General features: G+C 38.8%; 1 protein-coding gene across 3 annotated transcripts; it reads right to left on the bottom strand.

The window, feature by feature from the left end:
* Positions 1 to 2,674: 2,674 nt before the first annotated feature.
* sfpq (splicing factor proline/glutamine-rich) lies at positions 2,675 to 37,508 on the bottom strand. Of its 3 annotated transcripts, XR_013785537.1 has the most exons (13): positions 37,424 to 37,488; positions 36,786 to 37,337; positions 36,121 to 36,309; positions 35,716 to 36,017; positions 35,524 to 35,619; positions 33,412 to 33,608; positions 31,876 to 31,960; positions 31,685 to 31,799; positions 31,551 to 31,599; positions 20,854 to 20,963; positions 3,133 to 3,189; positions 2,964 to 3,043; positions 2,675 to 2,776 (listed from the first exon to the last, which is right to left on the bottom strand). XR_013785537.1 is itself a non-coding variant. In XM_079441961.1 (10 exons), exons 1-10 carry the CDS (start codon positions 37,320 to 37,322, stop codon positions 15,955 to 15,957), a joined length of 1,800 nt encoding a protein of 599 aa, XP_079298087.1. In that variant the 5' UTR covers positions 37,323 to 37,508; the 3' UTR covers positions 13,053 to 15,954. The 3 variants fall into 3 exon arrangements, 1 of the variants encoding a protein (XP_079298087.1); XR_013785536.1 differs by having other exon boundaries at positions 36,786 to 37,508; XM_079441961.1 differs by lacking the exons at positions 2,675 to 2,776; positions 2,964 to 3,043; positions 3,133 to 3,189 and adding an exon at positions 13,053 to 16,074 and having other exon boundaries at positions 36,786 to 37,508.
* Positions 37,509 to 60,948: the final 23,440 nt, after the last annotated feature.

The raw sequence follows: 60,948 nt of genomic DNA, 5'->3' as shown, positions 1-60,948 counted from the left end.
TTGGTACAGGCTTCAGAGGCTGAGAGAAATGCATGTACACTTGATGATAGTTCTGATGAGGCGTCTGTGTGTTGTCAAGAATTTTGCAGGAGGAAGAAGATGGGCCTCGTTTGTGTAGAAGGGGATGGCGGTTTTTTGAAAACCCCTCGAAAACCGCTCTCTGGCCTGACGTGAACAAGCAGGGCTCACTGATACTGTGAGATCAGAGGAGGCCAAAAAAATATACGTGAGGTTCAACAGAATATGTTCAATTAGGAATGAATGGATAATATACATAGGTATATATATATATATATATATATATATATTTAAAATACTACCATTAAGAAGTTTGGTGGGATTTATTTTGGAAAGGAATTCATAATACATAATTCAGCAAGGACACTAAGTTAATTGATCAAATTAAGCTGACAGTAAAGACAATGTTGCAAAAGACTTCCATTTGAAATGAGCTGTTTTCAACATTGACAATGATAAAAATGTTTCTTTAGCAGCAAATCATCTTAGAATTATTTCTGAAGGATCATGTGACACTGAAGGCGAGTAATGATGCTGAAAATTCAGCTTTGCCACTACAGGACTAAATTACTTTAAAATAATAGAAAACAGTCATTTAAAATTGTAATAGTATTTTACAGCATTACTGTTTTCACTGTATTTCTGAGCAAATAAATGTAGCTTTAAGCATTTGAGACTTTCAAAAATATCACACACACAAAAAGTACTGGCCTCAAACTTTAACAATTTATATACTGGCTGTAATAATTTTTTGGTAACTTTGAAATACCCATCGAGCTGCCAGTCCAGATACACAAGATAAAATGGGTCATTAAATTCTTTAACTGTCATATCAATCAATCATCTGATCCAATGCAACATTAACAATGTAAGAGGGACTTAATAATAATAAAATTAATGATATTTGTTTTATCTAGATTTTTCCCCCCCTCTGCTTATTTCATAATATGGCCAGCACATCATATATTGTACAGTTTAAGAAACACTGGCTGCTCTCATTGGATAATCGGTGTAATATAGCTGTTGTTTTCCCCCCCATGAGCAGTTTGGGTGTGTTGCCATGTAAGAGGAATGTTTCTCAGGTTTCTAAAACATTCTCCATTGTGCATGGAGCTGTAACTGCACATTTGTACAGGTTCAAAGTTTAATGCAAATTTAAAACATTGCAGAAATTGCATTGCTGTAAGTATTTCACTTTTCAATTTTAAAAACAATTTAAAATAAGGTGTAAAGTTCTTTGAAAGTATATTTTATTGAAAAAATTTAAATATAAACGTACAGTATAAACTACAAAGAAAAAATACATTTCATGTGCCTTATTTTTTTAACAATGCAATTTTAGCATCACATACAGTAGCCAGTTCTCCAGCTACCGCTGATGCTAAACCCCTTTGTTTCGTGGCACCAGATATCCGCTTACCTGAGAGGACCTGTGGTGGTCCGACCAGGTGTTGATCTGGACAATGATGGAAGTCTGAAATCATCTCTGCACCTCGAGCCAGAAAGTGGAAGCACAGAACTGGAGAGCAGGTACGTCCGGACCAGAGTGTGATTTCTCTGCATTGCCCACTGATGCTTTAACTCCACAGTGTTCATGTTCAGTCCAGAAGGTCCCCTGGTCGCACTCATATCTGCACCGACAGCACCAGACAGACTGCAGCCGCCCCTCCAGAGAGCATGCGTCCATATACAGCGATCAATCATTCATGTGCATTAAAAATACATCAGGCAAGCCCATTGGTCGCACAACACCAAATTCTACCTCCCTGTCTCCCTTTGCCTCATTCTGTTGTCCGCTTACAGCACACAGAAAGACTTGAGAATTTCTGAGATATCTTGGAACATGGCTATATCTGATGCCAGGGTCATCATTAAATCACCAACTCAATAAATCCCAATGCTGGCAAACAAATTGTGGTATGTAATTTCTAAAGAACAATTTAAAATAAACTAATTAAAATCCAAAATTAAGATTATTGGATTATTTGTGTTTTTTAAACTTCAAAATCTCTTAATTCAATGTGCTATTTGCTGATAATTTCTAATTGTGAAATGTACTAGCAATTTCTGAGTGAAAATTGTTAAATTTTTTATACTGTTAGATATGTCTCGCATGGAACTACCAACTTTTTCTGCCAACAGATGTTTGTATATTGTCAAATTTAATAACAAAATATTTCATTGCCAATAACACTAACAATCCCTGTGAAAATCCTCACAAGTGTTTGTTAAAAACACTGGCCAAGAAAACCCTAACCCACATTTACTGCACCACACTTCAAGACGGCAGGTTTATTTTCCATTCTGAACGATTTCCAGAAGTAGCTGTCAGCCAATAGGACACAACAGTGATAAAACAAGAGAAACATAGCACCTTGACCTTAATTGATACTGGAGAGCAGCCTGGGTGCTACTGGGTTACAGAGGTCTGTCTGTTTGTAGACCTACAGAACAATCTCAAACAGTCAGCGTCTTTTTCTTTGTAAAGTTTTGCCAGTAAGTTTAATGAATAGACATGAAATTTCTGTGCTAATCCAAACCATTGAATTAATAACTCTAAAACATACATAAAGTCAGCTACATGATCAAGGTTCTGCAGTTCCAGGTAAAATGCAATTGTTTAATCTCAAAAAATGTTCCCAAGACCACACATAGGGATCTTTATGTACTTTATTTTCAAATTGGGCATAATCATGATGCATCCAGTGCCGCACTCAACATTTCCCAAACTGCCACATCACGTCACACTCCAACAGGACTATATAAGACAAGCAGAAAAAAAAAAAAATCAAGTGGTCAAAATTAGTAATCTGGTTGCGTAACAGAGGTTTCTCATCTTTGATTAAAAATATTAAGATTAACACCAAGTAGTCTTTTCATACATATAACAATTAGACACTTTGTTCACATTGTCATTCTAAATTATGACACCGAATTTCACAGACCTGCACATTATTGTCCACAGTACAGGAACATTTAGTGCCCATAGTGCTCAGCTGCTGAGAGAACAGGTTCCTTGGTTGACCTAAAATACAAACACCCTTTATACTCCAGCACAAACACATGCAGGATCATAATTTGCTCGTCACTGTGAAGTGTTTGGTGAATACTTACTCATATTTCAAGGTGTATGATGCTGCCTGCTTAACCTCCTTCAATCAGCCGAAGCCCCTGCAGTGAGAGAAAGGCAGTGAGGATACAGAAGTAAACCGTTATACAGAGTCCTACCTTAACTGCTTTATACGAACTGACTTACAGCAGGCTATTATTAACAATACTTAATACTACATAAAAGGAAAACATTTAGTAAAAAAAGTTTCAGTAGTCCTTTTGAAAATAAATTATAACTACTTAAGTTCTATTTCAAAAAAGAAAACACCCATCAAGGAAACTACTCAAGCACATAATGGTGAAATAAATGGTTAGGTATATTGAAGTTAAAGCTAAGTCACTGTTTTTGAATACACAGCTGAAGAGCAAATATACTTCATCTCATGCAGGAAGACTTTGTTACAGTTGCTGTACAGCTCACTAACTTGACACATGACACTTGAACTCCATACAGATAACACCTCAAACACAATCCCAAATTTCTAACAGATGTTGTGTTAAAGATCTGCCTCTCTGAGGCAGCCACTAGATCACAAGGTTAGTTCTGGCATCACACTCCATAGAGCTAAAAACTCATGGCCCATACTAGGATTATCAAAATGACAGATTGGGGCCAAGATGAATGGATCACAGTGCAGATAAACAGACATGTACACACACATCCAGACAGAATGCTGATCCAGCATTATAAATATGTTGTACAGAAGCACTACGATCACTCACAGGAATACGCACACACTCAGTGAATTTAGGGCACCATTAACACATTCTGTTCAGTAACATGGCTGCGATACAATGCTGGAGAACGAGTCACTGGCATGAGTGCAATACTTGTGAAGTATAAAGGATCATAGCAGATTTAAGGAAACCACCAAATAAAATGTACTTTAAAGCACCGTTTCATTACCCCGAGTATTTCCCACCCAGTCCACATAGGGAGGTTTGTAAAGAGTGGAGGCAGCATTACTGTGATGTCAAAGTAGTTATGAAGCAAACAGACTGGTTGGACTGCCAGGATTGAGAAGTGAGAGAAGTAGAGAGAAAGAACTATTTACATTGCCATAAATTTTTGCAACATCAAGACAACAAACGTAAAGGCTATCCAATATAGGAGCTTGTTGAAGACCACAACAGTTGATAGACAAGGTCTAAGCACTCAAGAGTTTGAAGGGTCTAGTATGCTTGCCGTATACAAAAACACTCTCAATGGAAATTGTGTAATAAACACTCAAAATTAGCATAAAACAACTTTTTTTTAGATTATTAAAAAAAAATTCTATTCAAAATAAATGCTGTTCTTTTGAACATTTTCAAAGAATCCTGAAAAAAAAAGATAACACTATTTAACAGTGACCTGGTTACATGTACTTACTATACTACAGTAAATTATGCACAATTACAAGCAACAAACCCTAAACCTAACCCTATAGTAAGTACTAGGGGTGGGAGAAAAAATTCTTTTTAAAACAATTAAAAAAATCTATTGGTTTACCTCAGAATCGATTTTTATTTCATTTCATTTTTCATAAGAGGTGGTGGGGAGAAGTTAGCGGTTTTTAACTCCAACAGAGGGCGAAATGTATAGGTGTGTTCAACTTGGAGCAGCACCGCGCAGACGATCAGCATATGACATCAAACCACTGCGAGAGCATTTCGAAAGCATGCAGAGCCGTCTGCTCTGTAGCTCTCCTGCTTTGATGTCATTAACCGATTGTTCTGTGTGCGCAGTGCCGCTGCATTAGATGACATCATATACATTTAAAGCCGGCGTGAGAAAGCAAAACCATGACAGAGGCAGAGGATCAAACCTCTTCCAGAATTCTTTCTGCACCTTCATGATTTGAATCCCGACTGCTGGGAAAACATGACTAAAACAGTATGCAAATTAATACAGCACTATTTTACTTCAGAAAGTATTTTTTCTGCTCATTTTGTTGAACATTTGACCGTTATATTCATGTGCAAGTTCAGGGTTTTTGTGCTTTAAAGTTTCATGGTTCAAGGTGCTTTAAATATAAACTGTGTATGCTCCTGAAATAAAAGTTTAGAAAGATGCGATTCATTGTTTTTGTTAATATGACAACATATACAGTCTCTTAAGTGTATAATAAACAATTTTCCACTGTCTAGTCTTTAACAAAATAAATTAATTTGTAATATCGAATTGCAATAGTAACTGCTAAGATGTGTTTTTTTTTTATTGTGACATGTGCCTGTATATTAAGTATCACTAAACTTTTTCCCATTGTCTGGAGTTAAAAAATGTATATAAAAATTTGCAAATCATCATATCGGCACCCAAGTATCGTTATCGTATCAAGAGTTAGGTGTATCATCACATCCCTAGTAAGCACGTTAATTATTTTTCCTTAGCACACATGTATAATTACACAGCAACAAGAATACCTTAAGATACAGTGCAAGCAAAAATGTGTCACCGTTTCCACACAAAAAACAAAAAACTTGTTACCATTAATAAGAAATTTCTTGAGCATAAAATCAACATTAGAATGACTTCTGAAGGATCATGTGACACTGAAGACTGGAGAAATGACTGCTGAGAATTCAGCAGTGGAATAAATTTTAAAGTACAGTAAAACAGAAAATTTAAATTGTACTAATTTCACAATATTACCATTTTCACTGTATCATGATTTTCCATGAGCACGTTTCAAAAACAAAAATAAATCTTCACAACCCCAAACTAAAGTTTTTGTTTGTATAAGGAACTGAACCAGCAATTGTCTCAGATTTAGCTGCTTCGGCTTATCGAATCAAAAGTGGACTAAAAACGAAGAGCTTTTCTGAACATTTCTATTCAGATTCAAGTTCTTAGAACCCTAGCCTTCACCATAAACCACATTTTTCCAGCCCAAACAAAGAAACTTTAGCACATCTCAGTACGTGAAGTCAATAGAATGCCACCACCCAACTAATAAGGTCCTTGAATTTTATTATTGTACAGTGCTTAAACACATGATGTCTGGTGAAGTAGTGATGCTGCTGCTGCCCTCAACGACAGCTGCTGTGTGGAAGACATTACAGAGGAGCTGAAATACACAGAGGGAGCCAAAGTACCAAACACATTTCAAATACTGCTTACAAAACCCCAATTCCTGCACCGAGAATCCATTTTCAGGAGTGTGATGCCAGAACCCAGGTAGTATTTCAACACGGCTGAAGAAAGTAGTACTTTATTTGCATGGAACAAAAAGACAAGATCACTTACCTTTGCCGGTGATATGCAAGCATACCTCTTGATGCAAATAAGTCCAGGCTCAACTGTCCACTGATCTGTAGAACTAATCCTCAATGTTACCAACTGCTGGAGTCTGTGGGTAAGCTGGACACTGGCCCCTAATGCTCAGCTATAGCACCACCATTCACTCAATACACAGTACAGACAGAGACAAGCTCTTGTCACACTTGCTAAAATCTCAGGAGCCCGAAAAGGCAAGTTTCCACTGTATTATGCAAAGGTCCCAGTGTATAGTGCTAACTACATGCAGGGTGATGTCAAAAAATTGGCGAATGTTATGTGATATTCTGTATAAATTCCTACTAGACTATTTAAATTACAGAGACGAACCGAGATGTTCTAATTAAAGCAAGGAACTTAACTTTAAGTTAATTTGAATTTTACACTGTATAAAAAAATATTCCAATGGCTCTAAGCTGGGAATGAATCAAATGTTTACCAAAAAAATAAAAAGTATGTCATTTACTAACCCTTGTCACTCCAAACCCATGTGACTAGATGCGTTTTTTTTTTTTTGAGCCATCTGAACATGATAGTTGAGGAAACTGAGCAGACTATGGAAACTTAATTGGTCATCTCTCACTGAATTTTACTACATTACATACACTACCATTCAAAAGGTTTTTTAAAAAAAAGAAAGGCATAATTTTATATTTAGTATGGATGCATTAAATTGATCCAAACTGAAGATAAGTTACAAAAGTTTTCTATTTCAAATAAAGGTTTTGAACTTTTGATTTATCAAAGACGACAGAAGAAAAAAAGTATCAATATTTCCACAAAAACATTAGGCAGTACAATGGCTTTTAAAGTGATTTAAATTCAATCCTTGAATTTTTATTCAAGGATTGATTATAAAGCACCAAATGAACATATTATAATGATTTCTGAAGAATCATGTGTGGTAAAAACAAATTCACTGCACTGACCAACAGAATACTGCTTGGTTTATGCGAGCGGTGCCGTGTGCATCACTACAGTAGTCACATTAGACAACTGACCACTTGATTAAAAAAAAACCCCCTGAAATTTGCTAATGTGACCATGCCTTAAAGACTTGGAATATACTGTACATTTCGTACAGACTCGTATGGAGCTTTTTGATGGTGCTTGAAAAATGCTGTCCACTTTCTATTTGTGTTGATGAAAAATTACACAGGTTTGGAATGACATGAGGGCAAGCAATTTTCATTTGAGTGACCTATGCCTTTAAATGTGGTCTGAATTTGATCAGTGATTTTTTTCCATGATTCCTCTTCTCCAAGTGTGGATCTGGATTGAAACGTTTATAAGTACGGTAGTAAACTGTAGAGATAAATTGGAAAAACAAAACAACCCCCCGTTCCCCAACACTATCAAACAGGCACAAGTAAAATGGTTTTCTTGCAGGACTTGGCAGACTGTAAAATAATCATGCGTTATGCACTTACCAAGCCTGGAGGTGGTGTGGTGTTCTTGAAAATTGAGAAGTCTGATCATTTTTTATCTCTCTTCCTTCCTGCTAATATCCAGGCAACTAGCTACAAGGGCTTCAGGTTGGAATGAGAACATCTTCCCATACATTCATTTAAGGCTTTCATCAAGAAGGTCCAAATTATTTGAGAAGGTGTTAAACCAGGAAAAACATAAATATTCAGATTACTATTCCCATTTAATTCCTAGCCTCCTGTTGATTCTAAACAGGCCTCCTGACTTTGTCTAAAGACTGAATATTTAAGTTCATTTGAATAATCTGACTTTTTGGTTTTGATTAGTCTTCCCAAATTAAAGTTTTTTTCTTTCTGACTATGCTTAGCAACTTGAAAGCAGTTCCGCAATGCTGATGAATGAATTTACCACTCTAAAGAACAAAAAAATCCAGCTATCAACGTCAAGGACAATCTAGAGCAGTTCTCGTATGGTATAGCAATCGTTTCTTGAACGCAGATTCGGCAGTTACATTAATTAAATTCATAAACAAGAAAAAAAGTATTACCAATACGGTTAAACAACTGGTTAACTCTAAAAGGTCCTTTTAATCTCATACTCCTCCTGAATTACTGAAAGAGCCCTCACTTAAATCAACATCACCTAAAGGGGGGAGAAAAAAAAAAGTTGGAGTTTATGAATCCAAAGCAATCTAGGAAATGCAGTCTGTAGGTAGTTTCACACAGAAGGAAGCACAGAATAGCACATTTCAATGTAACCACTAAAATAAATTAGCTATCCTACGATTATAGATTTAATTACATTATTCAATTTATGGCCAGATTCACAAAAAACTTAGACTGCGGTCACTTAAGACCTAAAACTTTAAGCGCAGATCTGTTTTAACATCCGATTTTCTCCCAAATGATTTCCCATATAAAACATTACTAACAGTGTTTACTTAAGGTGCCCCTATTATGGATTTTTGAAAATGACCTTTCATGCAGTATGTAACAGCTCTAAGTGAATGAAAACATCCTGCAAAGTTTTAAATCTGAAAGTGCACCGTGTATAAAGCTATTGTCTCTCAACAGAAAGAGTTGACAATCATTGAAACGAGTCATTTTTAAAATGAATCCCAAGCCGTTTCATGTTGACGTCAACAAAACATTAGCATATTGCCCACTTGTTGCGAACTTGGATTTTTGCATTGGTCTGAATTAAATTGCAAATTCATTCTTTGACACTAGGTGCTGCTTTTGGAGTGTTAAAAGCTCACAAACACTGCTTTAAAATGAAATCGACCAATCGCCACAGATTAGCGTCACACGTTTTGAAAAATGAATTGTTGAACGAATCATTTGGGAGTCGTTGAGCAAATAAAGTAAAAATAAATGCATAAGAAAATTAAAGCTTTTTTTGACCTTGCATGCATGTCAACCTGTCGTTGGGGACTCCCAAACCAAAATATGAACCTTTCATAACCCATAATAGGAGCACTTTAAAGAACACTTGAAGAGAGAATAATTTTTGTATTTGATGCAAAAGAGAACTGAATTCGTTATTGTGCGCCGTCTGAGTGGCAGCTTTGTGCATGTGTGTCAAATGTGTACCCAATCGAGCCAATGACAACTCGGGTCAGCTGGCCAGAGCAATCAGGACACTGGGTAAACCTTACTGATGAGCCCCGGAAAGCATCCTGTATCTGAGTGTGCGTGTTGTCATTAAACATCTTATCTTTGGAGATTTAAGACATGTTGAGTTTACTCTAATTAAAAAGGGTTAAAGGGATTCTGTGACTTTTCATTCTTTTCAATTTCAACTCCAATTTTTCATTAGTTTCTTCATTTGAATAATCTAATGAAAGACATATTTTGGTTGGAATATTTTTGGGAATGCCAAATATTTCTAAACTTTATTCTTAAGAAAATATCAGGTATGAAGGAAAAAATAAACATTGTACTCGTTCTATGAATCTTGCCCTAGAACTTTATGATAAACTAAACTATGAGCAGTTAGCCTTCTAAAACAGGGTCCTTGAAATACATTTGGAAAATCTACTGTAAAATATCTATGAAGGGATGGCAAATTTATAACAATTAATCTCTAACAATTAACCTCTAATTTTAAGACACAAAGATGTGAGCAGCAACAACAATAATTAGAAATGGTGCAACACTAGTGACGAAGCAAAATAAACGTAGTTGTTCCAAATCGGACAAACAGGCCAACAAAGTTTTGGAATTGAATAGTTACATGTCAGAAGGTGATATTTTGTAGGGAATTAGTCTTGCGTTATTCATTCTGCTCAAACACAAGACAACCCAAACCAAATGAGTTGACAGGACATGAAGCTGACATGAAGTGACCAACCATGATATGTAGTAACACATGGTGTTTAGGAAGGGATGTAATTCTAAGAACAATATGTAAGTGATACCCCTTTTCCACAAAGACAGTTTGAGTGCTGGTTCGGAGCCAGTTTCAAATCAGTTCTTTCTCTTTCGACATCCAAAGCACCAGCTCCGAACCAGGAAAAGTGGTTCGTAAGTAGCACCAAAACATTGCTGGGCTAGAAGTAAGAACTGCTTGGGGGCAGGGTTATCGTGACCAAAAAGACGAACAAATTTTGACCACCATATTTGAATAACAGCTAAAAACAAACATGTTGGATTTGCCATGTTTGAATGCTGATGGCAAAGCCATTATCATCAATAATAGCAAAGCAACATCCGTCATTGTTGACAGACAGCTCTTTATGCTTTTGGATTGCTCCCACGGCGCCTCAGTGTTGCGTGCCGATCGGTCTGCTCAGCGCCATTGCATCCAGAACAAGCCTGTTGTGTTTGGCACTGCCACGCACGTTCTTAGAAGGCTCGCCAGTCGAACCACCTCTAGCACTGGCTCCGAACTAGCACTCGGTTCATTCAGGTGGAAAAGGAGTAATACTGGTCTATTTGCTACCAAGTCTTAAAGCTCTAGAAGATTTAAAATGGCAAATTCTCTTTTAAAATGTAGTTCGCACTGAAGAAGCTTGAGAACTTGTAAATATTTCCAGGTGGACTGTTCAAAACCTAAACACCCTGACTCCTGGTAACGGAAAGCCAGTCAATCAGACTAGAACCTTGCGTTCTGAAAAGCCATTTTTGCTATTTTGAGAACATTACGCATTAGACAGCTGTTGAACAGTCCATTGGCATGCCATATAAAGCTGAAACTAATAGTGGATAAATGGCTAAAATCCAAAACAGTTCCAAACTTGGCGATACTTCGGAAGTCACGAACAAACCTGTTAAGGAAAAAAAAAGTGTATAGAAAACAACACAAACAATAACATTTATTCCACAATGTATCTGAGAAAATCTGCATGTGAAATTACCTTTTTCCAGCTCCATTCTTGATGTTAAAATTATCTAATTACATAAGCCATGATTTAAATAAAAAAATAAATAAACTGGTACGCTAAGAATTAGTCAAATCAAAATCACACATGGCTTTCAAATTAAGACATTTGATTTAATCATGCTACCAAATTTTCAAAAAGGTTTAAATTTACTAAGAAAACAATGTAGAAGAAAATCAAATTAGTCCTCACTCAAGGCAATACCAAAATAAAGTTACCTTTAAATTACCTAATGCAGGAGTGAGAATAAGATTTTTTTTTAACAGAAATGGTGTAAAATCCAAAATGTAGGTCTCACATCATGCGAAGTGAAATAAAATTAGTTAACAATAATAGTAAATTATGATAAATTACTATTTATAAATGCATTGTTAATCCAAGTATTTGATAAATGTCAAATACAATATAGAAGTCAAGCTTTAATATAAAAATGCAATGTGTTATAATTATGCTAACACAAAGTATAAGGAGTACAGTGGAGAACCATTATTAGCCGTTATTGTCAACTAGAGTCATCTAGTCATTTAATACACAGCCGTAGTTCAACAACCTTCGCAATTCGCACTCAGAATAGCAGATGAATTGCCTGTGATATTGAACGTGATATTGTGCAGCTTGTCAGTGAACTATGGCTGTGTATTAAATGCCGCTCCATTTGAAAACAGGTGATGGAGATTTATTAACTATCACAGAACCGGCTTTACTGGCGAGATGCGCATGACAATAGCATGCGATATATCGTGCAGCCCTATTGTTAACTGACCTAGAATGTTACAGATAAAAAGAAATACCTGCTGTATTAAGTGAAGGGTAAACTATATCTGAAAACTTTTATATTATAAATGACAACAGTGTTATGTTATATAATAATTCAATATCGTCTCGGCATATCAAACAATTAATTCGCAAAGTAGCATTTTGTTTCAACTGCAGAACAATGAATCTATAATCCTATACAGACAACTGAATCCATTAGTTGGTTCTGTGGATACTACACATTACAAAAGAACAAAAACAAAACAAAAAGGGCTTTCAAGCAGAAAGTAGCAATATTTTGAACTTTTATTGGAGTCAACCACAATAACTACAAACAAATTAAAAATTTTGAAATTAAATTGAAAAAAAAAAACATGCTACTTAAACAAGTCTCTGTGTCCTGTAACCTCTACATAGGTAGTCAACTTTCACTTGTTGTATAAGAAATAGGGCAGGGCAATATAGACAAAAGTTCCAAGTTTCCAAGTTTCCAAGGTGTCTCTCAAGAGCCAGAATGCTGTATGCCAATTAAGTGAACAAGTGAATCACAGATTTGCTTTTTAACAGCTGAGTTAAAGGCAAATTGTATAATTTTTTTCCAGGATTAAAAGCATTTTAATGGCGTTCCTCAATGTCATCTTAAAGCTCCAGTCCATAGGTTTTGCCTTGTTGCCATCTGTTTGAAAACATGCAATTGCAGTTATTTGCAGAATGATCTTCCTTGTGTGGGTTGTGCACAGGCATGGCTCCAGCGCAGATTAATCTAATGTTGAGGAGTATGTGTGGCTGTCAGTCAACGCACCAGTGTGGATACTGTACTTCAGAATCATAGATTCTAGTCTATGTATTGGAATATATGACCCAAATAAAAGTTCTCACCAAATATTGTCATCTGAACATGTCTGCCACGTTTGTTCTGACCAACTGAGGGAAAAAGCATTACGATCGGTTACCTCACATCACATCAAACTGCACAAATTATTCTTGCTATACTTTGTTCTTAAATTGGTAATGTTAACGTTCTCTAATGGTCATACCATTTGAATTTCATATTAAGAAATTTACCTATATATTTTTTTTTTTATCTTTCTTCGACCTGGTTCTCTATTATATACAAATCTTGTGTAATCCCAGGTTATCTGTAATCAGAGGCACATTTAAAACTAGAATATAATTTAAAATTTCAGTCACGTGTCTCATAAATAATCCTTTCTGGATTACAATCCACCACCAAAATGATACATTTAATTATTCCAGCTGCTGTGAGAAAAGGATATAAATGATCCACTACCTACAGGATCATCACATGCAATAACCTACTAGCCAGGACAACTTCTTTATGTTTACAGATGTGATGTAATGATGCAGCATCATGCTCAAATTTCCCACAAATTCCTGTCAGTACCACTCAAATTAGAAAACATTATAAACTTAACACTGTGAATCGGGCTGAAGGTGATAGTTTTGAACACTCGCTGGTTATCTACTTGCTCAAATATTGATTTCAGATCATTTTTAACAAAAAAGATATTTTTTAAATTTACGGACTGCAGCTTTAATGTGCAGAGACAACTAAGAGGCATTAAAATGTTCACTCCCCCAAAAAACTGCCCTCACAATGGCACATTCAAAACGTCAATGGTGCGAGTTTGTGGAAGGATTGTTATATCAAACGCTTAGTCATTTTTTTTCCCCCCAAGTCCATTTTGTGACAACGGGGGCAACAAAAATACACTTCACCATTGACTTCAGATTAAAGCAACTATATGCAAGTTCATACTATTGAAACCACAGGTCTAAAACATTCTGGTGGTACACTAGTAAGGCAGACTTCTAGAAAGGCAAATGGCTCGTCTTGTCCAAATGTCTGTTCTGGGAGTATGCAAGTTTGGTGAGCGCGTACAAAAGTCTGTGAAAAGTGCAGATTGCTTCATGGCTGCAACAAATACATGTGTACTGCTACCCACTATAAAAATGACAGTGACATACGATTTTTTGTAATAAATCACAAAAGAAATCCCTACATAAAGTTGCTTTAAATGAATTTAAAATCAACAGAATTATTTATAGTTCATTTAGATTCATATGCAGCAAAACGAAAACTTAAACTGCTGCTTTGTCCAGTATAAACTGTACAAAATAATAAAAATCTACATTCTAAAATGGATTAGCAGAATTGGATTTAAACAGCACAGGAAACAAAATGCTGCATAAACCTTAAAATTTGCTTCTGAAATGGAGTACCGTTTTTTCTTGAAACAAGTGGCTAAGAGATTTCTAAAACTGCAATCCACTTAATTTTTCTTTTTTTCTTTAGAAAATGACTAATTTATGACTGAAGTTATAATGATGTGTTATAGGAAAAATTCTGGGATCAGGGCTAAAGCCCGTTTTACACATACTTTACTTGCTGTGCGTATTTTTATCCATGGCCACGTTAACAGGCGAGAGCATTCACACTGCACACGGATGTGGTCCGACAATGTGCTCCTGGAGCGGTGCGTCTGCAGTAGGGTTGGGTATCGAGAACCGGTTCCAAATTTCCATTATTACCAGGTACTCGATAAGACACGTGCATTTCAATTCCATTTAACGATTCCTACGTTCGCATTTTAATGTGATTTTAAACGATTTACTCAAACCATTCCGTGCATTTCCACTAAAGATTTGTTCTGAGCCTAAACGTGCCTCTCTTTCACATTTATCAGCCAATATGCACAAAAATACGTCAGTATATCATAAACAGACAGACAGACAGACAGACAGACAGATAGGAAAGAAAAACGCAATAAACATGCTGCCTATCAATTAAGTGACAATGGATGGCACTCATGGACCGCAAAAACAAAATTCTATACAACCAGCAGGATTGCTTATGATTTTTCTTTTGCAATTAAAACTTTGAGTCAACTGCGTCTGTCAATGTTAAGTTTATTTAAAATGTTCGGATAGCCTACTACCTTTGAATGTAAAAGTAGACTTATAGGCCATGTTTAAATGTTTTGCCACTTGCTTGAGCAACTTTAAACTTTAAATATTTTTAACAACTTTAAAATGCATTGAATAATACATGGTTTATATTAGTTGTGTTTAAATGTGATTACGTCTATGAAAGATTGTATTACTGTACCATGTACAAAGCAAAATCACAACGCTGAAAAAGCACAGTAACTCTTTGAATTTAAAATAATGGATAAATGTGTTTGTAGTATACATCTGATCAATAGCAGATGGCAAACACGTCCTACGTAAAAGCACAATGTGCCAGTGCCGCTTCTGCATCGCGTAAGAAGTGCAAACGGGCTGCATATGCACTGCAATCAAAGTATGTGTGAAACGGGCACAAGTTAACCAATGAAACAGTCAAATTTAAGAATGAATGTCTAAATGTTTAAGCTATATTTCCAAATCATAATGAAAACTGATATCGGATCACACCATATTTATCTTCACAGCAAAGTTGTTCAAAGTTAGCGATAAATCAGAGCTTTAAACTGTAATAATGGATCAATTAAAATGGAAAAAAATAAATAAAAATTTACTAGATACCTATATCTTTACATGTCAGGTGTCAGATATCTGACACTTAGCCAATTTAATCATTGTGCCAAGAACACCTGATTGGGGTTTTGGAAAACCAACTGCACTCTTTATTGAAAATGTACATGTAGTATTTTAAATGTGAATGGCACAGAACACAGCCATAGCAAGATCAGAACAATTTACAATATTCACCAGTATAACACAAGTAACATGACAAGACTAGTAAGAAAGAGGATTACATGTTGGTAGCACTAAGCCACTGCTGGCCTCAATAGTTGTATTAAACCTATTAAGAATACAAAATAAAAATAGGACGAAAAAAAAAATCTTGCCACAAATGGTATGAGTTTCCAGGCTAAAACTGCAAGAAAATTCTTTAAACTTAAATACATCAATTGCGATTCCAGAACCGAGCCTCTGGATTTCCACATACAAATTTTGATTTTAAAGTGCCAGATCAGAAGCGTGGCTTCTTGGCAGATCCTTCATATTCCTCACGGACCCTGCCAAATCCTGGGTTTCCAGCACCCATGCCCCTTGGACCCCCTGTGCCACCTTGCGGGAAACGCTCATTGCGCTACATTGACCATTTTCAGTTATGTATCAGTTGGGTATTTAGTTTTGTAGAAATAATGGCGTTTACGTCCATGGTTAGGAGAGAAAAGCAACAAAGGGGTAACAAGTTCCATGAGTTCCAAGAGTATTTTGAGCAAAGCATTATAAAAGTGGGATCCAAGGAAAACAATCGGCGAAACCGTTCCAACACGCAGATCCACAGGTGCCAGAGGTGACATAGGAAAAGGAAGAGAGGGTAATGTATTTATTAGTCAAATCCCATTACAATGCATTCCAATAGCGCTGCTGTGATAAATGCTGCAGGAAACTGTTACTAACCCCATATGCATGGGAGATTTTAAAGCAGAAATGCGTTGGATGCCCCAAATATATATGGCAGAGGTTTGTACTTTAACACAAAAATCCTGAGCCATGTGGGCAACAAACAACATCTAAAATAGGAACACATTAGTTTTAATAAGAATTATTTTTCTGCTTCCTAAAACTAATTTCTAAACATTTGTATTTATGAAGGGTTTTACTTTTATCCTATTTTATACATATTGCATTTGAAAATGTGTTAATGGGCACTTTTACATTCCAAGAGATTGTGATTTCAGATAAAAAAATAAAAAAAGTTAGTAATTTTAAATTGCAAACTATTTAGCCATCACATAGTTCCATTTTAAACCATGTTTCTTCAGTTGGTCATAAACCGTGTTTATCCGGTACTTGTCAGAACATGCAATAGTGCTGCTGGTTAACTGGATGAAATGGAATGTCTGCAAACGTGAAAAAGAGCATGAGTTTGCAGTAAAAATGCAAGCAGCATTTCTGTAATTTACATTTAGTTTCAACGTGTTCCAAGATTACCCCATCTATACAAAAAAAGTAATGCCGATTTGATATAATTCTTTAAAAACTTTCAAAGCATATGGCTAAGTCAAAATTAACACTGAAACTGCACATTGGCAGCTTGCAAAAATAATTGTCATATCTGCTTGCTGGGAGTCCAATTCTTTCAGCAAAAGAGGTTGACCACTTTAAGTCAACATGAAACTGCACTTAACCCATTTTTCTTCCATAAAGCAACATTTCAGTGAAACAACAGCCAACAACCAAAACAAAACAAAACAAACCCTCAAAGCAGAACTTAAAGGGGTCATATGATGCGATTTAAGTTTTCCTTTCTCTTTGGAGTGTTACAAGCTGTTTGTGCATAGATGAGATCTCTGAAGTTGCAAAGACTAAAGTCTCAAAACCAAAGATATTCTTTATAGAAGTTAAGACTCAACCACGCCCCCCTAAAACTGCTCATTCAAACACGCCCACGTCTACGTCACTGTGTGGGAAGATTTGCAAAACACCACCCATATGTATAGGCAATGAGAGGCATAACTTTTATTCTCGCTGTGTAGTATTGTTGCTGCCGCCGGTGCAATGTCAAGGAGACGCTGTGTTGTGAAAGAAGAAAGTGCTTTCATTGGGTTTCCAAAAGAGGACACAGTATTTCCAACACCGTTCCAGAACAGTTCAATCCAAATATTAGAGCGTGTAAAGCGCATTTTACGAAGAACTATTTCCTGAACCTGGGAGTAGCCTGCAGCTATGCACAAAGGCTGTTCCTGTCACTTTGCAAGGACAGTCTGGCGCTTCTGACTCACAGCCTGCAAGTACGTTTTCTTATTTAGAGAATTTGCCACTGACTACTCAAACACGAGTTGAGCAGTGTAGAGTAGTGCTTGTTTGTCGTTTCTCCAATCACAAATGCAAACATGGTAATGTTAACACGACACAACACATAAAAAGACAGTACAAGTCATTATAATCAGTAATTATGTCCCCACAGGATGCAACAAATGCCTTGTTTATAATGGGTTTTACTGTTTTTGTGTCATCACAAAATCACAATACGGTAAGGGGTGTAACATTTCCGTCTCACGCTTGAAGTATTCGGCCAATCACAACGCACTGGATAGCTGGCCAATCAGAGCACGCCTTGCTTCTAAGAACGACGGCGCGCTTCAGAAAGGCGGGGCGTAGAGGAGCAACAATAATGTACAGTATGCGGTAGAAACACATTTTCCACAAACATTGCATTACATCAAATACTTTTTTTTAGCAACGTCATATGACCCCTTTAAAGGCTAAGTCAGATTTAAAGGTGAGGGGAGGACTATTTTCCTCCTAAAACACAACCAGCACTCATATGACAAAATGTAGGGGTCCATGAAGCCAACAAAGGCAATCATTTTAGAGGTTGAGCAAGTAATAACATTTGACAATAACCCCAAAAAAGTTAATATAGCCTAAATAATGCACAATAAAAACGAATGAAAGCAGATGGGGTCCATTTTGATTTCATCTTGACTTTAAGTGTTAAATCTGAGAGATCTACTTTTAACATTTTAGATATACAAATAAAATGTTTACTTAGACAAAATACTTTCAGACACTTATAAAACAATTTATAATTTCTATACAAAAATCAAGCTTCTGCTTTGCTAATAGTATCGTATTAAAAAACTTGTTAAACTTGTCAAAATCTTGCTTAATCTTAAACAAAATCAGGTTTTACGTTTGACAACAGAATGAGTAAATGCCCACTTGTTTCACTTTTATTATCTTTTTTTTTTAATACATTATACGCATTAAAAGTCTGTTGAAATGTGGAGCCATTATTGACACTTGAAGCCTATTGGAAGGAAAGGCCAATTCCCATATTCCCAATAACACTGCCTGTAGCTAGGGCTAGGGATGGGCGATATGGGCTTAAATATATCATGATATTTCTGGTATTTATTGTAATAACGATAACAATGACGATAATTCAAGGAATCCCGTTTCGTTAGAGAAAAGTATTATCTTTCCTATTTTTACCCAAAATAGGGTGTTGGGAGCATTGCTGAGTGCACAGTTTAATTCATACTGGAAGCCGGAGGGCGCCCTTGCGCAGAAACTCCACATATTCATAGTAGACGTAATACTACGGACAGCTTCATGAAGGTATCCAGCTATCGCTGAATAAAACGCACAACGGAGATAGAGAACTTTTAACTGATGAAACTAGAAGACAATACACATACGATTGCACAAAATATATTTTTTATTTGTGTTAAATCTTGAGTATTTTTATAAGGAAAGTATATTTATAACACAATGCTAATCGATATTGCCTTTATCACTGTATATAATACTATCATTCTGTAATATGAAAATCTGTCTGGTCAAAAAATATATCAAACACTCGACTATGTTATTAAGCTAATTTGGAGCAAAAGGACATCAATAAATGATATCTTTGTTGGACAATAGGTTTGTAAACAGGCTCATACACATGCAAAACTATCACACGCGTGCTACTGCACTACATTTATTCAGATCAATGTGTGCACTGTACAGCCCTAACCAAATAGTTACAGATTGTAAAAGGAGCTCGAGCTCCTCATTTAGCGATTTACTCCTCAATTTCACATCCAGCCTTCGCTCCGCACTGTCGGGCACAGAACTGTCAACAACTAGACTTTATCGTTATTATCGTGGGAAGACTAATTCTGATCGTGGGGAGAATTTTTACCGGTATATCGCAAACGATAAGATATCGCCCATCCCTAGGGGCATCAAAATAGTTCAGCTATTAAAAGATACTGCAGTGAAAGCAGCATACAGGCAACACATTCAACAATGCAACAATCTGTAAAGCATTGGTTTTGCTGCTGTATTACTTTGCCGCAACACATAGCATTTCCCAGCAAGGGCTCAGGACAGGCAAATGTAGTACAAATTCACCATGTATGGACTTAAAAGGCTTAAACGGTAAGTCACAGTGTAGCTACATTACTACAAACTGCTGTAGTAATTGTTTCGAGACAAATACTTAAACTCTTAAAATAGAAATACTTAAAAGCACACCGGGTAGGAGATATAAGAATTATATCTTGGTGATTATAGAAATGTGTGCCACGTCCAAGGAAAACTCCCAAGTTCTTTTTATTATAGCCAATATGGGTCAAACTCACTCTCACCATCCAATATCAACAAAATTTATGTATGCCAACCATCACATCTTCAATCAGCTCCTCAAAAACTCAGCCACATCATTTTCAGTCACTGTAACTTCATGTCACATTCATTTTGTGATTAAGTTGCTTTTAAGTCTATCTGCACTAAATGCCCACAAGTTGGTCGACACTACGAAAAAGAGCTCAAAGCATGGAAACAGCATTTCCATGCGGGTACCATTGCAGCACTGACGTGACTTAGACATGGATTTGCAACTCTTTATATAAAAAAAAAAAAAAACTACAAAAAGTATTTCACCACAAAACAAGCACAGCATGTCATAGGGTATTATTTCACCAGGCTTTGTGTTTGAAAAGATGGCACGTTGCTAATTTAAAGATTACACAAACAGAGCGCAAACATGCCTGTCTTTTTTTGCAATTTAGACAGGACTTACAAGTACATGCTGCAAGTAGACAGTTGTATAAAAATTCTTGGGCTTTAGTACAGACAGACATCCAAAGTAACAAGAGAAGGAAAAGTGATGGAAGCTGAGCTTGAGTGCTGACAATGACTTCTGCAACTAGATGGTGACAATATAATTGAACCACAACAGGGATCAAAACACACTGCCCACTGACAAGCCTAGAAATAATCCATTCACACCTAACTTCCACATTAAAGCTTCAAAAACAAAATGGCCTCGATTCCTATGAACCACAACAGCTCAATTCAAAGATTATCATTCATACAAAACACACCCACATTCACTCTCGATTTCAACTCAGGAATACATTACCATTTCGTTGGGCACCATGCCCCCTGGTGACGGTCCCCCCATTCCCTGGTGTCCTTCAAAATTCATTCCTGCCAATTGGAACTTCTGGCTAGGTGATCCAAACGACATATCTGTTTATATATATAAAAAAATTAAATAAAAAAAGCGCATACATTATTAGGATCATTAACCCTATAATTATTTTTAAAAAGTACATTTACAATTGTGTGTTATAGGGTAAACATACCAATTAAGCTCACCAAAATCTACATTGAGATATTTTTAGTGCACAAGATATTGGTTTCAGTACAAAAAGTTGTTAAAATAAAATATTAAAATTTAATTTTAAATGATAAAAGCATTTCAATTAAGATATACATCGTTAAATTAAGTCTGACTGTGCTTAATGGGTACATTTTTGTACCCTTTAAGCACACCCCTATTCCCATTTAACCTGTTAGCCTGCACCAGAGCGACCTCGCACTGAACGATCTTTGTTTGCATGTGTAATTGTTTTCTAATAGAATAAATGAAACGGGACAAAGTTAATCTTGACAAACTTTATATCATTCTGAGGGTCTAAGCCTCAAGCATCGACGACAGATCGCTGTTTTTCGATGGAAAGCTTATAAGGAATGAGTGGCACAAATTTGCTACATTTGTGTAAGCAGTACACATCCAAACACGCAGAGTAAAAAAGCCGTACGTACCTTTATCATTGTAATAACGAGCCACAAACGCGTCCACTGCTGAAATCCCAGTTTAGTTAGAGAGGTAAGGGTCCACAGAAAAACATCCCAGCGAGCACTTTTAGTCCAGCGAAACAATAACGTTGTAATAAGGATGAATATTCCTTTGTTTACATTTCATTTCTTCAGAGAGTTATTGTTCGCGTCCGTTATGGAATAAATTACGCTCAAAAACAGCGTCTTGGTGGTAAAAAAACAAAACGATGTTGTAGAATACGGTCTTACAAATATAATGAGACCGTCTACGGAAAAAAAAGTCTCAGAAAAGCGGAATATAGATTATTTGAATTTGGCGCTCCCTCCTGCCGGCAGTGACGCTTCTGTGACGCACGCTGTCATCTGAGCGGGGCATAACTTAGCGATCTGCTTTATCCATAAAAAACTGTTTTTTTTTTCTTCTACATTTTTTATATGTGTGTGTGTGTGTATTGTGTGGGGAATGTGGCCGTGTCTGCATGATTATAATCTGTATGGACGCACATCAGCGTGTTTATTAGCGACTCTATGACGGCTATCATTGTGATTCATTGATCAGCTATTATTGATTATATGGCCCATCTGTTTGATTATAATCTGAATGGAAGCACATCAGCGTGTGTTTACTGACTCTATGACCATGTCTGGCAATATCACTTCACGTCTGGCAGTGATATTTATCATTGTAATAACGAATAACGAAGAATACTTCAGTATACATACTATATACAAAGCATTTTTTTTCTATTTTTTTTCCTTTTTTATTACTCAAATAATTATTTTTGTATTTTTTAGTGCTCAAATAAATCTGTCTATTATTTTATAATTGAAAAACTATGCAGGAACATGTACAATGACTAAAATAGCTTGTATAATTCTGTAATCCATTTGGTGGTTATTTTTCCTCAAACAGGGGGGTGGGGGGACCATAAATAGTTTCAGAAAAAATATTGCAGGAATCTCATTTTTCATGGTATCTTCTTCAAATTTGAAATATGAACACATGAGACGCATGGCTTTCGATCCATTACTTTTCTGGATTGCTCCAGGACTTATTTCATGTATTTGTATATGAAATAAAAAAACATTCAGTGTGGAAAAATATTTTTCAAGGCACGTCAGTGTCTATAACTTTTTATCTTTTTGAGCATTATCAACTCTGGATGATAGATAGTAAAGCCCAGAGTCTCTTCTTTCAAAAGATACCTAATTTGTTTGTGTAAGCACACTTTGTCACAAACTGTTACCATTTTAATTCAGGTAGGTTATTTTCACCTGCGAGGCCACAAATGGGGTTGAAGGTTAACAGGTTAAGCTCACATCAAGTTAAATTTGTTTATTTTTTAAAGAATAATTGTAAAAATATATTTTTGAAGGTACCAAGTCAATCACAAAAAAAAGCAGAACACTAAAATCAAGCAACAAGGCATTCAAGTTTATCAGTTATATATTCATAATGAAGTGTCATCTAAACACATTGCAACATCTATACTAGTCCATGTTCAGCTAAGTAACATTCAAAATAAATAAAAACATTTAATTCATGGGGATGAAGACAAAAACTAGCCTCATATGAAGCCTCTTTTCAAATGGATGTCAACTTATCTATAGTCTCTTAAGGCTGAAATACACTACAAGATTTTTGTCCCGATTTTCCACAGACTTACAATCTGGAAACGTTTATGCTAGTTGTCAAAGATCAGAGCCAGTCTGCAGATTTGTGTTGACAGAATCTACCATCATGTGTATATGTAAAGTCCGTTTACATAGACTTTCAATGTGTAAAGAGCTTAAACGGAGCACACTGAGCTTAATGGAAGCAGCAACAATTTAATACATTTCATGTAATATTTATTAAAATGACAGGATTTTGCCAAATAAATATTCTAGTTCATGTATTAAGTTCATACATATTTTAATATGAACTACTAGTATTAACTATGAAACTATACTTCCCTGTCGATACTACACTCGTACTGCGTCGCTAGACGCTATGGGGAAAAACTCCTTTTTCTCCGAGGACTGAAGACTTTTTCAATCACGCAGTGTGACTGCACGGCCATTGGTTTGTGCAGTAATAAAAAACGAACCAATGGCTCGTCAGTGGTACTGCACGAGCCTATGGCGGCAAAGCCCGCCAGAGCCCGCCAGAAGGGGCGGGGTCATCTGGCTATATAAGCGGGCGCTTCGCCATAGGAAAACAGATCAATTCTCCTTCAGCGACGACGATCATCCCTTCGCTGACACTCGAGACTGGAAGACGCTCGCCGTAGAAACGCCTCGCTGTGGATAGAAGCTGCCTTTTACTCTGCACCCTCTCGCTGCTCTGCCTGCTCTTCGAGCCGCTCCAGCGACCTGTGCAGATGCCAGCCTCGTCCCCTGCGGCCATCCGGTGAGTCTAAAATCAAATTTCTCTGAAAGAGCAAATTTCAAGCGACGTTGTTGCAAATGTCGCACTGCGAGTGTGGCTCGTGCAGGGAATGCTGCACGATGCAGAAGGGCAGTGAGCGCTTCGCCTCTGTGGGCAACGCCCACACAGACTGCGCGTTCGTTGAGACAGAATGCTCAGTCGAGTAGGAGTCTCGCTCTTCTCCACTCGCTGGCCTTCTAGCAAGGCAGCTCCGCTCTTCCGTTTCCTCTCTCTCAGCAAGCTCGGAGAATGAAACGATAGGGCCACGGGGCTAAATAACCGGTTTTGAGTGATCCCACGCCGGCTCAAGAGCCCGCGTGCTCACTCTTACCGCAGCGCTCTGATCCGCCAGTGTTTTTACACGTGAGAATCACCGCCCCTCGTTACATGAGCGGCTATATCCTCTTGGGCGGACCGGAGTAGAAAGCTATCTTTGACAGCTTTGTGTGTGCGTGTGAGTCGCTAAAGCTGCTCCCTCACAAACAGACTGCTTTCTTCGAAAGCCGCCCCTGATTCGCTCACTATAAGGCGCCACTGCCTTCCCCGCTTTCATGTTCCTCTTCTCCCAGACACCTCGGAGGAAGGAACACTTAACTCGCGGAGCGATCAGGCTTGAGTGATTGCACGTCAGTTTATCTCGTGTGCTCACTTTAATCTGCCGGAGTGTGTTAAACACGCGAGGATCAGCGCTCCTCATCACACTGAGTGGCACAATCCATTTATACAGATCTTACAATACTGCGCTGGTTGGCACCGCCTTCCCCGCTCTCACTCTCTGTAAACTGAGAGATCGCGGGGCTGAGCGGGCAGGCTCGAGTGATTTTTGCGCGCTGGCATAGCCCCGCCTGTTTCACTCTGCACACAGCGCTTTGATCTGCCGGTGTGTTTGCACTAAGGATTAGCGCCTCTCGCAGCTCTTTGATCTGCTCGCGCTATTTTCACTATTAAGCTGTCCTTGCTGCGCTCGCGGTTGTACTACTTCAACGAAGTTGGCCCCGCCTCCCCTGCTCTCGTATTTCTCCCCTCCCAGTTACCTTGGAGAAGAAATATTAAATCGCGGGTTTGAGCGTTCAAGCTTGAGTGAACTTACGCTGGCCAAAGCCCCGTGTTTCACTCTCCATACAGCTTTGATCTGACAGCTGACAGTCTGTGTCTTGCCCTGCCTCCCCTCGTCTGCTACGAACGGATCTGATGGGATGCGTGCATCAGTTTTTGATCTGCCAGGGTGTTAACACACAAGGATCATCAGCACCCCTCTTCTAATGAGTGGTTTGATCTTTTTAGGCAGATTGATAGAAAGGGCTGTCATTATGATTATCTCTGTCAGGTTCAGACTCTAGACCCCGCCCACGGGGGAGTTAACTGCTCTCCTGATGGAAGCATTGAGTCTAGCGCCGCGAAACGGCCTCTGTCACGCCTCTGAACACCCCATTTAGCTCGGTGTGTCTACGGCAATGTGTTTGTGTACATACTGTTGTGAACTGGGCCCATTTATATAGTGCCCACACAGCCGATCACTACTATAGTGAGGAAAAATAAAACGCAAACATTTTCAAAGGAATAATTTTCTCTTTAACAGGTGTGTTGAGTCCCCACATGGCGACTCTCCATCCAAATTAATTCCAACACCCTTGCCACACGGGCCGAGGCCTGGCAGGCCATCCCCGGAGTGTCACAGTGGGTTCTGGGGATTATAGAAAGAGGTTATCCACTTCAATTCGCTCGAGGACCCCTGCGGTACAACGGCAGGGTCCACACCTTAGTGCGAAGCAGCAACGCTCACGTTCTGCGAGCCGAGGTGGAGAAATTGCTGGTGAAAGGAGCTATAGAAATAGTTCCCCCAGCTCAGAGCGAATCAGGCTTCTACAGCCGTTATTTCCTCGTCCCCAAAAAGGATGGCGGCGTCTGGCCCATTCTCGATCTGAGACGTCTGAACCGCGCCCTCATGAGACGGCCATTCAGAATGACTACATTGAAGCAGATCCTCTCGCAAATTCGCCCAGAGGACTGGTTCTTTTTGATGGATCTGAAAGACGCTTATTTTCACATCCAGATAGCCCCCCCATCACAGACTTTATAAGTCTATATGATTTTCTCTTCAACACAATAGGAGACATTTAGCAAAAAGAAGACTGGCTGAAAAAATGGCAATCTGTTTGAGAGTAGGTCCTATAACTTGCTTATGGAAAATCAGAAATCCAGCGAGCGGTACACAAGGGCAGCTTTGTACAACTTTCTGTTCCCTATCTGTCGTTCACTACAAGTTATGTCGTGACGACATTAGGGGATTCACTTGGGAGCCCCAATCACCTCTGATATTAAGAGAAAACGCAAATGAATATTGGCTAGTGGATTTTGCATACCTGAGCCACTCCCCGTGCATACGGGTATAAATAGGCAACAGGGGCATCCACTCATCAGATTTTTGCTTCGGAGCCGAGTGGATGTGAAGATTGCTGATCTCCACAAAGCTTTTTCACCTCTTTATTTTGTTCCCGGTTGGCGTTACGGTGCAGTCAGGACGATTCTTGAAATTCGCCTTCGAGGGTGTGGCTTATCAATACACGGTCCTGCCCTTCCGGCTGGCTCTAGCTCCCCGCACTTTTACGAAGTGCATAGACACGGCTCTCTCCCCTCTGAGACAGATGGGAATCCATGTCCTGAATTACCTCGACGACTGGCTCATTCTGGCACAGTCAGAGGCAGAGCTGGTAGCACACAGGTCCCTCCTCCTTTGGAGAACTTGGGACTCAGGATCAATTTAGCCAAGAGCTCCCTGTCCCCCAGCCAACGAACTTCGTTCCTGGGGACAGTTTTCAACTCCGCCCGCATGAAGGCGAAAGTGGCGCCAGATCGCGTTCTGGCCATACGGCAGCTCACGGCTTCCTTCAAGATTGGAGCCTCCTACCCACTCAAATCGTTTCAAAGAATGCTGGGCCTCATGGCCTCCGCATCGCCAGTTCTTCGGTTGGGCCTTCTCAAGATGAGACCCCTTCAGTACTGGCTGAAACATCTAATTCCGCCTCATGCGTGGCGTCATGGACGCATTCGTGTCAGGGTGAACCGGGCCTGCGTGTCAGCCCTGGTCCCCTGGAGGAACCTACGATGGTTCGAACAAGGCGTGACAATGGGTTTGGTTTACAGAAGGAAGGTTGTTACAACAGATGCTTCCTACACAGGTTGGGGAGCTCTGTACAACGGCAACTGCCTCGAAATGGAAGCAGTATGTCGAGCTCTTCAGTTCTTCCTGCCAGTCCTGAAAGGTCACCACGTGCTAGTCCGCTCGGACAGCATGACGGTGGTGTCGTACATAAATCGCCAGGGTGGGCTCACCTCGAAACGCCTTTTCGAGATGGCAGAGCGCCTCTTACTATGGGCACATCTCAACTTGCGTTCACTGAGAGCAGCTCATGTGCCCGGCATTCTGAACCAAGGAGCAGACATGCTCTCTCAGAACAATGTCCCCTCAGAGGAGTGGATGCTCCACCCACAGACGGTTCAAGAAATCTGGTGAATCTTTGGCAGGGCAGAGGTCCATGAGACGCCTCTAAATGGTCGGCTTTCTCCGCCTGGTGTCAAGCCCGTGGTAAAGACCCGACAACATGTGACATATCAGTGACATTGTCATATCTACAGGAGCTGTTGGATAAGGGCCGCGCCCCTTCCACGCTCAAAGTCTACGTGGCAGCTATAGCAGCTTCTCACGCTCCTATAGCCGGACAGTCGGTGGGCCGGAACAACCTGGTTGTCCGTTTTCTGAGGGGATCTCGGAGGCTCAATCCGCCCCGACCCCTCACAGTCCCTGCATGGGACCTGCCCACGGTCCTGAGAGCCCTTAAGGGCCCTCCTTTTGAGCCACTACAATCTGCAAGCTTAAAAACACTGTCGCTTAAAACCGCTCTGCTACTAGCGTTAGCATCGGTAAAGCAAGTAGGTGACTTGCAGGCTCTCTCTGTAAACCCTGCCTGTCTTGAGTTTGGGCCTAACGACTCTAAGGTCGTCCTAAAACCAAAACACGGTTATGTCCCTAAGGCGCTCTACACTCCGTTTAGAGCCCAGGTTATTACGCTCTCTGCGCTCCCCTCTTCTGAGGAGGACCAAGAGCTCAACCTTCTCTGCCCAGTCAGGGCATTGAGAATGTACATCGAGCGTTCCACGTCATTTAGACAGATGGAACAACTCTTTGTCTGCTTTGGCGGCCGCACCAAGGGGTCTCCGGTCACAAAGCACAGAATATCTCGATGGTTAGCTGACGCTATCGCACTAGCATACTCCTCCCTGGGCCTCCAGAGCCCCATTGGAGTGAGAGCTCATTCCACGAGAGGCGTGGCCTCTTCTTGGGCGTGGTCTAGTGGTGTGCCTATGGCAGACATTTGTGCGGCGGCCGGCTGGGCCTCGCCGTCCACATTTGCCAGGTTCTATAGATTGGATGTCCCGGCCTTACAGGCTAGGTTTCTCTCTGCTTAGACGGCACACACCTGTCTTAAAGCGGTCCCCTCAGGAATTGCCTGATTCTCCAAGAACGCTCTTGGCCCCATTCCTGGTGCTGAGGCTGTACTTATGACCGTTGAAACGATTTCTAGGCTGGACTGACCTCTGAAGAGTTCGGTCCTCATGCCTCCTGCAGGATGCTTCCTGCTCATAATTGGTTCCTCTGAGCCTTACTGCTCAAGGCCAGTTTTATGGTTGTCGTTTCTCTTCATGGCATGGCGGGATTGTATTTGTTCCCCATAGCGTCTAGCGACGCAGTACAAGTGTAGTATCGACAGGGAACGTACTCGGTTACTAACGTAACCTCGGTTCCCTTAGATACGGGAACGAGTACTGCGTACTACGCCATGCCATGCAGCTGCACGACTCAGGTCGTCGCTTCAGTCGAATTGGCCTGTTTTCCTATGGCGAAGCGCCCGCTTATATAGCCAGATGACCCCGCCCCTTCTAGCGGGCTCTGGCGGGCTTTGCCGCCATAGGCTCGTGCAGTACCACTGACGAGCCATTGGTTCGTTTTTTATTACTGCACAAACCAATGGCCGTGCAGTCACACTGCGTGATTGAAAAAGTCTTCAGTCCTCGGAGAAAAAGGAGTTTTTCCCCATAGCGTCTAGCGACGCAGTACTCGTTCCCGTATCTAAGGGAACCGAGGTTACGTTAGTAACCGAGTACGTTTCTTATTGATGTCACACTGAAGTTGTGATTTTCATAGTTGTGTACCCTTTAAGCTCAGCTTAAATTAAAATGAAATCTTTTAAGAATTACAGCACTGTAAAACGACAGACCAGCAATAAACTGTCAATTTATAATATTATGGATGTAAAAGTACAAGCCAGTAACGCCTGTGAAGTAATATATTTACAGGGCTTGACATTAAGCATTCTCATGTGGTTGTCCTTCGGACAAGTATATTTGTCATTTACTTGTCCGAGTATAAAAGTTACTTGCCTGGAGAGAAAAAAATATTGAGTTATAAATAATTATTTATTGCGGTTATAAAAAACAGATTTCGGTTAGTTAAGATTTTTCTTTTTAAATAAAATAAAGCGATTATACTGTTATATTTGAACATAAGGGAGTATTAATTACAAATACAATTATTTTATATTAAACTTAAAAATAAAATGCTAATATTTACTTTATATATGAATTCTCAAACTTAAGTTTTTAATTTTTTAATTTAATTCAATTTAATCAGAAAATTTGTATAATAAGATATTTGGGCCGTTACCAAACTAATGAAATCAGTATCAACAAAATTAATCTTTGCAATGCAGAGGAAACACAGAAACTGCATCTGAAATAAAACGTTGAAAATAAAAAAATACTGTAAATGTGAAATTAAAACCACCAGTAGGTGGCATCAAGTCACGGTTTATAAGAGAGTCATTGCGACTGAACCGAATCATTTAAACGGTTGATTCATTAAGGAACGAAACACTGTCATGTTGCTCAGAGATGCAAAACAGTGCTGTGGCTGTGTTTGGAATTATTTTAGTTGACATAGCGCAAAAACAAGCAATAGGGCGTCTAAAACGCAAGTCTCGTAATGTTAATGTTTATTGAACTGTTATAAATTCACATTTGAAAAAAAAAAACAAAAAAAACAACAACAAAAAAAAAAAACAGCACTCGATCTTCGTGTGAAACTATATGAAATTATATAAATATATATTTTCTGCTCCAATCTTGATTTTTCTGCTCATTCTTCATGCATTGTAATACTGAATCATGCAGCGAAAGAACGCTCTTGCACGTGAGCTAGTCTAATCTAGACGATTTTACGCATGCACTATGTGTGTTTTGTTTGATTCTTGCAATATACTCGTTAAAACAATTACGAAATTAATCGCAAACGATATATAATCGCACACCCCTATAACAAAGGCTAAATCATAAATGAAGGCAGTTATTATTGTTTTTGGTATTGACTTTAAGTTACTTGTCCAATTGGGCAAGTAAATTTCTCTTTCACTTGCCCGTCCAAAACATTCACTTGTCCCGGACAAGCGTTAATAGAGCCCTGTATTAGCGTAGCACACAATCTTATACAGCTAGTCAGCTAACTGTGTTCTGGAGCATCTGCGCTATATGTTGCTAAAACTATCTTTTGGATCTAATGCAATTTCCCACACCCATGTTCCAGGTTATAATATGCAAAAGTCTGAACAGTAATCTCTTAATTTTACAATAAGAAGTGAAATTTACCCCCAAATAAAAGGCTTAAACGTCTAAAAAAAAAAAAAAAAGCACATTTAAGGGGCTCCTCTTTTGGTGAAACAGCTTTCAAAATGGCCACCAGACAGTGTGAACATATGGACAGACGTATCTCAGTGCGCAATGATCTGATTGACTTCAAATTACAGGAGGTATATAGTAACAAACATACCAAGTAGGATATTAAATTACTTTTACATTTTTGAGATCAGATTATAAAAAGAAAATGTGCTTAATGGGTACGTGAGCTTAATAGAAACGTTTACCCTATTTGATAAATTACGCTTTTATAGTCCATAGGACAATATATAGAGAGAATACGGAGTGCACACTCAAAGACAAAAACAGACTAATCACATAAAACGCATGTGCTATCATTCTATAGCTCCTGGTAGTTTTAAGATTACATTCAAGTGCTCAGTTTTATGATCAAAGCTCTACTGTTTTTACTGTGGGGGGCAAAACAATGCAATACAATGATGGGAGTTGAGAGGAAGCAAAATACAAAATGAAATATAATGATGAGAGTTGAGAGATGTACAAATACACATTCTCTAAAAGCCTGTTGTGTCCTATTTGATAAATGCACTATTTTTTTTCTAAAGAAAAAAAAAAGATAATCAAATTTAAGTTGCTTCATCTAGTAAATGCTCATCTTGATATATTAATACAACGCATGATGCATCACTTTTTTTTTTTTAATCTTTGAATATTTCACATCTACTTGATATGGAACGTATGAACTAGAAAGGTCAGAAGACATGTAGATTGAGTACAGGTTTTTCAGCAAAGTTTTTACAGACTTGGCACATAAATGTGGAAATACTGAATTTCTAGAAAATGAACCACAGAGAACAATAAAATGTATATCTTACCAGCCAACCCCAGGCCTCCACTAGGATTCATTCTCATCTCCCTCTCTCTCTACAAAAAAAAGGAAAATATTTTACTTGAAAGGATTACCAACATTGTAATTAAAAGCTAAGAGCTTTCTGAACGCATTACTTACATTATCCATAAAGCCGCTCATTCTGTAAGACTCCTCACGTTTGCGCCTAATTTGTTCTTCAATTTCTCTCTGTCGCATCATCTCCTCCTCTCTCCTACGGCGTTCCTCTTCTTGCCTGTGGTTGAGAACAACCAATCAGCTACTATTACAGCAAAGGTTTCTAGAACCACAATACACTACATCGGACATACCTGAGCTGCATTTCTTTACGTTTCTGCATCTCCTGACTGTGCATCTCTTCCATGCGACGAAGTTCCTCTTGACGTCTAAGAAGGTCTTTAGAAAGAAAATGCCCCAAATCAATTATTCACTCCATTTTTTTTTTTAACCCTTTAAGACCTGCCATAGAACAATTCCGCCAGAGTATATATTCGTATTTTTACATGCTGTGCTGTCATTCTTTTGAGTATTTTCAAATGTCATATATCAATACAATCCTTAGACCCCCAATTTGAAGGATATGTATGTAAGAAATCAATAGTTACTAGATAAATAGCTCAAAAGTGCAATAAACCAACAAAAAAAATGAAAATCGAAAATAAAAATTCAACATTAACTAAATACAGAAGTATCACAAATGTCAACCTCAAACTTGTCAATGTAAAAAACTTGCATAAAACACTTTGAAACTACATAGAATTGATTTGGACTGATTACACAAATTCGTTTGTGAGATACACTCATTTTTATAAACAGTGCGTTGTGAAGTCAAACCGCTAACATATGGCTTTTGAGAGCAATGTTGATTGAACAACTAAAAAAAGACTGTCAAATAATAAGTTACACTACTCTAAAATCTGTAATTTATCAGAAATAAAAATGCAGAAAGGCTGTGATAACACTTGTGACAGTTCCTGACCAGCATAATGCAGAGGGGCATGTGGCATGTCTCACAGAAGAATGGGGTGCATTTGAATTTGTGGCGTCAATAAGACAACATTTTGTTTTTGAGAGTATGTTGATTGAAAAATAATAAATACATAAAGACCATCTCATTTATTCTTGTGCAAAAATAAATACATAAGACATATATAAGCATAAATAAACCCCACTAGAAACAGAATCTGGAGCAGATGAGCAGTGGGAGGGTTCCTCGTCGTCGGACGCGAGTAGCATTAGTAGCGCTAAAACCTCTACGTCCATGTACTTATTTTTCATGCAGTCATAACATTATGCACGCAAGTGTGATTGTGCTTGCATTTGTAAAGGTGCATTTGTGTGCGTGCATGAAAAAGAAAAGATGAAGCAACAGATTGCAATGATAAAGAGAGAGAGAGAGAGAGTGACGAATAGAATGGATAGAATAGTATGTACAGAAATGAAAGTCAAATGTCGCGGCTTGTGACGTCACATGCGACAAACCTTGGGGTCATAGTGCACAGAACGTGATTACATCATAGTAGTCGTAGGAAAAGGTAACTAGCAACCTCAGATCTGTATAACATGTGCAAAGACGTGCAATGCCGTTGTTGAAAAATCGCATTTTATGCAATTTGTGCAGACTCATTAGAGGGTGAAAACAACGCAACGAGCATGTTGTTGGCTCGATTTGAATGTGTAATGTCTCTGATTTTGTATGCAAAAAGAATTATTACGCTACCATTTTGGTTTCGGTTGGCTTTTAAACAGACACGCAAACCGGAGCGCGGGCGCTCCCGTCAGTTTTAAAGGGTTAAGTAGCAAAAAGGCTAACATAAATACACCAACTCAGCAGAGAAAATACTCACCCTGTCTGAGCATGTTTGCTTGGTGCTCATGATAGGCATCTTCCATCTCTCCTTCCAGCTTCTCACGGGCCTCACGAATGTTTTTCTCCACTTGCTGCCTCTGTTGTTTCTCCATCTCATCAAGAGACTTCCATCGCTGGGAGTATTCAAAATCAAAGCTGCCAGGACGGGCAAACCGAGGAGGCTGATCTCTCTCCCTGAGGTCAAATCACAGCTGTTATCAATTCTGACCAATGTTATGACCAATTAACCATGAAAGTAGTTTACAATCACCTAATAACTTAATTCCAAGAAACTAGGTTTCTAGTCACAGAAAGAAAAATGTGATAAAGCAGGGCTGGGCGATACATTTTTCTTCATATCAGTCAATATTGATAATAGGGTTGGGCGCTATACTGGTATTAACATGACTACCGGTATTATGTTGTGCCACGATATGGATTTTGCTATACCGTGGATACCGTTACATATTCATGGATTTCATTGGATGGACAAAGATTTTTGTCCCAGCAGTCGTTACTGCGTCATCAGAAAGAGAGATACATAAATCAGAACCGGATAGTTTTTCCTTCAAACAAACAATCGGCTTTTCGGAACGGCACACAAACTGAATTACAATAATTTCAAAATGTAATTTGTGTGGTAATATTACCAAAAATTAAAACATAAGACCCGTGTTCGACTTGAAGCAGCACTGCGCAGATCGAGTGGTGTGTGACATTAAAGTACAGAGCTATAGAGAGTAGACGGCTCATGTTTTCGAATCGCTCTCATGTCATACACTGATCGTTCTGCACAACCCTGCAGTGGTTTCCCGCTCAATCACGAGTTACCGTTCGCTACTACAGCCTAGATGTTGCTAGCTAGCTATGCCTTCGTCACAAATGCATAATACCTGGTTGCACTTTACAAAAAAGCCGTCTCATTTAAATAAGCTGCAGAAGAAGACAGCTGAGATAGATTTAGATTTATTTTTCCAAGATTTTGATATCTTATTTTATTCACTTGGAATTCACTTACTTCTAGGTTGTTATGTTTAACTAAGTAATGTGAAATTTATTTTTCTATTTTTACTCATTTATTTATATTTGGATTTATTTATTTTTTATTGATATTTGTATTTTGAATGTAATTTGGCAATTAAATGCATTAAATGGGTTTGGTTTTCACGGTTATGAATGTATGCAATTTTAGCAATAAAAACGTAAAAAGGAAAAAAAAGGAAACGAATAAGTTTATTTTAAGAGACCTCTCTTACTTTCTTCTTGTGCATGGAGTATTGCTCTTTAAAAGGTTACTCCACCACAAAATGAAAATTGTCATTAATTACTTACCCCCATATCTTTCCAAACCCCTAAAAGCTTCGCTCATCTTCGGAACACAATTTAAGATATTTTGCATGAAAACTGGGAGGTTTGTGACTGTCCCACTGACTGCCAAGTAATTTTCACTGTCAAGGTCCAGAAAAGTATGAAAAGCATGGCCAAAATAGTTCAATCTGACTGGTACAAAGCGACAACAATACTTTTTTTACGCAAAGAATATAAAATTAACGATTATATTCAACAATTCGTCTCCTCCGGATACGCACCACAAGGATACGTTTTCTACACTTTGATTTGAACGAAAACAGCGTATCTGTGTGGCGCGGCTATGTAACAGCATGACACAATATGCCGGTCTATTACCCAACGTAGGCTTTTGATGTTTACAAACATTGAAGGGGTCTATTTGATTGAGTCCATCGCATCACATCTAGTGTGGACACACTAATTGCTTGTCGCTGGAATCTTGTCGCATCACATGTAGTTAGGACCCGGTGTTACGAGTAGAAATGGGATAGGGCCTTAGTTTGTGTTACCAAGATTCATCAGAGAGTAATGCATCTGCTCTAGTGAGCTCGCGCCGACGTTTGAACTTTGAGCCGAGCAGATAAATGGTCCGAGTGGTGCGCTTGAAATGACTAGCGCTCTTTCGCTCCAAGTTTGCCACATAAACATTATATTGAACATTTACCAACCTCTTTTTATCATTTATCGAGGAAATTTATATTGCACGATAATTATCGTTATCTATTTCGCCCAGCCCTATGATAAAGCATTTGGAACTTACTTCTGATAACTGGGGTTTTTCTGTGCAAGTTTCTCTGGCAAACCATCCTCATCATCGTACTGTTCTAACAATTCAACCACAATCGGACGGGGTGCCCTAGAAAAAAATAAACAATTGTTATGTGAAGCAATATTCTATAAAACTACTCATAAAAACTGCCAAACTGTACATATTAAGAGAATTTCATCTTACGATGTGAGAAGGAACACTCCATCACTGATCCGATCAAGGGCCTTCCGTGCAGCTGGCTTGGAAGAAAACTCAACAATGCCTTTCCCTGTTGAGCGGCCACGGTCATCTACGATAACTACAGCCCTTTCCACCATTCCAAACTGAGAGAAGGCTTCTTCCAGCAGCTCATTGGACACAAATGGAGACAAGTTTCGCACAGAAAGTGCAGCAGAATGAGTGGCAAAACGAACTCTAAGTGGTCTTCCTTTCATTGGAATATCATCCAGCTCAGCTTTTGCAATCTCTGCCAAGGCACGGGATTCCTAAAAAGGTTTAAAAAAAATTCACACACATAAATATACATTTTTTTTTTTTTTTTTTAACAAATACGTTTCTTAGCATTGTTTTTAATGCTATAAATCTTACCAGTCTGATAAATCCAAATCCTTTGCTTTGACTGATGAAAATCTCACTGGGCTCCCCATACTTTGCAAACAATTTCCTGAATTCAGGTTCAGTGATGTCGTTTGGTAGGTTACCAATAAACAGACGACAACGTTGAGTGTAGGTTTTCTCCCCGGGCTTGCGCAGCAAAGACAGAGTTGCCCTCAATTCCTGAAATCAAACATTCATAAAACAAAAACGTAAATCTAAGGCAAACCTATCGTGCGGCTAAATTTGAGCGACAAATCAGTGTTACTTCAGCCTTTGGCAGTGCGCGTGAACGACAGCCGTTTACAATGCACAACTCGAATATGACCCACTTTTATCACACAGCCTGGCCACACAAAACACCGAAAGACTAGCAAAGGGAGAATAACACGTTCTTAATGTTCAAAAAGCGAAAAAATAATAAATTACCACGTTTCAATGCGTCTTCTACGGACGAACACAGGGACGAGTATGGAGTTCAACCTTTGTTCAAGCGTCTACAAAATGGCGGACCTGCCTCAACGTTAACGCTGTAACGTTAGCTAACGTTACTAACGTTACTAATAATTTTATAAATGCAACTTACTCAAATCTCTCACGTTCTCACCAAAAACAACGCTGTTGTATACTCCCCCTCCTCAAGTATTAAGTAATTTTACCTGAGTCTCGTGCTCGCTCTTGGTGATCGGTTGTTGTTGTGGTGCAGGTGGTGTCTGCTCTGGGTCTTTCTTCACGGGAACAGGCGGTTTTTGGCCATTTCCCATCCCACCTTTGGGTTGGTTTGTTCTGGGCTGGTTCTGTGGGGAACCAAGGTCCGGGGTCTTCACGGTATTCTGCGGCGGTGGAGACTGGATCTTCGGCTGAACGGGGCTGGCGGTCTGTTGCGGCGACGGGCCTTTGTTGCTGCTCTGCTGGGGCAGGGCTGGGGCTGGGGCTGGGCCTTGCGCCGGAGGTGACTGGACCGCTGGCTTGTTCAGAATGGATTCCTGCGGCTTCTGTGGGGTAACGTTAGAGGCCTGGTTGGGTTGATTTACCTGATTCGGCTTAAACCCGCCACCCATAAGGGCTCCTCGGTTTTGATAAGGATGCTGGTTTTGATTTCGAAAGTTAGGGTTTCCCATGCCACCGCGCATCCCGATTCCTCCGCGGCCTCGGTGCTGGAATCCTCCACGGTTACGGGACCGGTCTCGAGACATTTTCACACAAGCAGACTGGGAAAACCCGTTAAAAAGATTCGAGAGTGGTAGATAAGGTTAAACAATGGACTATATTCAAACGTTACAGAAGAGCTGGTAACCTGCACTCCCGAGGCTGGCTTTGTAAAATGGCCGCTTGGTTGCGTGAGAACGTCTCACTGAGAAGACCATAGAAATGGGAGGACCGACGTGCAAACGAGCCTCCGCCCAAAATTAAATGATAACGATTACTAGCGCGCTCTAGTGGCGCTCGTGTTCTTACACGTACGAATTTGTTGTGAAAATGAAGTGAAAACAGCATGGTTTTTAAAAAATATGGAAATAATATACGTTATTATACTTTGAATGTGATCTCAAATAACACTGAAGTTAAATTGATAATTATAATCAAATACTTTACGTGTCCTTTAGAATGTTTGTCAGAAATGAGAGCAATTCGTCAAAACATGACAAACGAGCATTAAAACAATTATTTAAAATGTAATTTATCTTACTGCATTAAAACAAGTTTTAAAGCGTAGGCCTACTCTCTCGAAGTACACTAAAGTGGATTTTTTTTTATTAATATTGTATTATCTGCAGATACAGCTTTTTAAAAATATATATTTAGTGGGCAAAAAGTCACTTTCACAGACTTTTAAATTAAATGTGCCTTCCTGGTGGAATGACCTGCCCAACTCAATCCCAGCAGCTGAGTCCTTAAAGCCATCTTCAAGAATTGGCTAAAAACACATTTCTTCCATCTTTATTTGACCCTCTAACTCTAGCACTCTCTTTTCTAATTATATTCTTTAAAAAAAACTAACACTAGCTTTTCTAATCTTTTTGTATTTTATGTTTTCTTTTTATTATAAGTTAATTGAGACTTGTTATTGCACTTGCATATCATTGCTCTTTTGTTGATTTTGATTGCTTCCATTGTCCTCATGTTTAAGTCGCTTTGGATAAAAGTGTCTGCTAAATGACTAAATGTAAATGTAAATGTTAAAGTGCACATTCAGTATAATTCAATACAAACTCCTTTTCCACAAGGGTTGGCCAGTTAGAGACTCGCCATCTGGTATAAGTGAGTGACGTGACATGTGGCCAAGTATGGTGACCCATACTCAGAATTTGTGCTCTGCATTTAATCTATCCTAAGTGCACACACGGAGCAGTGGGCAACCATTCATGCTGCTGTGCCTGCATAAATGGGGGTTCGGTGCCTTGCTTAAGGACACCTCAATTGTGGTGAAGGTGGAAGTGTAGCTACATGAAGGTGGAACTGTACATTCACTCCCCCCAAACTGAGACTCAAACTCACAACCTTTAATATAAATACTAAAGGGGCTTTTTTATAGTACATTTTTTATACTATACTATAATGGATTTTGACATGCTCACTTCTTAATTATTTTTAGATTTAAATTATTTACTATACATTTTTATTGGGGATGACAAAGTTACCATGTAAATGTACAGTGAGGGAAAAAATGATTTGATCCCCTGCTGATTTTGTACGTTTGCCCACTGACAACGAAATTATCAGTCTATAATTTTAATGGTAGGTTTATTTGAACAGTGAAAGACAGAATACAAAAAAAAATCCAGTAAAACGCATTTCAAAAAGTTATAAATTGATTTGCATTTTAATGAGTCAAATAAGTATTTAATCCCCTATCAATCAGCAAGATTTCTGGCTCCCAGGTGTCTTTTATACAGGTATGGAGCTGAGATTAGGAGCACTCTCTTAAAGGGAGTGTAGAGTTTTCTACACCTACACCTTGTAGAGTTTTAATGACCATGAGAACGGTGAGGAATCAGCCCAGAACTACACGGGAGGATCTTGTCAATGATCTCAAGGCTGCTGGGACCATAGTCACCAGGAAAACAATTGGTAACACACTACGCCGTGAAGGACTGAAATCCTGCAGCACCTGCAAGGACCCCTTGCTCAAGAAAGCACATGTACAGGCCCGTCTGAAGTTTGCCAATGAACATCTGAATGATTCAGAGGAGAACTGGGTGAAAGCGTTGTGGTCAGATGAGACCAAAATCAAGCTCTTTGGCATCAACTCAACTCGCCGTGTTTGGAGGAGAAGGAATCTTGCCTATGACCCCAAGAACACCATCCCCATAGTCAAACATGGAGTTGGAAACATTATGCTTTGGGGGTGTTTTTCTGCTAAGGGGACAGGACAACTGCACAGCATCAAAGGGAGAATGTACGGGGCCATGTAACAAAGGAGTCAAGGCCAAGGCAACAAAGGAGTGGCTCAAGAAGAAAGGAGTGGCTCAAGAAGAAGCACGTTAAGGTCCTGCAGTGGCCTAGCCAGTCTCCAGACCTTAATCCCATAGAAAATCTGTGGAGGGAGCTGAAGGTTCGAGTTGCCAAACATCAGCCTCTAAACCTTAATGGCTTGGAGAAGATCTGCAAAGAGGAGTGGGGCAAAATCCCTCCTGAGGTGTGTGCAAACCTGGTGGCCAACTACAAGAAACGTCTGACCTCTGTGATTGCCAACAAGGGTTTTGCCACCAAGTACTAAATCATGTTTTGCAAAGGGGTCAAATACTTATTTCAAGAGGAGGAGGCTTTGGCACTATCATCAGGTGTAGTGGCTGAGGCCACTGCATCAGCAGAAGGTGACAGAAACTTCCCCCATTTAATCTTTTTCTTCTTCTTCTCCTTTTTGACTTTATACATTGTATCACAATGAATGTCGATAAACATTTTCTAGAAAAATAATACAGAATTCAGAATATAAACCTGAACACAAACATTGCAACAAAACTAGTGATTTTTCCAATAGGCAAATACTGTTTCTTACTTACTGCATAACTAATAAGGAATTATTGAAGAACTAACAGGTAACACTTAACTCACTACTCTTAACTACTAACTAAGATGTGTTAACTAATCAGTATGTAATACAATTTTATGATTGTGTTAAGTAACAGTTAGTTAATCAATAACTGATGTATTCTGTCATACCTCCTGAAGAACTACTATTAATTATCTACTAGTTAAGGTTCAAGAAAAATAACTACTACTGAACATTTATACGCAAATAATCACTATAATAATCAGGTTGTGGCCCACAAATCAAGTACTTAAGTAAAAGTACAGATACCCCAATAAAATATTACTCCAGTAAAATTATAAGTAGGCCTATTAATTTTCAAAATTACTTGAGTAAAAGGACAAGTACAAAGTACTACTACAGTAGCAACTTTGTTACAGTCCACTACTACTATTATTAGCCTATAATGGAAATGAAATATGCATTTAGTTTGCTGCACACCCAAAATGACTCATTACTATAATTGTACATAACGAGGGGTGAGAAGGTCAAAAGAAAGCTCTTGATGAGCACTTTCTACTGACAAATGTATACTGTCATCCATGAGTGTACAAATTATTATTATAAACGATTGAAATCAGTGCACAAATTCAGATCAACCAATGGTAAATTTTTGTTTTGGCCCTCCTGTAAAGTTGGTGAAATATCACTTACGCCGTTCTCGTTCTCACCCCTTATGCTTTTGCCTGTATCTTAAATAATTGCATTGTGTGCATGTTCTGTATAGGAAATCTGCTTCGGAAAGGAACCCCAACTCCACTGTCTTGCCATAACTATCCAACTTAAAGGTTTTACTATATTTTCACTTTAGAATAGGCCTACTGTTTCAGGTTCAAAATAAGTCCTGCAGAAATATTTGATAATTCTTTATTAATTACTAATGAGTGCCCTATATTTTCACTTTAGAATACTGTTTCAGTTTCTAAGTAATTCCTGCGGAATTATCAGATAATTCTTAATGAATTACTATAGGTTTCACTATATTTTCACTTTAGAATAGGCCTACTGTTTCAGGTTCAAAATAAGTCCTGCAAAATCATTTGATAATTCTTTATTAATTACTAATGAGTTTCCTATATTTTCACTTTAGAATACTGTTTCAGGTTCTAAGTAATTCTTGCAGAATTATCTAATAATTCTTTATTAATTACTAATGGGTTTCTAATATTTTCACTTTAGAATAGGCCTACTGTTTTAGGTTCAAAATAAATCCTGCAGAATTATTTGATAATTCTTTATTAATTACTAATGGGTTACCTGTATTTTCATTTTCCCTCAGTCCTGGCCTTACATAGAGGTATTGAATTAATGGTAATGTGGTATATGGTGAGGAGGCACACATACAGTACTGTATATAAAATATAAAAACTAAGGTAATTATCGCATGGCACTGGAGTGGTGGTGGGGTTCCTATCTGAAGCTGACTTCTTACAAAACACACTCACAAAACAATTCACTACACAGGGAAAACCTCTATAAAATTTATTGCATTTATTAATATTGCTGTCAGGGATTCACAGTCACAGCCACCTCAGTCACCGGCCACAACAATCACCAGATCACAATCACCTGCCTTCTGATAACCCGCACATGCAGTCACTCATCAGCACTCATCAGCTTGCCTTTAAATACACGCTTCCCACAGACACTCACTGTCCGGTCTACCGTTCACGACCTTGAACAGTCACCTGACCCAGCTATACTTACCTGTGCTACTTACCTTCCAGATTTTCCTGCGATCCTCCTGCGTTTCCCCGTCTTCGTTCCTGGTTTGATCCTGATTCCCGCTCTCCGTTGTTCCTGCAAAGAAAGGACTCTGATCAGTTTACAGCTAAGACCCATTTGAACCGTTTCTCTCTCTGGATTCCTTACCTACCAGTCTCTCCTCTGTTCAATAAATCACCTGTTGTTTCCACCTCTGTTTGAGACAATTGCATTTTCATACTACTACTGCTGCTAATAACATATGAAAGGGTCACAACTCAATTTAATTGTGTATGACTGTTCATTTGTAGTTACTTCATAGTTATTTTTCTTGAACCTTAACTAGCAGATAATTAATAGTAGTTCTTAAGGATGTATGAAAGAATACATCAGTTATTGATTAGCTAACTGTTACTTAACACCGTAATAAAATTGTATTACATACTGATTAGTTAACACATCTTAGGTAGTAGTTAAGAGTAATGATAGTGAGTTAAGTGTTAATGAATAATTACCTGTTAGTTCTTCAATAATTCCTTATTAGTTATGCAGTAAGTAAGAAACAGTATTCTAAAGTGTTACCAATTTATTTAGTCTTCTGCTTGATATGTGACTTGCCTTACTCCTAATCATCAGCTACACCGATGTGCAATTTCTCTCTCTCTTCTACAGCTTAGGGGTGTGCGATACTGCAAATTTTAGTATCGATCCGATACCAAGTAAATATAAGGCCAGTATCGCCGATACCAATACCGATACCAAATCAATACTTGTCATGTAAAAAAACATAAATTTAAATGACCAACAACAATAAAAAAAATTAACAATACTAATGTTGATATGACTAATATTATATTCACCTTAAAGCTACGTGGATATTATTTGCCTTTCTAAAAGGACTTTGCAGGCAGAGGAGCCCAGAACATGAAAGCAACGCTCAAAGTTTTCACATTATGTATTTTCCTCCCATAAAAAAAATTATAAAGAAAAGTTTAACGTAAGTGGCTTATTGAATGAAGACATTGATATGAAAAAGAACTATTAAACCATAACTCTTTATTATTGAAAGGATTTTAGTATGTTATGTACGTACTGTATTTTCTGTTTGTTTTATACATACTGTAATATTTGTTTTTTATCGCAATAAAACAAAACTGTGATATGAAAAGGCCAAATTCGGTATAGTTTATAAAAATATATAGGCCTACTATGTATGTACAGGTAAGCAGATGAACCCAGAACATGAATGCAACAAGCTGAATTTCATTTAATATGGTGCAATTAATGAATGGAGGAAGACAGTGATAAAGACCAAATAAATAAATAAAAACTAAATTCGGTATACAGCTTGTTAATAAAATATAATATGTTGCAAGCAGCTGAGACCAGAATATATATGCAAACATGCTAAAGAACATGTTAAGCATTTTACTCCCATAGAAAACCATTATAATGAACATTTAAAGTGTCTTAATGCATTAAGAAATAATGAGCTAAACTCAGTCCACACCTTACAGTGATACTGTATAAAAAGGACAAATTCGGTATACAGGTATAATATGCACTGTGAAGGATTTCCTTCCTCCCCTTTTCATTTATTTTGTAGCTCAGAGTTCTGTTCCATCTCTTACTGTATCCGCTTGCGCTCGGAGTAGCTGAGTCACGTGATGGCATGACAACCAAACACAGCGTAGCAGGAGAGGAGCAGCAATGCTTGCATAAGAGATGTGAAAAGAGCGGCATATGCACCCAGACATGTCCACACTGTGTTGTATGTATTAAGCAATGTTATTAAGTGTATAGGAGAAAAAAATAACCTAAAGTATCGATCTTATCAGGCTAGTATCGATCCGATAATACCAACGTTGGTATCGATACTATCGATATTAGGATCGATACGCCCACCCCTACAGCTGTTGACCGGAATGTTCTATTATGTCATTTGAAGTTACTGATTCCAACGTTCTATATCAGCGTTCAAATATCCGCGCTCTTCTGCTGACGACAAACAGAATGTTTTCATTTGAATCCGATGCTTCTTGGACACGAGCAGACAGAACGGGCTTTCATGTTGGTTCTTTTTTAGTCTACTTAGGCATGCAATATGCTATTTATATAATGAATAAATGTAAATAATATAAAATGTATTGTTTTTAATCATCCACTCTTTATTAAAACACGTTTCAGAAATACTGTATATCGACCTGAGAATAATTTTCTTTGATAATATTCCAGTCGTTTGTTTTTAAACTGTTGCCAAAGGAGGCACATTCACGAATGAATCACTCTTCTGATCCAATCTGTTAAACGGAACTTGCATAAGAGCTTAATCATTTGGCCAATTCACTCACCCAGGTAATTAATTTGATTTTATTTATTTTTTCCCCTCCTCTCCAGAAACCGCTTTTATTTATTATATGTCTGCATGCATACCTCAGACATGACTCCGCTGCAGTCAGGTGTTTGTTTAGCTGATGTTGAAAGGGAAATTCCGATTCCAGTAGGCTAAGTTACAGAAGTGAAAGAAACATTGACGGACTTTTTTATGATTCTGAATTTGATAGAATTGGGGTTCAACCGACACGACGGACTTGTGGCGTTTTCTTGACAGGTATAACTATAATTTCTAAATTATTATTGTACCTTTTATTGAAAGTAGTCGTCTTTTTTTACCTGTTGAGACATGCCTTTACTTTTTATAAATCCGTAAGAGCTGTGTTTGTGATGTTTGTTTGAGAACATGTTTAGTATTTGTAGTTCCGCTAGGTGACACTAGCAGCCCTGAAATAGCATACCCCAGCTTTAAAATAATAGCTAATGCATTTTCATTCATTTTTTTAAGCAATAATGTTGTCTACATTTATGTGTATATACTGTATGTTTACCATAGCCTACCTTTCTGGAATCTTCAGGAAAAGAAGAAAAAGTATGTTTATTTTTGCGTTTGATTCCGTTTGGGATCAAATTATGAACATTATACATTTAGGATGCAAGATTAGAATTAAATCACAGCAGCTAAAGGTGTCAGTGACTGTAGCGAGAGGAGTTTTAATTATTGGTCGAAATGTTTGAACCATGCCTAAATCATATAGAAACATATGTGGATATGCCACCAACCTGTGTCAGATACTGTGGTATAGTACAGTGCAGCCCCATTCTGTAGTCTGGGAACCTATCAGCATGAACCATACTTTAGTTTAGTATGCCGAGTTCAGTAGCCTACATTAAGGCATTTAGCTTGTGCATGTGCTTGATATCTTTTTACATGGGTATTTATAAAAGAGACACTCATCTTTGTGATGATTATATTCACAGTTACATTGATGTAATCCAGGGGTGGTCAGTCCTGTTCTGTATGAATACGAGTTAATGTAAAGACACAATGCCATTAAACACTTTGTCAAGCTTGAATTAAATTTGTTTTCTGGATATAATCTGAACATTCATTCCTGCCTGCTGGGGTTGTGTTGCATTTATTTTGTGAACAAACCTTCTGCTTTGATTTTTATTTACACTAGAGGTCAGTAACAGCCCATGCAAGAACTTAGTTTTTCTCTTGCCTGTATTTTTCAGTGAGGATCTATTTATTACATAGCCTAATTGTTGGATGTTTTACCTTTCACACTCTTAAAAACAAAGGTTCTTCATTGATGTCCATGTTCCATGAAGAACTTTTAACAACTGTGGAGCCTTTCTAATCCACAAAAGGTTCTTTATAATGGAACATTTTCTTTCGATTATTAAAGTGTTCTTTACATTAAGAAAAAATGGTTATTTTTAGACAAATTGTTTTCATTTTATTGTAACGTGTTTTCACCTAATTGAAAGGTTCAATTAATTAAATTCATAAAAAGACAATGTATTTCCTTTCTCCTTCCTTTCAGTATTTTTATGCAGTACTTTTTATGGATCACAGTATTTATGTTTTTCATTTCATTGCATTTTTCATGAGATGCCATAAGAAACTTATGAAATGAAGGCAGCTGTTGTTGAGTCTTGCCATTTAAAATGACAAGAATGTGCTCTTGGTTGTTACTAATGAGTTTCGCTTGAAACATTTGATTGCTTCTGACACATTTGAGAAAATCAAACAAATATGATTACTGCCATTAGCAACTAATACAGAAATAAATATATGTTAAACACATACATCAATTAGTGTGTTTTGAACAATTATTTCTGCTCCGTGCACTCGGAGTTAGTTCCCAGGGTGATGAGAGCACATTCATTTGTTGGTGCTTCAGAGCAAATCCACTCAATTTAAAATATGGTTTCAGCATCTTTAAAGTCTCAGTACTGTCAATTTAAATGATTCTTCATTAATTACTTAAGCACGACAAGCGAAAATTCACTTTAGCTCATTTTTATGGGTTGCGTTTGTCTTAACAGTCAAATCTTCTTTTGAAAGTTTGTCGGCCTGAAGCTAAACATGCCCTGAAGCTTTTCAACTTTTTAGGTTTTTGACTCAAAACTGTTATTCTGCTCTAGACTGAAGTGTAAGGCATCTAGTTACTGACCCTCAATGTGACATTGTCTGTTTGAGTTTGATTGTACTCTCACTGCACTCACTACACTGTTGTACTTGTCCCGAGTACTTCCAATACATTTCAAGTAGATTCCTAATAGGCTATATACACTGTCTGCTTTTCAGATACTCTTCAAGTAACCTACTCTACACTTACATTTCAAGGACACTCCAATACATAATACCAAACATTACTGAACACTTACAATTCAATTTCAAGTACCTTGCCTGGCCTAAAACACTTACTTGCACTTGGTACATCTAGATCACTTCTATTACCATAAGTGCATTCATATTATAGACCAGATACACTCCTAGGCAGAAGTTGTTACATTAACATTCTGGACAAAATCTTGTTTTTAATGTAAAAAATTAATGCACATTCAGGTCGATTGCAAACAGATATTCCCATTTTTTGAATGAGCTAAAGGGGTGCATAGGGTGAAGGTCAGTAGTCTTAGAGATCAGGAATTAAAAGTTGAGCTAGTAAGAGTATGTTTAACAGCCACTTGATGGCTCTAGTGTTGCACCATTGAGGAGAAATTTAGGGCCAGATATATTGAATCACCTAGCGCATGCTAAAATTAAAATTATGCAGCTTCAAGGAGACACTAAATGAACGTAGCATGTAAAATACCCAAGAGAAATGCACTTTATCTTACCATTTCAGAGCCATCAAAATAGCTTTGGATGTATTCAGTCTCATATAATTACATGATTATGTGATGATGTGGTTATTTTCTTACCATATGTTCTCATGTTATTTGACAGCTCTCTTTGGTTACTATGTGTTAAAGTATTGTCTTGCATTTGTGCTTGATGGTGACTATATGGCACAAAACTATTGCTAAATTACTTCTAGATGCAATAACCTCCACATATAAAACTGAATAACAGAGAATGTAGGTTAACTGTCCCATACACGCATACAAAGATGTAACAACAGCAACCCGTGGGTTGTATTTATATATACCCAGAAAAAAAAACAGACAAAGCATTATGTATAAAAGAAGGCCTAATATTTAAAACCCATTCAACAAAAATAATTCAATATGAGCATGTTAACTTGCTGCTTAGAAAGTGTCTTTTGAAAATATGACAAAGACTTAATTTTATTTTAAAAGGAATCAAATAGACCAACATTTTTACTTTGTTTTGTTTTAGTTAAAATGCAATTAGAGCTTTAAATTTTGTACAAAGTCAGTTTTATTGTCTGTTGTGGAGAAAAAGCAAATAGTTATTGGGAAACCTTGGAGCATTTAGAAAATCTATTCACAATACAAACAATAATAGGCATGAGGGACACTACATACAGACTATAGGCAAAGTAAGCATAAATCAGCTAGAGCAATATCCTGCAACTATAAAATCAATTGCACGTCTTTTACTGTGCGTGTCAAAGTTTGTAAAGCTGCTTAGAAGAGACAGATTATTAAATGTGACTTGCACAATAAATATAGTGATGTGCAATTTATTGGCCCATGTAATCCAGATAAGCCTGTATATGGGTATGTCATGTATGTTTGCATGAAAAATAAGACACTTCTGTGAACTGTAAACTGCCTGCATATGGAAACTGTGCTCTTTGTGGTGTTTGGAAGGATCTTTACACTCCACCCTGAGGATGGTTGAGTGCACATGCTGTGTGAAAGATGAGTGAAGTTCTTCTTGATGACAGTGGACTTCCTCTTTCTCCACACAGTGTAGATGTCTTCAATGGCAGGGAGGTGGGCCCCAGTCATAGTGAAAACTGCCCACTGGGTGCGTTTTACCATGCTCTGCAAGACCTTCCTGTCAGAGCTTCCATGCCAGACCGTAATGTTGTTTGTCAGAGCACTGTTTATGACACATCTGAAGAAGCTGACGATGACAGTGGCAAGTCTTTTTACATGGCCCTCTGGAATACATTATTCTGACTGGTCAGTTGCAACATTCAGTGGTCAGATATTATCTGTTGTCATTTGCTCAAACCAGCACTACTGTCCATGGTATCACAGTGCAGACTTATACTCTTTAGGCCTTAGTTATGGTATGGTTCAAATTTTTGACAGGAATGAAAATACATGTATTTGAAATACTGCCCATACCTGCAAATCTACATTGATGCTCCATATTTTTATTTGGTTATTAGCCATAAAGTAATCCAAGTATATGTCACTGCAGTTCTATCCAGTTCCTCTGCTGCTGAGTTGTGTAACCAACCAGGCAGTGATGGAGGGCGATAGCAGCACACTTTCTTCTCCGTTCTGTAGAACTACAGATCTCCTTTCTTCTACATACCAACATTTTGAGCTAAGATAGGAAAAGGAGTATCTAGTGGATGTTCTTGACAGTGTAGGTAGAGGTGTTTTCTCAAAAGGAAGAAGAAACTTCACCCAGAAATGAACCTCTCACCATTACTTAGCCTTGAATCTTGCAAAGCCTGTAAGACTTTCTTCGTTCCATGGAACACAGGTGAGACATTTATAGCAGAATGCCTTTACAATAAAAGTGAATGGTGACCAAAAGCTCTCAGTTTTGGTGACTCGGTGATTTGATGCATCAAACTTTTGTAGCCAGTAATGATCTTCAGAGCATCAGCTTTTTAGTTTTGGGGACATTGTGTTAATTGCTAACCTTAACTAAGGTCAAAACCCAAACGACATGGGGAGTGATTAACTCTGCAGGCACTGAAATAATGACAACAGACTTAAAAGATGTTGTGATTTGCATTTGCATTGCAATTAAAAATATCAGTTAAGACTGAGGCAAGGTCATCTATAATTTTAGGGATGCAGAAGAAATCATACAAGGGTCTGTTGCTTTGCTGTTTCCTCTAATATTCCTTTAGAGAGAATGATATTGTAGGCCGTGATTGTTTGTTGATAAAGCAACAATATAATTTGCTGAGGAAGAAGGCAAGGTATCCATTCAATTTCTGTCTTCAAAATTGCAATCCTTTTTATTGATTTAAAATGATTTTCTTTAAGTGGTGGTGGACAGTTTTGGGGTTGTTCAATATAGCTCATACATATTAATTAGGCTTTGCATAATTTTTAAAAAATGATTTTGCACTTGATAAAGCATCTATATGATGTGTGATCTTTGTCTGTAGCAGATGATTTGCTCATTTCTGATTTCAAAATTAAAATAGCATACATTATGACTAGAAACGTCCAAAAAATCAGCACACTTTTAATAGCAAATGTATTTGTTGTTTTCAGCATAAAATTAATTTGTTAATATAAGAGCATACAATGTAATTTCAACATAAAAGGATTTTTAATAAAACGTTATTCTCCCATTATGGTGTGATATGCATGAATTTCAAATCTCAAGGATTTTGTTTTTAATAGTTATATGATTTTATTATAAGCAGTGTAATTTCATCTGCTTTACCTTGTTAAAATTTCGCCTGAAGTTCAAGTTTGGTGTCAGGAGGTTATGCAGGGTCTGCAAACAGTCTGTGTGTCAAGAGCTAAGCTTTGAATTAGCGCCTGCTTTATGAAAGCACACTTCTACTGAAAGCTGCAAAGGAATCTTTTTCAATAGCTCTGTTTTACAGATGGCTAATATATAGTGTATGGAGAGATGTACAAAGTAAGCAGTCAGACGTCAATGATAACGCACTGGTTGAAGGTCATTTGGCTTTGGCTTTTGTCCACCCACAGTATTCGAGTGGGCCCACACAGTCGAGTGGGTATCCTTAGAGAAAAAGAGGAGACGCTTGAGCTGAATGATGGGTGCATTATCCTCAAGATCATGGGCCCATAGTTGGAGGATCAAAGTGCTATTTATTTCTGCAGTTGAATAACGCAACATGGCCCTTAAGTGAGTCAATTAGGGGATAAAAGGAAGTGAGCAGAGAACGATAACAGGACATCAGAGCACTCATTACATCAAGAGCCATCTAACCTTGGATATTAAAACACACAAATGTTGAGAGAGGATATGCCTTATTCCGGATCTCACTGCTTTTATATTGCCTTTAATTTTTATATTACACATTCAAGGTCACATTTTGAATGTACCCCGGGAGCATTGTATGTTAATCATGATATATAGTATACTGAACTTGGGCGCTAAAGCTTTTGAATCGAAATGATTAAAAGGAACATATTAAATGCTGCATTAATGGAGCCGTGCTTGGAAAATCTGCACACAGAAGCATGATGCTAATGTGCACTCCTCCGAAATCCTATGAAATGCGTAAGACTGAAAGATTAAAGAGGTTTTGATCACTATGTTTATTTCTTGATGAAATGTGAGAAAATAATGAATGTCTCAAGGGGTGTTATCATACATTTCTGACTTCCTGCAAACTTTTCTGAATTTATTGAAATGCTTTGGTGAACTGCCCTGCACCCTGCCTGCAGAAGGCAGAAGTCCAGGTTATTTAAGGGGAAGTGGTGTGTGGCCAAGTATGATGACCCATACTCAGAATTTGTGCTCTGCATTTAACCCATCCAAGTGTACACACAGAGTAGTGAACATACACCCAGAGCAGTGGGCATTGCTGCAGCACCCAGGGAGCAGTTGGGGGTTCGGTGCCTTGCTCAAGGGTCTCACCTCAGTCGTGGTATTAAGGGTGGAGAGGGTGTTGGTTATTCACTCCCCCATCTACAATCCCTGCCGGACCTGAGACTCAAACCCACGACCTTCGGGTTACAAGTCCAACTCTCTATCCGTCGGGCCACGGCTTTTTTTGTCTTTCTCAGAAATACTTTGATACAGTACCCTTCAAAAAATGCCTTTAAAGTTAAGTTTTGGGCATTATCAACATAATTCCTTATAACGTCTTGCTAAAAACACTTTTTATTTTATTAATTTAATTTAATTTGATATAATTTTATTTTTTATTTATATCTTTTTAGTTTTTTACTTTTGTACATTGTATGCTAAGACGTTTTTTTATTTTTTATTCTGAATTCATACTTTTCTATTTAATAAAATATGTTAGTCATATTTTGTGTTATCACTTATCAATACATTAAAAAAATTTATGCTGATATCACTCAAATCTCTACATCGTAATTTCCAGTCTTCTGGAGTGCACTGCATATTAGTATCATCTTGCCTGTGCATATTAAGCCATACTTTTAACATGCAAGCAAAACTTCTCCTCTAGATAGAACATGAACAATACTGTTCATCTCTGAATATGTTCATGCATTCGATTTTTGATGTATTCAGTGATCGTTGATAGCTAAGACAGCAATCAGTGCCAGGCTTGACTACAGAAGACTGTTTAAAAGGGGATCTGTAACAGGTTGGTGGCATCAGTCAGACATCTCAGTCATCCTGAGCCCCAAAATTTTCTTTTCAAATTCTGAAAATAGCTTTGGGGTAATACGGTCCCACCCTGTGGCTCACCCTGCTTCTCATATGGCGTGAACAGCGAGGATTAGTTCTAAGGTGCTGGGCAAAGATAAACGGTGGCAATCATGCAGATGTACTCCCATAATAAACGTTGTGCATTTCCCCTTGAGTCTGACCTTCCCTGCATGGCAACTGGCATAGATGATAATGATGTAGGAGGCAATTTTCTTTCTGAGGTCACAGGGGAGAAGAATTTGAGATATTTGAAACTCAAGAAGACCACGGGGACCGCGTAGGAGATGCTAATGGCTGTTTGTAAGTGTGTGTGTGTCCCATATAAACGGTCTTACGCTGAGCTTTTGTGCCTGGTTTAATTATCTAATTTTCTTAAAGGAATAGTTCCCAAAAATACAAATTTGCAGAAAAACTCACCCTATCCAAGATGTAGATGAGTTTGTTTTTTTTCATCCAAACACATTTGGAGAAATTACATCTCTTGCTCACCAGTGGATCCTCTGCAGTGAGGTTTCTTATTAACAGAAAGCTTCTCAACCCACAAGATATTAACTGATGGCACAACTGGCAGATTTAGGAGCTGGTTTTAGTGCTAAAACGCTGTGTGAAATATTCTTAGAGCAAAAAAATTAGGACTGACACTCATTATTTTTTTTAAGAGTTTCTCCCAAATCTGCAAATTAACAGTTACTTTTATCCTTGAGATGATTTGTGAATATGGCCCCGGTTTTATTTACAGCTTCAATGTATATAGATATATATTGTGGCGGGAAGAGCAAACGACAGACACAGTGGGTGTGGCGTCAGGCCTCGGAGAGGCTTTTATTAAACAAAATAAAGTGTCCAAAAGGGGTTAAAGTGCCCAAAATAAACAGTGAATCTGGTGTCCTCGTCGCGCTGCGGGGTTTGTGAAGGAGGGCAATGCTCTGAAAGGAAGGGTCCAGGTAAGGGACGGAGTCCCAGCTCAGGACCTCCACGTCCAGCATCTTCACCTCCAAGATCGTCTGAGACCAGCCACCCGGACAGCTGCTGCGACAATCGGTTTGCATAACCAAAGAATTTCTGCACAAACTGTCAGAAACCGTCTCAGGGAAGCTCATCTGCATGCTCGTCCTCCTCATCAGGGTCTTGACCTGACTGCAGTTCGTCGTTGTTACCGACTTGAGTGTGCAAATGCTCACATTTGATGGCGTCTGGAACTTTGGAGAGGTGTTCTCTTCACGGATGAATACCGGTTTTCACTGTACAGGACAGATGGCAGACAGCGTGTATGGCGTTGTGTGGGTGAGCGGTTTGCTGAGATCAACGTTGTGGATCGAGTGGCCCATGGTGGCGGTGGGGTTATGGTATGGGCAGGTGTATGTTATGGACAACGAACACAGGTGCATTTTATTGATGGCATTTTGAATGCACAGAGATACCGTGACGAGATCCTGAGGCCCATTGTTGTGCCATTCATCCATTACCATCACCACATGTTGCAGCATGATAATGCACGGCCCCATGTTGCAAGGATCTGTACACAATTCCTGGAAGCTGAAAACATCCCAATTCTTGCATGGCCAGCATACTCACCGGACATGTCACCCATTGAGCATGTTTGGGATACTCTGGATCGGCGTATATGACAGTGTGTTCCAGTTCCTGCCAATATCCAGCAACTTCAAACAGCCATTGAAGAGGAGTGGACCAACATTCTACAGGCCAAAATCAACAATCTGATCAACTCTATGCGAAGGAGATGTGTTGCACTGCGTGAGGCAAATGGTGGTCACACCAGATACTGACTGGTTTTCGGACCCCCCCCCCCCCCAAATACAGTAAAACTGCACATTTTAGAGTGGCCTTTTATTGTGGCCAGCCTAAGGCACACCTGTGCAATAATCATGCTGTCTAATCAGCATCTTGATATGCCACACCTGTGAGGTGGATGGATTATCTCGGCAAAGGAGAAGTGAACAATTTTTGTGAGAAATAGGCCTTTTGTGTACATAGAAACAGTCTTAGATCTTTGAGTTCAGCTCATGAAAAATGGGGCCAAAACCAAAAGTGTTGCGTTTATAATTTTGGTCAGTGTATATATATAATTTCCTTTCCTTTTTTTTTTACAGTGTATTTAAGCTCTTTTCCTAATGTTTTTCTAGGAAGTGAATACTATGTTACCCTTCGTAATTAATTGCTTAAAATGTGGTGATGGGTATAAGGGCTGTGCAATTAATCGCATGTGATTGTCATGCGCATCTCATCAGTAAAACCTAAGCAAGCTAAGCAAAATCGCATTCATTATCGCAGGCGATATTGCCTAGCTTGTCAGTGAACTACGGCTCTGTGTAGTAAATGCAGCTCCATCTGAAAGCAGGTGATGGCGATTTACTGCTAATCACGGAACCGGCTTTACGGACGGGATGCGCATAACAATCGCGTGAGATTAAATAATAGCTAAAATGTTATTTAATGGTTGAGGGTTGCTGATCGTTTTTAGTTTGCCTTCTGAAGTGAGAATGTGCGGAGAGACTATTGAGTCACAGACTTAGAGAAGCTTAGGGGGCTACAACTGTGACATGAAAATGCCAGGATTCACTGGAAGTATTGTTCTTATGATTGCATTTGCATGCATTTCCTTAGTAGAGGCATTTATCCAAAGTGACTTATAAACAAGGAACATCGCAAGCAATTTATCATGTTCACAGTAAATAAAATGAATAAACAAGCTGTATATGTTCAGTGGTGAAATGCGGAAGATCATTTTTTCGAGATCAAGTATTGGAACACCTGACCATTTCATTCTACCTGACATTGCTTTCTACATACACAGACATTAATATGGAGTTGGTCCCCACTTAAGACACTTACCAGCTTCCACTCTTCTTTTTTGAGATTTGTGAGGTCACTGATGTTGGACAAGAAGGCCTGACTTGCAATCTCCATTCCAGTTCATCCCTAAGGTGTTCGATGGGTTTGAGGCCAGGGCTCTGTGTGGGCCAGTCAAGTTCTTCGACACCATAATCACCCAACCATGTCTTTATGAACCTTGCTTTGTGCACTGGAATAGAAAAGGACCATCCCCAAACTGTTCTCACAATGTTTGAAGCAAAGCATTGTCTAAAATGTCCTGAATGCTGAAGCAATAAGATTTCCCTTCACTGGAAGTATAAGGCTTAGACCAACCCCTGAAACATCCCCATAACATTATCCCTCCTCCACCAAACTTTACAGTTGGCACAGTGCAGTCAGACAGGTAACGTTCTCCTGGCATCCGCCAAACCCAGATTTGCCTGTCAGGCTGCCAAACAGAGAAGCATGATCTGTCAATCCACAGAACAGGTTTCCACTGCTCCAGAGTCCAGTAGCAGTGTGCTTCACATCACTCCATCTGATGCTTGACATTGTACTTGGTGATGTGAAGCTTGCATGCTGCTTCTCGGCCATGGAAACCCATCCCATGAAGCTCCTGATGAACCGTTTTTGTCCTGATTTTAATGCCAGCGGAAGTTTGAAATTCATGGTCTTCCACTGTTCCTAAAGGTTTCCACTTTCCAGCAATACCACTCACAGTTGATTGAAGAATATCTAGCAAGAATGACATTTCACTAAACTGATAAAGGTGGCATCCTTTAATGAGCTCTTCAGAATGATTATTTTTCTTTATTTTATACACCTGTGGCGATGGATTTAAATTCAATAATTAAGTGTTCCATTAATTTTGTCCATATTGTTTGACACCTTAAATGTCACTGATAAAAATAAATATTTTCCCCCAGATTCATAGTGCAGTATGGCCATATTAAAGTCATCGTTCACCCAAAAATTAAAATTCTGTCATTAATTACTTAGCCTCATGTCGTTCCAAACCCATAAGACCTTTGTTCATCTTTGGAACACAAATTAAGATATTTTTCATGAAATCTGAGAGCCTTGAACGTAGTTGCGTTGCTGTCTATGCAAGGTCAAAAAGCTCTTTTGATTTTTCATCAAAAAATATCTTAATTTGTGTTCTGAAGATGATTTGGAATGACACAAGGGTGAGTAATTAATGACAGAATTTTCATTTTTGGGTGAACTAACCCTTTAATGCCATGAATTGTTGGGGACTTATTTCTCTTAGATTAAATCTTCTCATTTGATGCCATTGTGACTCCATCAAGCATCTTCATTGTACTGTTGCTGTTGTAAGTAAGATAATATATCAGCTAAAACCTGATATTGTAACACAATCCCCAGACCAAATTTAAAGTCTGTCTGACAAGAAAAAAAAACAAAACAAGCAAACTTGTCTGTGATATTTATTGACTCCAGTCATGGCTCTAATGTATTTTCTGTCTCTTTCTCTTAACATTAAGCTTTTGTGCACTGTAGATTTTATAAACTGTATACACTGTTGATACAAGATGTTTTCCTTTAGTTGAGATGATGTTGCAGAACAAGCATGTATCAAAATTTATCACTTGGGACAGAGTGTGTTCAGGCAGAATGAATTTGGTTCAAGCAAGGCCACGGTTTCCCACTGCTTTTCACAACATCCCAGATCTACTGTGATCCATAAAGGATTTAAAGTCTTCTGTCTCTCTCTCTTTTTTCAGCACTTCAGTGGATGAACAGGTAACCTGCTGTTTTCCCCCAAATTGTTTAGGTTATAAATCATGCAGTGGCATGATTTTTTACCCCAAAATGTAAATTACCCCATGATTTACTCACCCTCGAGCCATAGGTGTATATGAACAGAGCTTACGTTATGCCTGCATCATCCGCTGAAATGCCACTCTCATGAACACGCGTTTGACATGTAGCATTTGGACCAATCAGACACAATTTTTCATTTTATTTAACAAATCAGTTAGTTATTAGATTAACAAATAGTCACAGACCCCTCACCCAATACACATACTGGGTGCCCGTATGTCTGCGAATGAATCCTGGCCCCCGGTTCCATGGCAACCGATCTGATAACACTAGTTTTATTGCTCAAAGCAATGCGGGCAGAGTTAGTTATTAGATTAACAAATAGTCACAGACCCCTCACCCAATACACATACTGGATGCCCGTATGTCTGTGAATGACTCCAGGCCCCCGGTTCCATGGCAACCGATCTAATAACACTAGTTTTATTGCTCAAAGGAATGCGGGCAAAGCAACACATTATGTCATAAAAATGGACTCTTCTCTAATTAATCCATAGAAAAACCTTTCTTTGAATGAACACACATATCTTCAGGTCATTGTGTATATTATTACTGTTCTTGTGTATGTTCTTGTGTGTTGTATACTGTTTTATGCATGCTTATGATAGGTCACTAGTTAATATCACCTCACTTATACCATGTTTGGTCTCTATCAATTTGTCTTCAGATGATCTAATTGAGAGTGAATATTACATGTTGATACCTATGCAACGTATTAGTGTCCTAAGAATCTTTAGTAGTTTGTGCATTAACCCCAGGTAAATTACCTATGCAAATTACCATGTTCAGAGACAAAGAGTTGTAAATTTTCCCTCCAAAGTTCAAGACACCATTGGCTCTTTGACACTTCAGAGCTGTGACCTCTATAGCCGATAAAGCTCTCACATCAGTGACCCGCCTGCCAGGCTGCGGTTCTATTAGATCCTAAGAGGATGAGAAGGATGTGAGCTCCTCAGCGACCCTTAAGTTTTGCACCAGGCCTTACGGCCTTGACTTTCCATTCAACCAAAGATCCTCGGACCTCAGCAGATCTCTTTCTTAGCCCTTTTTCCGTTTCTACCTGGGAAGAAACTCCCAATTACCACCGAGCCAGAATAACATCTTTTGGAGTTCATCACCCTTCAAACCCAGAAGAACTTGAAGAACTCCAACACCACCAAACTATCTGAACTTTCATCCGAGACTGCATCCGGACACTTGGTCAACGACCAAGGCAATGCAAGTATCATACATTTAACTAAACGAAACAGAGGATTAGTATAAGTTATAGACCCCTGTAATGTACTTGGTTTGACCTGTGACGACACAGAATGCGACGCTCCGCCCCCATGTAATGCACGGGATAGTGGGCAACCACAAGTGATGGAGCAGGAAATAAAAGTTGGTTAGTGTTCCTGTATTTCCCGTCTGCTGGTGTCTTTATGCGAAAGAGATTAACATAAAAAACGCTACAATGGCGACGAGGATATAAGCGCGATCTCAGCGTGTGTTTCAAGCGTTTGAAGAAAGCCTGCTTGTGCTTGAGTGAGTGCACACAGCCGACATAAAAAGCCATAGCCATGCAATCAGTGATGAATCATGCACCCATCCAGCCGTTTGACACAGAAACGGACCCCAGTTCAGTAGGAACTCGGTGGAATAAATGGATACAACGTTTTGATAGATACAAAACTTTCTTGTTGCTATGAACATAACCGGCGATGCTAGACAGAAAGCGCTGTTGCTGCACCTCGCTGGTGAACGTGTGCATGACATCTATGACACGTTTGCAGCAGACGAAGATGGCTATGCTGAAACAAAAACAAAACTAAATGGCTATTTTTCTCATAAAAAGAATACGCAGTACCTTGTTCATCAATTCAGAAAGGCTGCACAGCAACCTGGAGAAAAACTAGACAGGTATCAAACTAGACTCAGAATGCTTGCAAAAGACTGAATTTGCCGATGTTGACTGCGAAATAAAGGCACCGTTGATACAAAGCTGTACTTCGTCCAGGCTGCGTAGAAAAGCACTCAGAGAACCAGACCTGACTCAAGAAGCTTTGCTAGATCATGGCAGAACACTAGAAATCTCTGAACAACAAGCAGTGGGAATTTAACAAAATGCAGCGGGTGCTGTCAACGCCTTACATTACAATCATAAGCAGCAGAGTGAATTCAAAACCACCAGCAGATGGACGTCCAACACTCAGTGTAGAAATTGTGGTGGAAAATATCCACATCAAGGTGTTTGTCCTGCTAAAGGAAAAGAATGCAGAGCATGTGGAAAGTTGAATCATTATTCAAAAGTGTGTCGTTCCAGCATTAAGAAATCCACTCTGCAAGTTAAACATATTGACCCTCCCCATCTTAAACAACGTAACAAACCACAAGTCGCTACAGCATGCACCAGCCACACACAAGATGATTCATCGAGCAGTGAGGATGCTTATGTGTTTGTTCTGAACAGCAATACATGCCAGCAACAGCCTCAGACACAAATTAATATAAACGGCACCAAAGTTACAGCTCTGATTGATTCGGGAGCCGCTGTAAATATCATCAGCAAAGCAGTGTTCAGCATGCCCACACCCAAGCCACGGCTCAGAGCAGCGACAATTAAGATCTTTGCGTATGGCTCTGACATCGCTCTGCCTATCATTGGTGTATTCCAGTGTAATGTTCAAGCATCACATAGCACTACAGAGACTAAGTTTTATGTTCTTCAGAATGATGGACACACCCTTTTAAGCTATGGAACAGCACAAGAGCTTGGACTGATAAATATCACCAGTGCTGTTAATTGTACAAACACCATCCGCACAGAAGCTGATGAACTTGTTGAAAACTATCCAGAACTGTTCAAAGGAATAGGCAAACTTAAAAACTTCCAAGTGAAGCTGCATATCAATCCTGACGTCCAACCTACATGTCAGCCACATAGACGAGTGCCATTTCATATTCGACAGAAAGTAGGAGCTGAGCTACAAAAGCTGGAAAATGATGACATAATAGAAACAATAACAGGTCCAACGCAATGGATTTCTCCAATTGTAACTCCACCCAAACCAAAAGATCCTGATAAAGTCAGGATATGTGTTGACATGCGCCAGGCCAATACAGCCATACAACGTGAGCGTCATATAACACCCAACATTGATAATGTCATACAAGAGCTGAATGGCGCAAAAGTCTTCTCCAAACTTGATCTCTGAGCTGGTTACCATCAGCTGGAACTTCACCCAGACAGCCGATACATTACTACATTCACTACACACCTGGGACTAAGGAGATACAAACGCCTACATTTTGGCATATCTTCTGCAGCGGAGGTGTTCCAGAATGCCATAGCGCAAACACTGCAAGGCATAAAAGGAGTAAAAAACCTCAGTGATGATATCATCGTTTACGGCGTCTCACAAAAAGCACATGATGAAGCTCTGCGAGCTGTCTTTCAAAGACTAAAGGACACTGGTCTTAGTTTGAAAAGTGTGAGTTTAACAAACACAGACTTGAGTTCTATGGATTTATGTTTTCTGCCAATGGCATCTCAGCAGACCCCAAAAAGGTTGCAGCTATTCTACAAGCCAGTGAGCCCAAAGATCCTGGGGAAATCCGAAGCCTACTCGGCATGGCAAACTACTGTTCAAGGTTTATACAGGACTTTTCGACGATCAGTGCACCTCTCCGTGAACTGACTAAAAAGGGCACACCATGGCAATGGGGTGATACGCACAAGCAAGCTCTTCAGCAGCTCAAAGATGCTTTAGGCAGTGCCACCACCATGTCCTACACCACCATGTCCTACTTTGATCCTTCTAAGGGCACTGAACTTGTTGTCGATGCTAGCCCGGTTGGCCTCGGTGCTATTTTGTCTCAAATGCAAAACGGACAAAAATGCATCATTGCATACGCCAGTCGTGCACTCAGTGACATTGAAGAACAATACTCACAAACTGAACGCGAAGCTCTAGCTATTGTATGGAGCTGTGAGCATTTTCACTTGTACATTTATGGTCATTCTTTTACTCTAGTAACTGACCACAAGCCCCTAGAACTAATATGGAATAATCCAAGATCGAAGCCACCAGTCCGAATTGAAAGGTGGGGCCTCAGACTCCAGCTGTACCAGTTCAGAATTGAGTACAGAAAAGGAACTGACAATCCTGCTGACTTCATGTCCAGACATCCTGTCTCATTCGAGACAGAACACAACACAAGGGCATCTAAAGTATCAGAAGAGTACGTCAATTTCATGGCACTGCAGGTAACACCAAAGGCCATGACACCAGAAGAGATAAAATCGTCTCGTTTCCTGTTTCCTGCCCTTGTATTGAGGATTAACCCTTGTCTCACCGTTTCAGACTCTTTGTATACCTCGTTTGGATTTTTTCTCAGGTTATTGGACTACCCCTCTTCGTTCGCTGATCTAAGACCCACGCTTGCCCTAAGGATTACTCTGTGTCTTGTCCCTGTCATACCTGTTTGCTGTTTATTGAACTATGCCTGTTTATGACCACGCCTTTGAATAAAGCTTGCACATGGATCCGCACGTCTTACTTCTAGTCCGTCCCGTTACAACATG

Source organism: Barbus barbus, assembly GCF_936440315.1.
Source record: "Barbus barbus genome assembly, chromosome: 19".
NCBI classification, from domain to species: Eukaryota; Metazoa; Chordata; class Actinopteri; order Cypriniformes; family Cyprinidae; genus Barbus; species Barbus barbus.
Note: the sequence above shows the minus strand (reverse complement) of the source record. Positions and strands in the feature narration are given on the sequence as shown.

What these genes read in the sequence shown, in the direction of transcription:
- sfpq (XM_079441961.1), bottom strand. Translation starts at nt 37,322, where the DNA reads ATGTCTCGAGACCGGTCCCGTAACCGTGGAGGATTCCAGCACCGAGGC. An exon ending in AAAAACCCCAGTTATCAGAA is followed by an intron (nt 33,609 to 35,523) that starts GTAAGTTCCAAA and finishes ATTTGACCTCAG; the next exon opens with GGAGAGAGATCAGCCTCCTC. An exon ending in GCATGGTGCCCAACGAAATG is followed by an intron (nt 16,075 to 20,853) that starts GTAATGTATTCC and finishes TGGTCAATGTAG; the next exon opens with CGCAATGAGCGTTTCCCGCA.